Here is a 72,089-nt window from a genome sequence, read left to right on the forward strand (position 1 = left end):
GATTTAAAAAGCAAATACTCCAAATACAACCGCCGTAACTAAACGAACCTGACGGTCTCGATGATCTTGCAGCTGACGTCTGTCGGTTGGAACCTCTGGGATCTGGAATCTCTGAGGACGAAGGTGAGTGTGAAGGCGAAGTCGGCGATGGCGAGCTGGAGCACGTAGATGTTCGTCACCGATTTCTTGTACTCCCTTCGCAAGTTGTTAAATATGTACATTTTAGTTACGGAGAAGAATGTTGTTCAGTTTAAAGGATTAAGAAAAACTTCTTTAATGGCTGTTTGACTGCGTTTAAAAAACCTCAATAGTTTTAAGTTGTACATACAAGCAACAGTTTTTTGACTTGTATACGATCTACAAATATAAATTTAAATATTTGTTGAAAAAGCCTGTAGCAAAAATAAATGGTGAGGCTGTTGATTTAGTTAGTATTGGTATTATTATTTGTTTTTAAAATTTCGAATACGACAAGAATTTTATATCAATCAAAGACTTTTAATTGAAGCATGTTTAGGTTTTATTTAGTGATTTACCGAATCTAAGATTCGGACTCGGATTCGGACGAATCCTAATTTAAAAATTAGATTCGGATTTGGGTTCGGCCGAATCCTAAACCTCAAAATAAGACTCGGATTCGGTAGACTACTTTAAGCATTTTGAATTTTACTTTACTGTTTGTCAAAAGTTAAATGAAATGTAAATCTAATCAATGGTTTCACGCTTGAATGGATAAAAAAATGTTTTTCCATACCTAAAATAGCCTTATCAATTTTAATTTATAGTTTTGCACAAAAACTATGGTACATTATTTTTGTTAGACTCTCAAATAAAGGTAAATACATAGTTTAGGCGTTTAATTTAAGCTTTTTAAACAATTACTCTTATTTATTTATCATATCTTTAGTTTTTTATGCTTGCTTGTTGTAATGAACTGCTGCATTAACTATACGAAGAGAAAAAAATGCAACTTAAATTATCTAACATTATAGCAGATACTTCCATACTTTTGGCTATATAGTTTTTGTTAATAACTTGTTATCAATTTAATTTATAAATTTAATTAATGACATATATGTTATAACTTCCAACATTTTAATATTTTATATTAAAAACAATGTTCCTAACCAAAAAAAATCTGCTTACAATAAAACCTTAATTAGTTTGTAATGAATTGCTGCAAATGCTTGCACTATTCATTGTTGAACTCTAAATATTAAGAGAATATTTAGAGCTTGCTGCAGTAATAAGAAATAAGGCTTAAATCAATGATGAAACATTTTATCAAAAAACTTTTGGCTAATGATTTATAAAAGTTTTAAAAGCAGCTTATATTTATTGTAAAAGAAATTTTCTAATATTGCTTTTTGGTGGTTCTTTTGTATAATTATAATAGATACATCACTCAAACTATCTTGCTTAATTTATATTAAGTAGTCTAGAAAAGTCTTCAGTATTGATAGAAAAAATTAACTGATAAATCATTATACTTAAATATAAAAGTATTTTATATTTATTATGTCCAGTTTAAGAAATACAAATACCAAGCTACCCGCAGAGGGTCCTAAGCCCAAACGTGCTAGAAAGTCACCCCGTCTGCAGGAAAAGTATGGGCAAAACAGTCAGGTTGACAATCTACCCACAGACAGTCAACCAGACCCAATTGAGACTTTGGATGTTGGTGGGCCTGGTTGAAAGGTTGACTGGTTGAAGTTAAAGCAGTTTTCGAAAAAATGTGAAACTATAATTTTTTGTTATAAAGTAATGTAGTTGAAATTAAGAGACCATGAAAGGTATGTAAGTACACTTATACAATCAAAGCAAAAATAGGAAAAATATGCCAATTTAATTTATCATCAAAAGAAAACTGTATAATTTTAGATATATTATATCAGTAATAAAGTTTTTATGCTTTAGTTTAACATGACAGTTACAAAATATGCTTTTATGATTATAACTGTTTAAAAACAGGTAAGTTTTAAACTTTTGGTAAAATAAATAGTTTTGTATATCTAATAGCTAAGGAAAAAACTTATAGTAAACCACATAAATTAAAGTTTAATTTTGATATTTTAATATTAAAACTCCAATTTTAAAATACATTTTAAAAAAATTTAAAAATGATATTTTTACTTGTAAATACGTTTATTTGCTCAAAGCTCATAGAAATTTGATTTTTAAACTTTGCAATTAGTTTAAGCTCCTTATAGCTTTTATATTACTTCTACCTAGTGTACAGTTTTTCACTCGTAAACTCTTTTCACAAAAACATTAATAAGTTTTTTAACTTTTCTAAACAATAAATGCTCGAATAAACATTTTAATCTTCAGCAGTTCGATGGTTGCTTTAAAACTTCAAATCAGAAGCAGCCGTTCTACAAGCCGCGCGATCGTAAGATAAAAGAGAAAAATAATAATGATTAAATTGCAGTCGTCAGTTACACGCCAGGTAATTGCACGTGTAGGGGCTTGTCCGTGCGAATAAAACTCCTGCAACTTTCATAAGCCGTCTACACAAGGTTACATTCCTTCTTATTGATTTGTAGTCATCTTTCGCGCAGCAGCAGCGAAAAGGCAAATGGCATAATTCGAATAATTTTTAATCAAAACTCATTGGCGCGCAGTAAACAACCTCGCGCGTTATGAAGCTGCCGAGTCCTTATTGAATTAGTGTGTGAGATTTTTAATAAAAGTCAATTTAAGTCACTTTCGCCGTTTTACTTTATATCAAGTATGTTTTATATAATTTATTCGTTTCAAAATAAAAAACAAAAACAGCTTAAAACTTAAAATGTATTATAGTTATTATAAAGCTAAATGAATTACGGTAAAATTTAAGACGCTATAAAAAGCAATGAAAAAAATTTATGACATAAAAAAGAAAATTTTAAATTAAATAGCATATTGCATCAATAAACGCATTAAAAGCATTTATAATTTTTATTAGAAAGAGGCTAAGGTAAATAAATTGTCAATTGAAATTTTCCTGTGCACTTTAAATTTTACGCCTTAATAAAAGTAAATAAACAAATGTAAATTAAATTAAATTTGCGCTTGCAATTCAACGTAAAGCATTTTGTGCTGTGTGAGATTCGACTGTAGTTATGATATTGAAACTTAATTACTACATGAAAGTGCATAAAAATCTATAAACAAATGAAATTGATTGCAACGAACAACGCATTGATGCAATAACGTGATCAATAATGTATTGACAGCTTTCTATTATTAATAATAGCATCGAACCGTATATGTTAGCTGACACCCGTCTGATTGAATTAACACTGCTTTATGACGCAACAATAACTTTACTTAATGAAATAAATGGGGCCATGATGTTGATTTCAATTGTGGTACAAACTTTATGATTATTTTAAACTATTCTTTATAATCCTGAAACGTGTTCGTAAGACGTAAATATACAAAAGACATTGGTATTTTGAGTGTGACGCATTTATAGTTCTGTTTAAACATAAACATATATGTTTAGTTTTTAGTGTATTTATAACTTGGACTTTTTCAAATGTCATTAGTTTAAAAGAAAACGTCTGTTGATATAAAAACAACCTTTTTTCTCTATGTCAGTAACCTTTTAAGTAAACACAGCAAAAGAATTTAATATTTGTGTACAGTTAAGAATTTAGAACGTCTTTTATATTTTTTTGAAAAATATTAGTTTGTTGTATCAAAAAGCGAAACTTAATTATCTATTAAATAAATGTTTAGTTTTTCTAATTCTTTGAAAATTTCAAAAATCTTAATACGATTTCAAGCTAAATACAATGATTTCATTAAAAAATATTTTCATCATGTATAAAAACCAACACAAAACTTTAATGCGTGTGAATTTGAAAGTTTATATTTTTAGAAACCATTTGTATTTATAAAACAAACAGTTAGTTAATGCTATTTACTTTTAATAAATTTGAAAAGTGCATTTTTAAAAAGTTAAAATCTTTACTACAGTTTTCATAGCCATAAGTTTCATAGCAAGTATATGTATATTAATCTTTTAACTCCAATTACTAACCTGAGAACGGTTATCAGGTAAATAACAAAACAGTTGAGAATGACTCCGACAATGGCGCATATCAAAGTGATGACGTAAAACACGTCACTGCCTTGCTCTCCTACGCAATCTGTATTTTGAAAAGTTTAATTTAAATGATAAGTTGTTTTGGAAAACTGCAAAAAAGAAACGTATGTTTAAAATTTACAGCAAGCTATTTTTTATAACTAAAGTTATATTAATAAAAAACTAGCAGTAGCATTGTGTGCCAAACTTGAGCTTAAGTTAAAAAATGTTTATTTTAAGTTTTAGCTACAATATTTATTTTTAATTTATTAAACAACACTCACTCGGTTTTTGAATATTTTGCTCCCCAAATGGAGAAGTTAAGTTTGACATTGTAAGAATTTTGTTATGTGAAATATAAACCTCTGAAAAACAAGAACAAACTTAAACTTTTTTTTTTTTTTTTATAAATTCTAATATTTTATAAAATTTAATTACAATCGTAAATGTATAAACCAAGTGTTTACAAAAAACTGATACTAAAAAATATTAATTAGACAATTTCAAGTGGAGAGTATTTATTCTACACAGTGTTTCATGCAAATGCAATGATCACGATTTAAAAACTTTATAAAGTAAGACTGACAAAGCTTTGTCAAATCAAAACTAAATCTAACTTAAAGTTTATTTAAAAAATTTAGTTTTTCATCAATAATAAAAAGTTTAACCGTTTTTTACTTTTAAAAAATTGTTATTTTTGAGATTTTTAAGTACTAACTAAATTAAACTACTGGCTTCTAAAAACTTAATTTATCAGCAATCAAGTATAAACACTTTACGCTATACAACTAGTTTAAAACAAAGTGTATATAGTTTATACTAAACTGAAATAATGCTTATTTTATAATTATTTGTACAGTGATTAACTTTAAAAGTAAAGCAACATGTTGCTGAAGCTGCACAAGGTGGTTTTATTTTTTACTAGAAACCATAAATCTTTAAATATGAAATTGCCTTGCATAAAAAAATGTTTGAAGGGAAAACCAGAGTTTCATAAAAAAAATCAAAGGGCAATTTTAATAAAAAACTGCCAGAGTTGTTTGTATTTTTCTACAAGCTGCAGTGATCGATTTTTAAAGGACAAGTATTGCATGTAAAAACAACAAACTATATTACTGTTTTCTTAACTGTCCTTGAGGCTTTTTTAAATGCATTAAAGGTACATTGAGTTTTCTTCTAAAAGTACATTCTTGTTTGAAGATTATTTAAATATTATTGTGAATTTTAGATGTTGATTTACAACAATTTAGGTACAAGTCGTATCTACCTACAGAAGACTTATTGTTATATTTTTTTAATAAAAGTTTAACTTTAAATTGCGTATGTTTCACATTTCTTACCATCTCATACGTCTAATGGTAATAAACAGACCATAAGTTTACAGGTGATTGTTATTTGTTTTTAAATGCTTCTAATGTGCTACCTAATAGTCGTGATAAGTAGAACATTTTGCTGACTTTGTAAGTTAAACTACTTCCTTTTACCTAAAGTTGGAGTTTTTAAATTAAGGTCGTTTTGCTCTAAAGTTTAAATCTAGTTTACCCTTTTAAATAAGAACGTAAGCTTTGCTAGCAACTAAAAAATAATTGTTTTGAATTACAAAACAATTTTTTTATTTGAACCAAAATCATAGAGAATATTCATTTCTTTGTTTTCAATAAGCAGTCTTACTCTTTAAGTTTAAAATAACATGTTAACTTCAGTAATGGTCAAGCTGATTTTTTTTAATTTTTATTAATCTGAAAGTAAAGTGCAATGTAAGTTTTTTATTTCTTGTATTTCAGTCTGACGTTTCACTTTACTTCTTATATCTTCGACTATATTCATACTTTACAAGTAGCAGTTTTCATTCTTGTAACTTTTTAGAGACTCATCGGTATCATTCAGTAAGGTTAGAAAGTTCAGTAATATTTGTACTTGTTTATGTTTGAAAAAAAGTGGTTTTTACATCTCAGAATCCTTTTTTCTTCTAACATTATATCTTTTTTTAACGCTAATAACTGTTATATCATTTTTATTTCTTTGAAAACTTTTATTTGTTTATAGTTTTACACATAGCTAATAAATTAAAACAAACGTATAAAAATTACGGCTTATATTTCTCCACTTAATCTCTTTACATAATACTTTTTATCTAAATAAATACCACCAAAAATAATTATTCATATATAAACTGTTAAGCGGTAAAAAAACGACTAAAAAACGATTTTTTAGTCGTAGAATACATATTAAAAAAAAATTACTTAATCGTTAAACAATATAAAACTGTATTTTTGGTTTGAAAAATGACACTGGTATTTCAAGTTTTACACTATATAGATATTTTTTATCATTTAAGAAAACTGATAACCTAAAATATATATTTTGATTTATTTTACCTTTGTAGCTTTTCTACACTAAAGTTTTTATTTATCATAATACTAGATCTGTTATTAGTTTACGTTAAAAAGTTACATGTCATAAGCTTTTTACAGTTATTGCATGCCGCTTATATATCAAAAAAGTTCTTCGTAGATTAAAAAAAAAAAAAATTTCAGAAAAACTTGTACTTATAAATTGTCAATTATTTTTTTTTATACGTGATTGTCTAATATGTATCGTTTTACACTGTGTTTATATTTCTACTTCTATTTACTTTTCTATTTTAAAGTTATTTAAGTTTAGTCAAGTTCATGGTGCATAAGCTTTGCTGTGTTTGAAAATAAAGCTTTTTAAAAAACATTAAGCCGTAAAAATAACATTTCAATAAACTCTTTCACACAATCGTTATTACAATTCCGTGAATAAATAAAGTCTGAGAACAAACACAGTCCTTATTCATACCGTTCGAGTAATTGTTTACGCTAGTTCTTAAATTTTCTCAAATATCTATTTTAAATGAGGTGAGAACAAACTTTTTAAATTTGTCTACTTTGAAGAAGTTTCTTTTTACTTGACAAAAAATTTAAGAATTCCCGCCAAAATCAAAACATTGGTTGTAATGTAAACAAAGTTGGAATAAAAGCTCGTTGAGCAACTTAACTAGCCTTTTATTATTGATTTTCATTACTGCTGCTGGTGCTGACTGTAAAAATCTAATCGAAGCAAAAACAGAGTCTGCTGTTTTTTCAAACTGATTTTAAACTTCTGAAAAAAAACTTTTACCTGAATTTGTATTTTAGTTCAGTTTATAAAGTTAAAGCCAATTATGAGCGCTTTGTAAAGGCATATGTTGCTGCTAATGTTCGCTAATAGACGTGTAGCAACATTGGTGGTGCTACAACTAGTTTGAATGAAATAATCCAAATTTACTCGCGCGACCCTGTAATTACTTTTATGTGCTTAAATTTTTGACATTTAAATATATTTTCTTAACTTGCTGGTTTCAATGGAAAATATTTTTTTAAAGTCTATTATAAGTCAAATTTTTTCCATATTAAAAGATGTTATCGATGTTTTAAATCTAATTTTTGTGGATAATTTACAGTGTATAGTTACACGAAGTAGACCCAGATTTTAACTTTTATTGCCTTCTTATTCAAATTTTGTAGTTGGGAAAAATGCAATTATTTACGTGTGTTTGCTTTCTACCGCAAATTGTAAACACTTCAAAATATGTTTTAATTAGTTCTAATAACTTTATTGACTTCTTTTTATCATCAAAATATTCTACCGAATAATTGCAAAACTTTATAACCATGCGAAACAAACTAAGTAGTTTTGCTTAAAATCTAGCGTAAGTTTTAAACTTAAATATATTCAGTAGTTATTTTTTCTAATTTTAATCTACAAAGTTCTTAAAAATTTTTATAAAAATTAGTTATATTGTTGATAAAATATTCTTATCTTTTTAATACGAACTTAACTGTCAAGGTTTTAATTTCAAAAATTTTCTATACAACATCTAATTTAGATTATTTCTCAGATATCTAAATCATACATAATATAGGAACTATTTTCAAAAACTTTAGTTTTTAAACTGACAGATATAACACCCAAAACCAAAAAAAAAAACTTTTTCAAATATAACTTTAGTTTCAGTTCTAGATAACAGTTTTTTACTTGTTCATCAAAATTTCAACATACATAAAACTATCTTAAACTTAATCTGTACGTTTTTCTAAAACTGCTTAAACATATTTTGTTATTTAATTTTATTTTTACTTTAAGTCTTTTTATTTATTATTATTTCAAAATTACTAAAATTTTTGTGGTTGTAATTAAAGCAAAAAACAAATATAGTTTTTATACGTATAATATTAACTTAAACTTTAAAATTAGAATAAAAATTGTTCTGTGTGAACAAACTCATTTTTGTTTGTTTACCAATACTGCTTGTTATACAAATGTTTTTTAATTTATCTTTTGCAAATTTGAAACAATTTATAGTTAGTATGCAGTAACATACTTAATTCATTAGAATATCTGTAAATGATTATTGAAGGTTTTTCTTAGACTTAGTCTTTTATAAGTTTACAGTTAATAATGTCTGTAGTAAACTTAAATTTATTAAATTCAACTTAACTAGATATAACACATAAAAGAGTAAAAAACTGTGGCATAGTTTGAATTCTTGACTAAATTTATTGTGTTTTAGGTTAAAAAACTGTCTTTATTACTTTTGTGGATTACTTAGTCTTTTTATTTATCATAGAATTTATGATTTTATCAATAAAAAAAAAGGTTATCAACTTTAATGAAAAAAAATTAAATTTAAAAAAAAGTTACTAGCTTTGTTTATTTCATATTTTTCTTAAATGTAAATAAAACACTAAAATCATTTGAGAAAAAATTTAAAAGTGTTTTGCCTCATACAATGTTTAGTCTGTTGTAAGTTTTTAAAATATTTACTCAATAAATTTTGACACTATAATTCAATAAGTGACATTATAGTTTATATTTTATTTGGTTTTTCTACGTGGAAAAAACCATCAAATTTGTTTAGACTAAGTCTTAATAAATAAATAAACAATAATGAAAAGCTTAAACTGTGAATAATGAAAAACAACACCTGAAAAAAATAGCTCGCACAAAAGAAAAGAATCCAAGTTCGAAGCTATTTCTCTTTTTATACGATTTAGTAAGCTAAAAAAAGTAGTTCGTTTTGGTCTTTTTTCTTGATAAGCACAATCTAATTTCTACAACCATGTTGAAAACTGCATCCAAATAGGTATATACAATTAAGATAAAGGTAAACTATTAATATTTAGTTAAAAGCGTAAAAGCTTACTTTCAACATAAAAAAGACATTGATAGTACTGGCGTTCAACTTAAATCTACTTTAAAAGAATATAAGACGTTAAAATCTAACACATTAATTAATCTGCAGACGTCGATTAAAACTTTTAAGTTTAGCCAGAGTAAAAACAATATTTATATTAAATTCAATGTTTAAAAGTTGTATAAAAGTTCTATTTATTTTTATTGTATTTTTTATATAGAAAACAATACTGTACTTCAAAATTCAGTAACGCTTTACGTAAACTTTTAACACAAAAGATGAATAAAACATTAAAGGTAAACTTTGTGTATGTAAAAAACTAAATATATATTAAGGTATAACTTTGTATATATATAAAACTTACTAGTACTAGAAATCACTAATCGGTAATAACAAAAACATTTCTTGTTGATTTATACATATGAATGTAAAAAAACTACATAAAAAGCCAAGGTTAAGCTATTCCACCTATGTTTTATAAAAAAACTCACCTCAAAAAAGCGTCACAAGAACTAAAAGAATAGAAATGTAGACAGTAGAACTTGGCTACCTGTAAACACTTATAAATTAGTAATAACAAAATGCTATTCATAAGCTAAACTTGACAATTGAAAATTTTAGCTTCTTTAATGAATAAAAACCTTTTTTAAAACATTTATACAAAGCAGTGTTGGAATTATTTTGTATAGTTTAAGTTTTTAAAACAACGAAATTACTGACTTTTTATTTTTTTATTAGTTTAACTGTTTTTTTTTCAACTTTAGAACGAAATTTTAGTTGTAATTTTAACACCTACCAGTAAAAGCTTTTAGAAGTTAAAAATACTTCAACCTTACAGTTATAAGTGTAAACTCTAATATAGTTTTAGTATTGCTTATTTATGTAGATTTTTTATACTGCATGATTAAATGCTTATCAGTTTATAAATATATGCTGTACCTTATTTTAAGAAAGCTAAATTTAAACACTCAAACTTTTTAAAAAGTACTTATTTAAGTTAGTGAGTATTACTCTACTAAAAATTGACAAACAAAGAGTTAAACAAAAATTAATTAAAGGTATTAAGCAGAATTATTTTGGCTACTTGTTTTTTAAACTTAGAAATAAAAAGGTGTAATTACTAGAAAAACAAGCTAAACATTTTTATGGTTTATTTAGGTTTAAAAAATAAATAAGTGACTAGTTTTTTAAAGGTGTTTAGTAATTTGATGCTTAAAAATAAGTATGATGAGCAATTTTCATTTTTTAAATAACTAAAAAGTTAATATCTTAAAAAGGAACTAAATAAAAATTTTGATAAAATGCTTGATACAAAGCTATAACAATTTAATTTATACAATAGACTATAAAAGTCTCAAGCTCGATAATATCAAACTTCTCAAACACAAATGTGAGCGATAATAATAAAACTTTCAGTGACCAAATTTTAATTAATACAACTGTACCTAAAGATCTTCTATAAAGCAGTTGAACTGAAATAGTACTAATAAACGTTTTTTCGTTAAATGAACGTTTTATTATTACAACTTAATTTATGATATTGCAATAAAAGAAATGTAAAACCTTTATTAGAAGTTCTAAAAAATATAAAATAAGCACTTACAGCTGTAGCATAGCATTTACAAAATTTAATTCTAACAAATAAACTTTAGATCTACTAGGTATTACTTTGGTTTTCATAAACTATTTAAATGTTAAATAAAGTTCAGCACTAAGCTTTGAACTTTCTCATTTAAAAAAAAAAACTTTCACTCTATAAAGAAACACATTAAATGTTTTGACATTTTTTCAGATAATAATTGTTTTTTAAGAAACCTAGCAAAGGCTTTATCAGAGAAAACACAATTGTACAATTTAAGAGGCTTTATTAAATCGATTAGACTCTGCTTCAATAGAAAGCTCATAAAAGCTGTTTATTTACACAATAATCCATTTAGTCCTGAAGATTTGACAAAAATGTATTCTTAATATGTGATTGAAAACTTAACTTTGTAAATTTATTAAAACTCTGTTCACCTTTAATACTGTTAGGAAAAGACAAAGAATTTTTTTGACTAGGCATTTTTTATTTAAAATAAAAAAATAGTTAATACTTTATCAATACTTATTAACAAGTTTAATCAAAAATGTATATCGAATAAATGCATAACTTACAATAGAAATTTAATAATATAAAATTTAAACAGCATTAAATGTAAAAAGTTAAAAGACTTATAATATATCGTTTTAAAAAAGTGTTAAAACTATAAGTTATTGTTTTAATTTATAATCTTGTAGCATCTAAATAACTTTTAACTTCTGTTAAGTAATTTTTTCAAACATGTTCATAAACATTAAAAAATTTTAGCCTTGGTATTCGTTAACTACCAGAAGTTTAATAATTAACTTGGTTTTTTAAAACTATTTCATTTTGATTATTATGTCATATTTATAATGATTTTATAACCATAATACTTAAACTCAGTGTAGTAAAATATATAAACTTTACTATTAATTATTACGTTTTAAATTTGATAGCCTACCTAAAAAGGTTGTGAAATCTCCGCTTTAAAGTACAGTAGACTACCGCTTAAGTACGCAAATTGAACCCGACCAAAAAGTGCGTACTTAGCACGGGTAGTGCGTACTTTTTGACGACATAGTATAATATGAAATTTAGTTGTTTGTTTTCTTTCTTACAACTAGCCACCAAATAATTAAGCCAAATAAACGAGTCTTTTTTTTTAAATAACATTTAATACATAGTTCTAATCTGCAAAACTTTTTATTAGATTTTAAAATGATTTATTTTTTCTATAAAAAGTTTCTATACAATTAATACATACATTTAATATAGAAAATCAATGATATAAAAGAGAAAATATTTTCCATATTTTGTTTATTAGAGGGAAAGTACCAAACTACATTGTGTTTACCAAACATTTTCAAAACATCAATGTAGGTACATTTAAATTAAATTATGACTTAACTATGTTGTATTTGTAGGTTTTTTTAACTTTGTCATCTAGATTTATTTATTTTATAGAATTACAGCTCAAATATCATTATTCTTTTCACTTTTCTGCAACCACTACATAAGTATTTAGTTTATTAACATTTAATAACAGGACTGTCACAGTCTCAGGCCACTTAGACTACTCAGGATTACTCACCCTAGTTTAAAAGTTGTTAAAGTCTCAGGCTAACTCAGCAGGTTGGCCATTCTACCTGGAAACATAAAATAATCTGGATAAACTTGATGATTGAAAATTTAGGCAAAAAAACTTTTGTCTTTCTGGATAAGTGCGTACTTAAGGCGGGATGCGTACCAAAAAAAGTGCGTACTTAAGCGGTAGTCTACTGTAATTACTATGTTAAAAGTTATTTCTGTTTTAATTTACATTATAAAATTTTCAATACGTAATGATTTTTCATCTGCGTTAAGAAAATAAAATGTTCTACTTAGTTTCTGAATTTATATATCTAACATTTTAAAAATTTAAATCTTCAGTACGCAAAATGATTTAACAGCAGCAGAGCTAAATTTGAAATCTAAAAATTGTATACTAAAAAAAAATAGAGTAACATTTTAAATAGTTTATATATTTTTTGTGGCTTTATAATGTCCTGTAAATAGTTTAAGAAAAAAACTCACTTCTGTCATTCTGACTATCATTTTTTCGATATTTTTAATGTGGAAATTAGTGCACAATTTTTTTGCTAAGATACTTTTTTTACTTTACTCAAAAGTATTCTCTATTTTAGAAATACATCAATAGTATATAATATGGCTGTTTTAATATTTTACCTAATTTCTTTATTTAGAAAAAAATTTCCAGTAAAAAAAACATTATAAAACAGTTTTTCTAGGTACAAGTTTATACATAAGATTATATGTGTAAAATAAAAATTCAGTACGTTATATTCTACAAAGTTTTAGAATCAAAACGGAAGTATTTGGAAAGTTTATTTTTGACTTCTATCTTTTTCATTTGTAGTAAGTACATTACGTGAAGTCATTACAGTTCTTTGAAATTTAGTTATACTAAATATTTTTATGCAAATCTACTACTTTTAATTATAAATATTAGTATTTTCGCTAAAGTGTCAGGTTTACTAAACCTGTAGATAGAAATATAGTTTCTACTTTATAAGTAAACACAAATGTTTGAAGATGATTTAATATCCCTCAGTTATTCACATTTTTCTTCTCAACTTCTTTCAACATTGTTTAAAAGTAAACTTTCTTATTGTTCACGTACTTATAACCAAACCTGAACCGTTATTTAGCCTTTAGATTAATTATAGTAATTAAATTAATTCATCATAATTTAGGAAAACTTTATTTCAATTTAAACTAATTTCGTTCAAAAACTCGATCGATTTTTATGCAAGTATACTATCTTATTTGACTAAATTATATAAAAACATGATGTCCCACAAGTATTCATTAAAGAGTTCTTGTCGTAGAACTAATTTAATTAACTTGTATAAATTAGAAGCATGATAATGCTAACACTTTTAATTGGTAACAAATTAGTAAATTTTTGTTTTAATTGTAGTTTTTTTTTCTATTTTATAAGTACTTTTATACTGTTATAATAAAAACCTACTCAAGTTGTATTCAAAAGTTATAAGCTTTAATTAAGCCCTTTTCGCGTTGAATTTAACTAAGACTAAAAATAATTCGAATGTGGACAAACTTTGATGAGAATTTAACAAGATATTTAAAATGACAACTTTTTCTAATCTAAACTACTCGGTTGAAAACGATGATGACTTGTTTTTAGGTGGATGTTGATCATGTGAAATTAATTTGGATGTTATTTTAAACTCGAATAGAAACTGGTGGTATAACTACTTTACAAGAAGTTTTGCAGAAGAAAAAAGAATAATAGTAGCTTTTTTGTTAAAAACCGAATATGTCTTTAGCTATCGATTGAAATTAAAATAACTTTGTTATGGCTGTTTAATTTTGTTGACTGTTTATTGATTATATAGAAACATTAAATACAAACTAAACATTATTTTTTAATTTAAGTTATAAATGCAAAAAAATGCTTTAGAATATTTAAGTATATTTATGCTTTAAAACAAACGAAATTAAGTACAATTTTTTTCAGTATTTTGCAAGCAGGTAAACAATTTGACCGATTCCGCAATGCTTAAACTATCTTTAAAAAAGTTTTGATGAGGGTTTTTTGATAAAAATATTTTTTTTTAGTAGTTAATAATTTATTATTAAAAATGTCGTCCTACGTCTTCGGTCTTCAGCAACATTAGAAAAATTAATGTACTTTTTCACTTTTTTGTGTTAGTTTTTCACAATATTGTCCGATCTTGAAAAATGAATAAAAGTTTATGAAATTGAACAAAAAGTGTTTATTATTTTTAATGAACTAATAACGCCTCCACCACATCATTCTGTATCGACTAATCTAGTAAAAATTTATACAGAAAAGTTTGACTTTTTTATGAAAAAATTACTTGAATTCGATAAAGTACACTTTGATTAAATAGTTTTAAAAAATTTAGTATCAACATAACAAGCTATGTATAAGCTATAAATGTATGATTTATTTTAGATATTTATATTGTAAGTCTAAACTTTCCAGTGAATTTCAATTAACTATTGTGATGGCTTTAAATAATAATAAAAGGCCAGTTATCAGCCGGATCAGCTATGCGTAATTGTGCATAAAGAATAAAAATATATCATAATAATAAATTAGAAAATTACAGTGATGCAATAAATAAAACTAACAGATAATAACTAAAAGTAAATGAAAATAATTCTGCTTCTCTTTTCATCTTCTAGTTCTTTTTGGTTACTTAAAGTATTATTTTTCTCTGTCTTTCAGTCTTTTGTGTATAGTAGATCTCCATTTAGCGCGGTTATTTGCAAAAAAGTCTAAATAATTAGTTCTTATATTAAACTTTTTTAGGTCACGCTTACAAACGTCCTTAAAACGTAATTTTGGACGACCTCGGTTGCGTTTGCATTATACTTTACTCGTCATACAACAGTGACTTCAGCATTCGTTCAGCATTCGTTCAGCATCCATCCTCAGAACATGACCAAGCCAGCGAAGCTTGCGCTGACCGAGAGTAAAGTACATGGTGGTAAGACTAGTACGTCTCAACACTTCCTCGTTGGTGTTTTTTTATTGCCAAGCAATTCTAGGCATTGTAGGTAAAAGGTATTAATGTACTTATCCTGCACGCTAGACAACGTCCATGTTTCACTACCGTATAGCAGAGTACTGCATACACAGAAACAATAAACGTTAGCCTTAGTGCGAATGTTTAATTTTTGGTTATCTCAAACTATTTGCAGTCAAACGAGCAAAAGTATCTGAGGTCCTATCTATGCGACTATTTACTTCTGTGACGCAATTTTTGAGCCAAGGTATACAAAGTTTTTTACTTTTTCAATATCATTACCATTGATTTTGAATGGTAAGATATCTGTTTCTTGACTTTGAACTCTAGTCTTTTTAAGACTTATAGTAAGGCCGAAATCTAAGCATGCCGATGAAAACTGACTGAGTAGTGTCTGCAGATCTAGGGTAGAGTGAGCATCATCAGCAAAGAGAAGATCACGTATTTTGACAACCTTCAGATTTCGCTTTCCTCTTAGACTTGCAAGGTTGAAAAGTCGTCCATAAGTTTTTGTATGGAGCTTAATACCAGTTGTTGAGAAAACAAAAGCATGTTTTGATAGCATTGAAAAGAAGATTCCAAACAGACTTCCAAACTGGGTTGGACTTATTACCGGTAGCTGTCGTATTACGTCTTAAGTCTCCGAAAAAAACCTGCGAAGCTGGAGTGAAATTCTTCAAGCACAAAGCCAGGGCATAAACATTGAAATTTCAGCTGTTGCCCATGCAGCAGGATCTCACTCAAATGAGATGGGCTCAGCGAAACAGCAGAGCTGATACAGCTAAGATTCATCATTGTTGCAGGAGCTGCTGGAATGGCCCTGAATACAAAGTCAGACCGCCTACGCGGCTCCGACTACGGACTACCGACTTTTGATCGGAATTTTGCATCTCCTAGAGGAATGGAATTACAGTTCTACAGAGTTCCCTTTACCTTAGTTTTCAAAGTTTAATCTGATTTTTCCTCAGGGTTTACTTTCGAAGCCATAGCTTATCAAAAAGCATCCACAAAGCAGTGGAGTTAGGCAAAGGTTTTACAGAGCTGATGCCAAATCAGCTCTAACCCCAAGGTGAAGGCTTTACATTTCAAATTTTAGAAAACCTAGTGTAGGTTTCAAAATTTGAAGTAACATTTCTAAACGCTAGTAGACAATACAGTAACGTCGGTAATTTTATTCAGATTACAGTTTTTAAACTAGTTTTTAGTCGGTTTTAAGTGAATTTCATCAAATTTAAACAAAAAAAAACTTTAAGAAAACAACTCGATGATTTTTAAAGTAAACCTTTGTAAAAACAAAACAGAATTTTAAAAAGCTGATTCATGTTTTGCAAACGGAAACTTACTATTTCAATGCCAGGAAGTTTATTGCAGAGACTGCTTTGAACAGTAGACAAAATAGAAAGGTTTTACAGGTTCAAATAATTTACAAAAACAAAGAAAATTTAGACAAATACATTGATATCTTTAAACTACTACTTAATTAAATTAATTTTATTCTCGTTATTTTTAAACAACTGAAACAAAATGAGTTAGAATTGTGAATGAAAATTATAACAGATTTATTTTTTTGCTATTTTACATTACTAAAGTTAATTTATTTAAATTATTCTAGAAAAACTTAAACCTTGAAGAAGAAACGAATTTGGAAAAAACTATGTAAAAGGTTGATAACTAAAAAATGTTCGTTTTAGTTTAATCTACAATTTCTAAATATTGTAATATATTTTGCGTAAGCTTACGAATAAAAGACATAGACAAATTTATTGTTAAGTACTATTTATTGCTTATCAATCGAAAATAAAAGACGCTCAAAATAAGTGGTCTTAGAACCTGGTGCACGAAAAATCTTTCGGTTATCGAGTCGCCCGCCACTTGGATACCTTTTAACGTGTTGTTCAGGATGTTTTTGATTTATCTTTTTTTTTTAACTATTTAACAAGATACTTCAAAACAATGTGTAGTTTTACACAATATATATTTTTCTTTTTTAAACATACAAATATTTTGGTTTTGAGTTTTTTTAAACTGATTAAAGGTGGATATATTTGATCCATAAAGTTGCAGTATAACAAGTAACAAATACCAAAAGCTGTGGTTGTCACAAATCCGACTAACTAGAATTTCTTAAAAATGCTCCTGTAGTAAGGAAATTATACTTAAAGCTGAGCTGAAAAAAAGCTGAGTCATCAATTTTTTTACCCTTATCCCTAACCTTATCCCTAACTGACCTTACCCAAATATAGTAAAAACTAATCAAAAAAAAATTAAAAAAATTGAAATTAAAGAAAATATGAGAAAACATCATCTTTTTTTGCTGACTCAGTATTTTTTTTTCAGCTTATTGCTATGTTTTCTTCCTGTTAGATTTTCATACATATATTCTAAACAAACTAAGGATAAAAAAATAAAAATGTTTTAATAATTTTCTATTTTTTGAGCGAAACACTGTTTGCATAATAAAATTTAGAAAGAGATATAGTAACAAAATTAATTTACATAAATTTATTTATTATTTATTTATCTAAATTGTTACCGAAACTGTTTTAACTTCTTTTTTTATATGATTTAATGGGTAGTTTAAATTAAACTTCAGGTCATTTTTTCGTTATTGTCCTTAGACATTGAGCTTTGAACTTAAAGATACTTTAAAGTTTCCTCGTAAAAACACTAGTTAAATTTCTCTTAAGGTAATTCAGAGAAAAAGTAGTATAAAATATTATTTTTTTTAAAGTATTTCAAGTTTAGTTTTAAAGACAAAAATATGCAATTGTTACTAAGTGATGTGTTGTTTTTTTAAGTAAATTATGAGTAAACAAGCCTGACTTAGTAGACAGGGGTAGACTTTTTTTTAGTTAGGATGATATCATTAACTGTGATATAACTTAATTCCGTTTTCCTTGTTTTAAAATTGAAACTTGATTTTACTTTTGAAAGTTTTCGGGTTTCACTTAAAATATCTTTTTACTTTTTAGCTGAAGTTTAGTTCTTCAAGTTAAAGTAAATTGTTAGTAAATTTGAAAAGTTTACTTTAGAAGTAGTTTTATGTTTATATTTTTACAAGCCTTTAAAATGAAAATAGCTTTAAAGATTGAAAAATTAAAGCTTTATTATAAAGATATAAGTTCAATTAATTAGAACTCGCGAGCCAAAAATTTGCAAACAAAGAGATTTTTACAACTTAAAACTTTATAAATAGCGTCTTTAGTAGTATTATTGTTGTCGTTTTTGTCGTATTTTTTAATGTGCTTTTTATTTAATTTAGTTTCAGGTAAACAAAAATTTCTACCACTTTAAATGTTTTTGTTTTAGAAATTTTGTCTCATAAATTACTTCAAATTATTTCAGTACAACTCAATTCTATTTTTCAAGCTTTTTCTAAACAGACTTTTATACTATATGACGTAACTATTTTTAGCTACATTATTCAAATTCACTGTATATAACTAAAATTACTCTATAATATTAATAGTTTTTAGCAATGTTATTCTGAGGAGAGCTAAACGAAATTAATTAATAAACTTTTTTCGAAAATGAGTGAGTTATGTTTAAACTTTTTAATTAAAACCAGTACCAAAACCAAACTATTCATAAAGTTTTTCTATTTTTAAAGTCTTTTTAAGTTAGATTAGGGTTGTTTATTAATGATTTAGTAATAACACAAAATACGCAAACTATAGTTCAATAATAATAAAATTTGAAATTTAAGAAATTAGTTGCGGTATAATTATCTAATTTTTGTTTTCTTTTATTTTTTGCATGCAACAATTACATTAAAACTAGAAAAAGTGTGAATACAAAGCATTGATATACAAGAAAATTAGAACTAGCCTACATTTTTGTAAATTTTTTAACAAGTAGTTAAAGTTAAGAATAAAACATTTCTTGTTTTAGAAATTCAAATGGGATGAAGGTAGTCTTCCTCTTTTGATTTTAAAGACCGGACAGGATTGAATTTTAGATAAACAAAAATAAAAAATGGTTAGAACCATCAAAAAATCAGTCTCAGTCTTATACCAACACTTTGAACAGATCTTTCGTTTATTAAAAAAAAAATCTTTTTCAATTCTGTAGAAAACAAAAAAAGTATACTAGCAACTAGAGGAAATTAAATACTGTAAATTAAATACATTTAGTAAAAATTACCATTTTACTAAAATACTTAATTTTATACTTTTACTTCGAAATTAAAAGAACACTTATATTTGAGATTAGTCCGTAAAGTTTGATATAATTTTTTAAATTTTAGAAACTGAGAAAACGATACTTTAGAAAATTATTTTGTTTACTGTAACTAAAAAAAGTCATTTCAATAAACAACAAACAATTAGAAAAATCCTCTAATATTGTACTTGAAGAAGAAAAAAAAATTTGATGACATTTTGAATTTTTTATTAAAACTATTCCTTAAAAACACTTTTTAAATTAATTTTTGCCTTAGTTTTTTTAATCCACCATTGTTCTGTAAGTCTAAATTAGTTCTTATAGGGCTTTCTAACATGTGTATGCACAAACTATGAACAGCTTTACTAAGAGGTGGAATGCCCACAGAAACATATGGAAAAACAATAAAACTAAACTAAACCATGAAATAAAAGACCGATTTGCTCTAATTTAGGTTATAATAAATTTCACAAAAAAATATACCAGAACAGATTGAAAATGCAAACACATTTTAGAAAGCCCTATAAGAACTAATTTAGATTGTACAGAACAATGGTGGATTAAAAAAACTAAGGCAAAATTTGATTTAAAAAGTGTTTTTAAGGAATAGTTTTAATAAAAAATTCAAAGTGTCATCAAAAATTTTTTTCTTCATCAAGTACAATATTAGGGGATTTTTTTAATTGTTTTTTGTTTATAGAAATAAATTTTCTTAGTTACAGTAAACAAAATAATTTTCTAAAGTGTCGTTTTCTCAGTTTCTAAAATTGAAAAAATTATATCAAACTTTACGGACTAATCTCAAATATGAGTGTTCTATTAATATCGAAGTAAAAGTATAAAATTCAGTATTTTAGTAAAATGGTAAATTTTAATTTTTTTTTTAAACTTTACCAAATATATTTAATTTACGATATTTGATTTTCTCTAGTTGCTAGTATATATTTTTTGTTTTCTACAGAATTAAAAATGTTTGTTTTTTAATAAACGAAAGATCTCTTCACAGTTTTTGTATAAGACTGATACTGATTTTTTTGATGGTTCTAAATATTTTTTATTTTTGACTTCTTGTTTTATAAAACTATTTAAAAGTTGTTAAACTTTATAATTTTCTTATTGTTTTTAGTTATGATTTTTAAAGTCGTTAAAGTTTAAGAAAATTTAATTTTAAAACACTTTCATACTCTAAATTTTGTTAATTAACAATTAATTTTTTCAGGTATAAACAAAAAAAAGCCTGTTATGCTAAAAAAACAACATTTAAAATTTTTATTTTTCCCAGTTGTGTTGGTCTTTGTATATAATTTCATATATGTCCATATCAATTTAAAAATAAGAAAAACTTACGTTGAAAAATCATTAGAAATGACACCAGAAAATGATTCAATTGATAATTTTTGCAAAGAACGACGAAATTTAACTAGTGGACAATTTCGTCAGCTTTTGATAGACTTTTACAAAAACACTAATCTTGACTATGGCCAATACAAAGGATCATTAAATACTAATGAAAAATTTGTTCTCAAACAGTTACCCGAATCCTGTTTTAAAAACATTTATGTCAACTTAAGCGACTCTGACAATAATCTATTCAGCCTTGAAAACTTTAGAGAAAATAAGGTAGAAGACTTTGAACAAAAAAACTCTGTGAAAATAGATAAGAAGTATTTATGTGAAAATAAACGGTGTGTTATTCAGCCTTATACAGAAGCTGAGTTAAAGAATAGACCTAAACCCGAAAAGATAATAGCAAATAATAAAAAAGAAATCGATCAGAACGCTATTTCAAAAGAGTTAGAAAAAATTAGAAACGATGGAATACAAAATGGAGACGACGATTTGGAAAACCTGGATTTTGTAAAACAATACCTTGACAGTCAAAAAAACTCCGAGTTTAAAATACCGAACTTAGTACATTTCGTTTGGTTCAACTGCCATCCTTTCGAAATTTCCACCTACTTGAGTATGTTGAGCGCCTTAAAGCACCAAAATCCAGATTTTATATTGATTCACGGAAACTGCCAACCTGAAGGCGATTACTGGGACTTGTTCAAATCAGCGGCAGGCGAAAAACTCAAGCTTGTCAAAAAATCCCCGGCAACGGAAATTTTCGGCCAAAATGTTACCGGCGTCGAGCACCGGTCGGACATCGCTCGCTTCCAAATACTTCTTCAGGTCGGGGGAATTTACTTGGACACTGACATCATTGTTACGTCATCTCTCGACGAGCTGAGGCGCGACCACGACATCGTGCTCGGCGAAGCGTCTTATACGTCGGTGGCAAGCTCGGGAATAATCGCCAGCAAGGAATCCTGGTTCCTGAAGCGCTGGTTCCAGGAATACCAGACTTACAAGGACGAGTCGTGGGGGCTGAACGCCGTCATTGTTCCTCTCGCCTTGTGGCAATTGTTCCCCGAAGAAGCGAACGTCCTGACTTGTGTCATGAACCGACCCAACTGGCTTGAGTACAACATCCTTCAGCACGGCTTGTTTGATTGGTCAAAACACTTCACTGTCCATCTGACCACGAGGTACATGGACGAGTTTGATATGAAAAGGACATTGGCCCAATTCGCCGTGCTGGAGACGAGTTACGGCGAAATCGCACGGTTTGTTTTGTGGGGAAGTGCCGAAAAAATTGATGTTAGACCGTGGATTTTACATCCTGATTTTAACAAGATCTAATTTTACAACAATCAGCTTCAAAACTGTGAACTTGTTTTTTGATAATCAGTTCAGTGTTTAATGTTCTCTAAATCTAAAGCATCTTTTTTTTCTTGCTTTTTACTTAAAATGACTTAAATACTTAGATAATCTTCGAAACAAAAATTACTTTTATTATATTCAAAAAATGTCTACTTATAGTTTTTTTTTTGGTGTAATAATCCACTGCTTAAAATAAGGAGTATAAGAGTTTCACGCAAACTAGTTACGTATACAAAAGCGAGCTAATCAAATGCGGTGGCGTGTGCAAATTCTGTTGTAGAAAAAAATAAGATTTTTTACTAGTATTTTCAGTCTGCGCCTAATTGGTTACGTCTGCACTCTTCTATCATAATTGAAAAGTTTTTCACATTAGTTTTTTGTTGTTTGTAAATTTTTAGTATTACTTTTAAAAAGCAGCGCTGGTTTTTCATTTAACAAAAAAATTAACTTTTTTCAATTAAACAAACTTTAATTTCTTGTTTTTCTCATTCTCTTTAAACTTAATTTATTTTTCAACGTTGCTTAGAAAACTTTTATTTAAATATATTAGTGTGTTATTTAATTTATAAACAAACTTCATAACTTTTTTATCTTGATAGTTTGTTTAAAACTAAGTTAGTATTTTTATAATTAAAAAAAAAAGGTGAGCTAGTTAACAAAATAGTTTGTCTTATTTTAAATTTTGAGTTCTTTCAAATGTTTATTTGTAATTTTTGATAAAAGTATATTGATAAAAAATTATAATATAAACTTCTGTATAGACTACATGTTAAACCAAATACCTAAATTGTAAAAATTTAAAAATACTCAAATCCAAATACATAAGCTTTTTTTTTACTTTTCTAGTTGTAGGTGCAAAATGTAAAAAATCTAAAATTTTATAAAACACTGCTAGAATGCTAATTTGTTTTCTTTTTTTTTCACACTTTTAAGCCTAAGCAGTGTTTTTTATGGTTTAGAAATGTTATCTAGGGACTAAAACTAAATTAGTTGAAGTACAGTTTATTACAAAAAAAGTAAACTTAAAATGTAGTATTTTTTAAGCGGGCTACATTTACATGACCTCACGGGCCGAAGCTTTACTTTTTGCGGGCTGCTAACCATCAAAATAAAAAATATTGTCGCGGGCCGCATATTTATATTTTGTGAACCGCAGTTTGCTGACATTTGTTTTAGACCAGAGGTCGGCAGCCTTTTATGAACCTATTACGGGCCAATTTTTCTAGAGAAAATTGCTAGCGGGCCGCACTGTAAAAAAAGTCTTCCGCGGGCCGCAGTTATTTCAAAGTATCTGTAGTAACAAACATAAAAATGCTGTTTTTAACTAAATAATAAAAAAATTAACTATAGCAGAGCACTAGTTATAGTTAATAAGTTAATAGCCTAATTTTAAGGTTTTACTATAAAAATCTTTGTGTTACTGTTTTTACAAAGGTATGTTTTAAGCTGAAAAATATATCGCGGGCCGCATTTAGCCGGCCTTTTTAAGAGAAACAAAGTTTGCATCTCAATACAAAGAGAACTGTAATAGAAATAACTAAAAAGTTAGTTTAAAATACAACTTCAAATGTCTACCTCAAAAGAAATATTTCTAACCAATAACCACATAGAAACTATACTTGGTATATTTACTTTACACATTTATTTACTCTAGTTCCTATTTACTAAGATGACTACAGCCAATAAATTACCACATAGAAACTGTACACACTTAGTTTATTTATACAATACAGAGCAGGGCTTGCCAAAGAAGCCAATATCGTCTCTTAGGGTGATTTTAGCTATCAGGGGACAAAACAGCTACTAAGGAACGATATGTAAAAAAGGAGTCGAATATTTTCTAAATTTCTTCAAGTACGCCTTAGACCATTTTTCTTTTCTATGCATTTAAGCATTAACTCTTTAAATCATTAATATCTAGCGTAAGCTTCGAATTATAGCATTTTGCCACTTACCGCTCCATTATTAGTCATGTCCTACTCCCCCTTTGCAGCTAATTGGCCCCCTATATTTCTGATTTCGGAAACCCTGCTTTACAGCAACAAGAAAAATAAATACTTGTATTAAATTTTTTGTTATTTTTAAACAAATTATAAACCATACATTACGATATTATAAAGAAGTATTATTTACCACAACAACTAAAAAAATATAACGACAAAATTTTATTTTAATTTGGGAACCAGTTAAAAACAAAATAGTGTTTATGTTTTATTATCGTAATTGATAGCAGTTTATAAACCAAAGATTCAAACAGCTTAACGTCGTTAATCTTGCTAACATTTAAACACATAGAGTAAAAAAAGAAAACGTTTTCTTTTACCTATTTAACAGAAAAGATAAGTTCTATTTCGTAAAGTTTTAAATCTTAGCTGTACAAAATTACTTCAAGATGATTAGTATGTATCTTCACTCTGAGCATGAACGACAAAAACGAAGCTCAATCAGAATATTAAGTTAATTGTTAACAAAACGTTGTTTTTTTTTTTTATAATTTGTTCTATTTATTTTGTACTAGATAAAATTTTTAAGGAAAAGTATAAAAATTAATTAGTGTAAAATTTGTATTACATTTATTGATTCGTTTTTATGTACGTTTGTACTAAAGAAAAAAATTAAGTTAAATGATATAAAGTTTAAGTCAGAGTTTTCATTAGTTTTTGTTCAAATTTTGTGTTTATATTCCCTTTCCTATGTAGCAATTAGCAGATATAGTATACAGTTGGTCAACGTAGCAAATACTCTATTTTTTTAGCTATAAATTCGTCTAATTATTTCCTATTATAGTACTTATTAATTGTTCCTAATTTTAAGACATTAATGTAATTAATAAACGTAATTTACAACTTAATTTTGTTATTAATCCAACATAACAAATTATATTACCAGAGTTAATAACGAAACAAATTTAGCCTAACTATTAACAATTGCTTTTTTATTGAAACAGCATTTAAATTAATTGTTGAAAAATTTCATTCGGATTATCAAAACTAAACCACAATAAGAAAAAAACAAGCTTTGATTTAATGAAAGTAAGCTGACAATATAGTAAGAATATCATGCATAGGTAGACTTACATAGAGTATCCTTCTAAATTTGTCCTTATTGTTTTGAATTTTTTTCTAAATAAAGATTACTTTTAAAATTTCTTTAAGTAAAAACAAAAACTCTTTTTTTTTCATTACAAGGTTAATTTCAGACATAAGCATTTAATGTATTGTAATATAGCTATATAGTAAATCTTAATTTAAATGATATAACTGAACTTTGAGTCCGAACTAAAATTAGTTTTTATGCAGAATTAGTACTTATATTTCCTTTCCTATATAGCAATTAGTATTCATTAACATGGAATACCATCCACTTTTAAAGTTTAATTCTAGTCTTTTTAAATGTATAATTCCATTTCCAAATTTAAGTGAGGACTTCAGCATTGAAAATAGACAAAATAGCTGATCCATTCTTTGGTTGTTTTAGCTGTGTAATGGAATTAAAACTTGTCCATTACATTAAATTTTGATAATACTCCCTCCCTTTTTAAAGCGTTAATGTACAAAACATTTAAACACTTTAGTTTTATTGGTCCTTAAGCTGGAGCCGTAGTCTAAAAGTATATCACAAAGTTCTAAGTGATAATATCACATACCTGAACGTGCAGACAAATTAAAATTGCCAAAAGTCGCAACCTTAAACAAATATTACAAAATAAAATCCAATAAGTCAAAACTATAAGATTTAAAGTGGCATAAGTGAACTTGTTTTAAATTACAATAAGTTTTTTTTTTTTTGAATTTTAGATTAGGAAAAACCACCTAAACCATCTAAATGAACCATTATTTAAGCATATTGTTTTGTTGCAGTACATATTGCACAGTCTAAAACTTTTAAGTCTGGAATTCTATGAGTCTTGTTAAGTTTTCAAAAATTAACAGTAAAATATTAATAAATTAACTAATAAGTTAAATACACCAAACATATTGTAAGTTTAATTTAAATTGTAATTTACGAACAAATTAAAAATAACGTTTTAGTACTTAAAAAACGCGAATAACAAAAAAAAAAAGTAAAAGTTGTATTACATTTACAAAACTTTTAAGAAAATCTTAAACATCAATATTTTAATGTTTTTTAAGGTCAAATGTTTTTTCTTTTAAACTTTCGCATTGTTGTTTTTTTTTATTATTATATGTATCCAGCAAAAAAAAGGATATCTATTGAGTACATATATAAACTGAAATTACTATATCAATTTAAACATTTACTAAACGATTTGAAAATTAAATATCATGAAATCCTAAAAAACTAATCTAAATTACAACACATAGCCATTCTTAATAGTTTTTACAGTATTTATAGAAACAACGTTGTTAGTTTCAAAAAACACCATTAGTTTTCATGATTCCTTTCAAACAAGAAGTGAAACGTGTCAATTAAAATTTTTCCACCAGCGCAATTACCTTCTGCTTGTGGACGTTGGCTTGCGCGCTGTTCGTGTCGTCGTACTGCCGCATGAACTCCCTCATCACCCGCCTCACCCCCTTCACCGACTCCCCCTTCACGTTCAGCAGCCGCACCACCCGCTCCTTCGTCCCGCTCCCCGCCGAGTGACCGACGTCGACCATGACGTAGGCGAGGTGCTGCAGCGTGAACAGGCCGCAGTCGAGCCGCTTGATGTAGTTGTCCTCCTCCAGCTGCTCCTCGTCGTCGCCGTTCAGCTCCAGCAGCCGCTCCCTGTTCCTCTCCAGCTCCCCCTCCACCGCCTTCACCTTCCTCGAGTACTTCACGTACAAGTCCATCAGCCGCTCGAGCTTCTCGTGGTCGTTCTCCTGGAACTTGGCCAGCACCCGCGCCTTGCTCGAGCCCTTCAGGTTCTGCAGCATGTTGGCCATGATGCTGATGATGTGCTCCTCGTGGTCCTTCACCGTCGACCCGATCTTCTTGTTTTTTTTTGGCGGGCGCATGAAGAGCGGGAAGAGGGTGCGCAGGCCGTATATTTCCACGAACTTGGCGCAGTTGCTCGCGCCTTCCGGCCCCTGCATCGCGTAGTCCATCACCTTCAGCGCGCTGTTCCTCGAAATCTTCTTCTCTCGCAGCATCAGGTTCATCAGCTGCATGCCTTCGCCTTGGAGGAAGCGCTCCTTGTTGGAGCTGAACAGTAGGCAGGCGCACAGGCAGTTGAACATGTTCTCCATGAACTCCACCTCCTCCAGGTTGCTCGGGTCGTGGCGCTTGAAGGCGGCCAGCTGGCCCAGTATGGCGTCGATGCCGTCCATTTCTCCCACTTGCTTCTTCAGCTTCTCGTCGTCGTTTTGCAGCAGAATTGACAGAACTTCGGAAACGTAAAGCTTGTTGGCGTTGAACGGAATCTTCGACTTGAGCCTTTTGAAAATCCAGCTAAGAAGGCCCTCGCCAGTGAAGTTCTTGTAAGCGTCGGGCGTCGACTCCAGCACGTTTTCAATCACGGCAAAAGTGTTGTGCACTCCGGCAGCGTCTTCGGCGTTTCCCTCGTCGTACCTGTCTAGGTTCTGGATGAAAAGAGTGCACAGTTTGCTGCTCAAAAGCGCATCGATCAGCATCATGATTCCTTCCCTGTCCTCCTCATCCGCGTCGGCGTCCAGATGCTCGTCGTTGTCGGTCAGCTCCTGCAGCAGGTCGACCACCGCCGACGCGATGTCAGAGTTCTGGTGGCTCAGCAAGTTCAGCAGGGTTTTTACCGCGTTCAGCTCGACGATGAAGTGGTAGTGATGCGGAACGGTGGCGATCGCCTTCATGTCCAAGATCGCCTGGTTCAACTCGATTTCCGAGTCCATGAACTTTCCCGGGTTGTCCACGTGCTTGATCCGCATCTCCTGGTTCTTCTGCGATTTCTTCTCGAACGAAAAGATCAGCTTCTTTATCTTGTGCTCGTCCAGCTCTTCCGCTTCTTCCTCCCCCTTCTCCCGCTCCACTTCTTCGAGCAGCCGCATCTGCCGCTCCTCGGAGCTCTCTGCCGTCGCAGCGGGCGCCTTCAAGTCTTGCTGCTCCGCCGGCTTCCTCTTCTTGGACAAAATGGACTTTTTGACGGTGGACGCGGAGTTTATGGCGTTTTCGTCCGTCGGCTTGGGTATCTGCAGCCTGCTCTTCTTCCCCTGCCTTGAAACATCTGCACTGTAGTTTTTGTGCTTCTTGTGGGGAGGTTCTTCGTCGTTGTCTTCCACCGTGCTGAAGTTCTTCTTCGGGTTGAACGCCAGCAACTCGCTTATGTCCATTGTTATTGTTAGATTAATTTCTGTAAAAATGTTTAATGTTTAATTTTTCAATGTTAACTTTATGTGTTACAACGTTTTTTTTTCAGACAATATAAAACATGAAATTAAAATATCTTCTATATACAACCTTTTTCAATTACTTTTTGTGAGTTTTAAAAAACTCTAATATTTGTTTAAATGATATATAGACATCTTACAAGTAGTAGCTTACTACTTGTTTCTAGAAGTACAACTAAGGAGTCAACAATAAGTTTAAGTACCAAGGGAAAACTATAATTGCATGACTGCAATGCAGTTATTTCAAGTAGTGAACTTTCTACTTGTTTTCTAGAATTATTACGAAGGAGTCAAAACAATAGTTTGAAATTACAGAAATACTTTTTCGCGTAACGTTATAAAGTAGAAAAGAGAGTAGAAAAAGAAACAAGTTTTTCTTAGTAAGTTAAAAAGATGTTTTTTGGTGTTTGGGGTTTGATGTTGATGAGAACGGCATAAGAGACAATCAGAAATACTTCAGAGGAACATTTATCATACTGAAGTAAGGTAGAAGAATTGACCTATCACATATTAGTATTTTTGTACTCTTACTAAATAAAGCACATTTCATTAAAAATTGTTTTGTTAGTAGCTTAGTAGTAAAATAATACATTAAATCTAACAGGCGTTCCGTTTGAAAGTTTATAGTACTGTAATTAATTAACCTATTACATAATGTCGATTTTAATGATTAGTAAGGTTTAAATATTTTGAATCGGTAGCTTCTTGATTTTTAAGTAAGTTGTTTTATATTGTGATTTGTTGTTTTATTTTGTACTTTACTTTTCTAATTTAAACTTAATAATTACAAATATTATATAGTTTTATAACAGTCGTATTTAACATAATGTATTGTATCTATTATTAACCAATAATCTATAGTATTTACTTTTATTTTTAATAAACATATACATATACCTACGTTAGCTTCTATTATTTCCTTATAGTATTTATTTTTATTTTACAGAGATCCGTTGAAGTGTATTAACCTGTTAACACACAGAAACATGTGTTAATGTGATAAAGAAATAGATTACTGCTAATGTGTTATTATTATATATTCCAGTGAACTTGTTTCGCTCGGATTTTTGTAAACAAACACTTAAATTTATATTTTTAAATAGTCAGTTTAACTTTTATATCTCTAAACTGTTTGTTTCATATAAACTTAAATCATGATAAAAATTAATTTCAGATTAAAAACAAAACTAAAATGTTATTTCTATGAGTTGTGAAGAACTAGCCGCAACGCTATAAAATTTCAAACAAACATTTCAAAATCAATTAAAATCATGTTACTAAACAAAATTGGTTATGTAATTAACCAATTATTAAAAAAAAACCAATTAACTAAATCTAACTCTAGATCTCAAAAAAAATTGCCCTGAGATTTTCAAAAAATTTTAAAACTACCCTGAGACTTTTATAAAAAATCAAACTGCCTTGAGTCATCCTGAGTTTAAAAAAAGTCAAAAATTCTTGTGTTACCCTGAGATTTTCTAAAATTTCAAAATATCCGAGTTTCCTTGAGTACCTTGAGTGTGTGGCAACCTTGAGTTTATTAGTTTTAAAAATCATTGAAAAATAAAAGTTTGTTTTTTGAAACACAAATATTCGAATTTTAGAGCTCTTTGGTAGAAAAACAAATATGTTTTTTATTACAACTCATTTTAAGCTATTCTTACGTAATATTTTCATTTAAAAAACTTGACTATGTAAAGTAAAAAACTTTATTTTTAATCGATTTTTAACAGTAAGTAGAAATTTAATTTTTTATATAAAACTCTATCACGCTATTACAACACTTAAAAAACTAATATATACGTAACTAAGTTAAATCTTATTTCAAGAACAATTTTCAGAAAGATTACCAAAAACGTTATTTAATATGTTTATAGCAGAACAAACTAAAAACAAAAATCACTTTATACCATTATTATTTAACTAGTTAACACTTTATATTTATTAACAGTTTTATAATTACAAAATGCAAGCTAAAGTAGAACCTGTAAAATTTCACATAGGAACAAAAAAACTAAATAGAGCCAACACCACAGTTATTTCAAAATTATGTGTTTTAAGATTGAATCAAACGAACGTTTTAATTAAATTTTACCTGAAAAATAAAAATTAACAATTAAATATAAAACAAAAAAAACAGTAACTACGTTAAGACAATATATAAATGAGGACACTTATCATAATTTCCACTATAAATAGAAGATAATGCTTATTTAAAAAAATCATTTTATATTAATGAATAAGTCAGAATAAATAAAAATTTAGCTTGCACTTTATAAACATTCTATTTAAGGTCATAGAGGTGTAAATTAGTTTGAAAACTAATCTATTTTTTAACTAAGCTACCAGTTTTTTTTTCTGTTTCTTAAAACTCATAGCAATTTTTGAGATATAAGCGATCAAAATAATTTGGTTGCTTACGGAAAGCAACAATTATAACGGAAAAAAAGACTATTTTACTAAAAATTTATCTCATTTCAATTATTAATAAACTGTAAATAAAAAGTAGGAACTTTTTTTTAATTTCAAAGCAGAACCATCTTCGTTTTTATATTAAAAAACAGTTAATTATATTTATTTTTTACAAAAATCTGTTTCCTACAACTTTTTTTTCAGGGTTTCCCAAACTCATTTTTATAAAAACCCCCATGGCGAAATTAAAAAATAATACCCTATTTGTTATATATCGCCCCTGTAGTACTTTATTAACCAATTTTTTTTTTGTTGCCATACTAACTAATGCCCCTCTGATAGCAAAAATTGTCCACTTTGTGAAACCCTGGTATACGAAGCAAACTAATTAAAATTAAAGAAGATATAAAAAATTTGACATTTATATGCATAGTTTTACCATATATTTTACCTAATATAAATTGAATAGTGTTGCTTAAAGTTTAGAAGAAAATATTTTTAGATTACTTAATTTTTCGAGCTAGCAAAAAAAATTGTAGCATTAGACCAGGGGTTGGAAAATTTAATATGTGAAATAGTCGGTCTTTTTAAAGAGGATTGTGTTAACAGATTTTCCAGAACTTCAAAAAAAAATTTTTGAATACTGTACAAACATTTGTTTACATTAATTAAATTGTAATGCTTAAGTAACTATGTGGCCACTTGCTGATAGAAATCTGGCAACTATGGTTTAGATAATTGATTTACCAGTTTCACGAAAAAAAAAAGATTGGGCCAAATGTGGATAACAGTTAAAATGTTGGATTCAGATATCTATTTTAAACTAATAAAACGCAATTAATTATAAATTATGGATAAATAAATCATTATTTTCGTTTTAAGAGTTTAGGGGAGATCCTACATTTTTTTACCAATAATAACATTTGATCTTATATGAAAGCTTGAAGTACAAACTACAAGTTAGTTCTAGAAAACTAAAAAACCTTATTTAACTTTTGAAATGTTGTAATTTTTATAAAAAGTTTCCGATACAAACATATGGATTGCAAATTTTTCAGGGTCAACTTTCTCAGGAATGAAAAAAATCATTTAAATCTATTTTCTTCTTCATTTTTTGAGCTAGAGATCAGAAACTTTCAGGAAACGTTCCTTTTATAGTTTATAAGACTTTGAATATTGGAATTTTAAAAATATTAAAATTAAATTTCTTTAATAAAAAAACAAAAAAATTGTTTTTTTTTATAAAAATTTTATTTTTCAAAGTTAGAAAAATTCCAGCATTCAACCTTTTTAAAATTTAACAATACTTTTTCTGTGGAAATTTGAAGAAAATTGCTTAAAACATGAAAGAGATAGATTTTTAGTAAAATAAAACTTTTGCTTGTTTTTAGTTTGCGCCTTCTATTAGGAACCTATCAAAGTCACTGACTTTGATCGCTCATATCTCAAAATTTACTTTTAATTTTTTCAAGCTGTTAAAAATGTCTGATAGCTCAGATAAAACTCTATAAAATAAGATCAACTTGTAAAAATCAAGGTGGACTTGCCTATACCCTTAATAATTACCTTAAAATAAGTTAAATAGCTTTGTCTTTTGTTTCATGCACAGTTATTTATTTAAATGGCGCCTAATGCTTAAACAGAGTGTGTTCTAATAAACTCTAAAATTAAACTCCATTATCTTTAGGATCCTACTAGTAGAGCTTTCTCTTGATATAATTTACTCATAGAGTAAAAGTCCCACAAAAGTCAGTTTTAAATAAATCTAGACTACTATTACAAAATGCTGCTATATCTGGTCCACCAACTAGATACGTTGCCTAATTTTATTGTAGAACATTTTAAAAGCGTACTACAGAGTTGCCACTCGTTTTTTCAATATTTTTTTCAGGTTTTCCCAAATTTCTTTCAGGTTTTAAAAGTACACATTTTTGGGTCACTTTTAGTTTTAAGTTAAGTTTAAGGTAAAAATTGAGTTAAATAACATAAAAACATTGAAAAAATATATTAATACGTATTAACTCTAGTGAAATTGTACAAAAAGTTAATAAAGCTAAAGAATAATTTAATAATTTGGTACTTTCTTTTTTAAGCAACAAAATTTAATCTAAAATTTGGCACTTTCTTTTATAGCAACAAATTTACAAAAGTTCAAACCCTTAACTGAATTCCACTCAGAGATTCAATTCAATTTAAAGGTGGAGGTGCTGTCATCAATCAGAGTTCATCAATAACTGACCGTTGCTACAACAAGAATAGCATTTTATATTAAAAATTGGTTGTTAAGCAAACGTCATAGTGCTTTAAAAAATTTAAACTTCTCAGTGTTTACAACTACTTAATTTGTAAACTTATTCACTATTATCACAACGCAGGGACAAATAGCGATTTCAGTACAACACTATAAAAAATATAGTTTCGTCATATAGAGCAAGGAGAAAATTTAATATAAATCACTATATGAAAAGCTTTTATTAAGACATCTATGGTTTGGTATGCCAATAGAGAACAATTAGAGAATTTAGTTTTCTTTTTTAAAACAAACATCATTCTTGTTTGATAGCAACAAGAAAACACAAACTAAGATTAGTAAACCAATAATATACATATATCAAAAAAACTTGAACTACTGATAATGTGAATTTGTTTAAGCTTGATAGTTCACTTGTGTCTTTTTAGAGAATGATTTGTTATAAATTTAGTGTGGTTGTTTCTTTAAATAAAGGACTTATTTTCAATAAAAAAAACAACTATTGCTTGTTTTAAATAAGTAGATCCTGGTTTGTTTTTGGATAACAATAAGCAATCTAACAGTGATCTATGCGATAATTAGTGATCTAACACATATAACAGTGGTTCCGGTTGATCACTAGTTTGAACCATACAAATTTTCTCAAAATCAGTGTGCCAAGGTATAAAAAATTATGAAAGAAATACTTCTTGAAAATTTTTATATAGCTTACTACACAACTATTAACAGAAATATTGTAGTACATTTTAATCTTTTTTTTTAAACTGGTTATTTGAAAATTTATTTCAAAAAATTCAGAACAGGCTTTAAAGGTTCATTAAATTGATTATTTAGATCTTTTTTTATTTAGTTATTTAATTTAAAAAGACTGTTATAACATACTGTTTATGAACTTTTTACTTAGGCAACCTTTACTTTTTGGGTTCTTGAAAATTCTGCAAATTTTTCAATATAGATTGTTACTGCAACAATTTAAAATGTTTTACTGTTGAAAAAACTCATTATTATAAACTTCCTTTGACAAAAATTTATAAGTATATTGCTTCTATTTTTTAGATACTGCCCTTTTACTAGTTAATAAGACATTTAGTTTTTTGCTGCCTTACTAATTAACACCCCTAAGTCACTTTTATAGGGGTATATTGCTTACTTTTGGAAACCCTGTGCTAAAATGACATACTACTTATACATGTTTTAAACCAAAATAAACTGCTTCAAAACATAGGGAATCTAACATTTACAACTTATAACAGTGCTTAAGGGCAAGGGGAGTAAACACTCTTTTTTGGTTTTTGATCTTATATTATATAGTTTTTACTAAGCTTCAAGATGCTTTTTACAGATTTTAAAAAGTTCAAAATAATTTTTGAGATATAGCCGGTCAAAGTCGGAGGCAACAATAGGATCCTTATGGGAGGGGCATACTAAAACGGTAAATAACTAGAAATTACTAAAAATCTATCTCCTCCTACGTTTTTTGAGATAACTACCTCAAATTTTCAGGAAATGTTCCTTGCAATATTTAGAAAATTCTGTCCGAACAAAAACTTTAAAAATTAAAAGTTTTATAATTGAAAAAAAAAAACTGTTTTTTTGTTTATTTAAATATAATTTTTTTATTTTTCAATTTTTTTAAATTTTTCCAACATAAATTTTTAAATATATCAAGGAACATTTCCTAAAAGTTTGAGGTAGTTATCTCAAAATACGTAGAAGAAGATAGATATTTAGTGAAATAGTTTATTTTTGCTGTTTTAGTTTGCAACTCCCATAAAGATCCTATTGACTTTGACCAGCTATATCTCAAAATTATTTTGAATTTTTTTTTAATCTGTAAAAATATTTTGTAGCTTAGTAAAAACTATATAAAATAAGATCAAATTTCAAAAAAAAATGTGTTTACCCCCCTTTGCCCTTAAATGAAAGCTTAAGCAGGTAAAACTATAAATATTTTTAAAGATTGAAAAGGTTTGAACTTTGATTTAGTCAATTTTGTGAAAAGTTTTGTACAAAACGTACAGACCTAAATTGTATCAACACATCTTTCTTGACAACTAAAAAAATTATTTTTAACTTATCTGATTTAAACTTTTTAATGTGAAGACTTCTTTTAAAAGGTAAACTGTTTATTTATCTCAAAAATTTGATTTTGGAAAACATTTATAAACAACTTTAGATCAAAAAGACCTAAAAATTAGTAACTTTTTATATGTTCAAAAATTTATCTGTAAACATATCATTGTATTTCATCAAAAAATGTAGAGAAAAAATGCTTATAATAAAAATCTGTTTTTTTTTTCTAGCTTATCATTTGCATGGATCATTGTTGCTAATTATCTTATATCTCAAAAACTACTTTGAACTTTGTTAAGCAGAGATTGAAGTTTCAAAATTGACTCACTTTTACAAAACAAAGACCATTATGCGTTAACAAAATTTAAATTGTATTCAAATTTTCATTGTGCAAATAGTTTGTTAACAGTAAATACTCAACTACATAATTTTGTAAAATATTAGAGTTTGTTTTATACTTAATGGTTTTGTACAAATCATAGGTAAGTATCACCTTGTCAGATTAAGTTATTTTAATAGGTGTCATTTAAGCCTTATGGTTGGTGCAAAATAAACTACAGCACATTAATTTCAAAAAGTAATAATCTAAATTATCTCAATGAGTGAAAACTTGTTTATTGATTAAATTCCGAAAGAATAAACTGTATTGAACTTACTTGGTGGATCCATTAATTGGATATCATTGTTTATTGTTTTTTAAAAGATCTAACATATAATATTCGAAAATGTATATAAAAAAGCAGTTTTTCATACTTTCCCTAATGGTTTAACCCCTTATTGTTTTATAACTGACAAATTATAAAAAAAAAAAAAGAATAATTAAGGCCGTGGGGGAGAGTAAACCATGTTTTTTACAAATTGATCTTATTTCATTGAATTTTTTCTAAGCTTCAAGATGCTTTTTATTGGTAAAAAATTTAAATTATTTTTTGAGATATGATCAGTCAAAGTCGGGCCGCATAATAGGTTCCCTATGGGAAGGGAAAATTAAAACAGCAAAAAAAGACTATTTTATTTAAAATCTATCTCCTCCTACATTTTTCAAGCAATCTTCTTTAAATTTCATAGTCTAATCTTTATACAATAAAAAAAAATGTTACTTTGGAATTAAAAAAAAATTGTAAAAATATTCTTTTTTTGAAAAAATAAACTTTTTTAAAATTTCCTCCTTAAAATTTTTATTTTTTTAAATTATTAAAATTCATAAGTAACGTTTTTTTCTTTAAATATAAGGAACATTTCCTAAAAATTTAAAGAAGATTGCTTGATAAATGAAGGAGATAGATTTTAGTGAACTTTAAAATTTCCAAGAAAATTGACCTCAAAAAATTTGCGGTCCATACATTTGTATCGGAAACATTTTACAAAAAATGAAATACCCAAAAGTTTAAAGATATTTTTAAATTCTATAAAAACTGGCTTGTAGTTTGTATTTAAAGCTTTCATATATAAGTCAAAGTTAATTTTTGTAAAAAAAGTGCTAAACCCCCCTATAGGCCATAGGTGTTATTTTAGTGTCAATATTACGTGTCCTTATTTTAGCTGTTATAATATTTATTGTTTAAATATTACTTTTATTTGTTTCAATACTTCTTAGTTTGATTGATGTACAAGTTAATAAAATTTTTGATAAAAACTATAACTATCAATTAACTATATATCTCAGGGTTGCCATATATTTTTGCAAAATTTCCTTCAGGTTTTTAAAAGTACACATTTTTAGAACTATTTTTAGTTTAAAGTTACTTCATGGTTAAACACTGTTAAATAGTATAAAAACATTGAAAAGATACTCTAAAGCTACTTTAAACGTGTTTAAAAAATAGGATGATGACACAAAAGGATGTCTATATGATAGATTTGATTAAAATCGAAATTTTACTACTTCACATGTTAAAACTGTTAAAAATACCAGGTTTTTTTAATTCAAAATTTGTCAAATTCCAGGTTTTTCCGGATTTCAAGGTTCTTTGGCAACCCTGATATCTATACAATAACACATTGTTGTTTATTTACGTAAGTAAGCTTGATATTTTGAAAATTATTAGTCGTAAACTTAAGTTACTTTAACAAACTAGTTAACAACAAATTAAATTAAAAAAATAAGTTTTTAAATCAACTTAACTCGATTCGAAGCCATCAGAGTAAAAGAACGTATTGCATATAATACAGAAAAAGTAGGGAAATATTTCTTCCTAAAGGATTCAATAAGTCGCTTGTATCAAAGTTGTTTAGTCTATAAATTCACGTGTCCAGGTGATCTGAACAACCAATATATTGGTGAGACTGAAAGACAACTTTTCGTAAGAATTAAAGAACATGTGACTCCAACCGACAGTGCGGTAATTAAAAATATCGAAAATTGTGCATTTTGTACTAATTGTAACAACATTATAACTGTTTTGAAATTATTATAACGTGCAGTTCGTATAATGATTTATTGTCTTCAGAAGCTCTACTAATTAAAAAACTTCAAACAAATTTAAATAATCGGCTTGGTCCTGATAAAGGATCAAGAGTAACTATTAGTATATTTAAATAATCGATTTTGTCTTAAATGTTTATAAAAAATCTATTTTTGTCAATTACTTAGTTTTAATTAGTTGTGTTTTTTACAATGATATAGTTTTCACTATATTTATTTTATGTTTAGTTAACTAGTGAGTGTATAGTATTTTGGCAAGGGAGTTTGTAAATTCCGAAAGCGCTTAAATTTTTAATAAAGCTTATAATGAAAAAAAATGTTTTTCTTACAATAATATAGTACTTAATTACATTTTAAGGTCTAACTACTATATCTAAATCAACTAAATGATCTTTTAGAACTATATTCAATAACAATAAGTTAAATAAAATTGTGTTCTTTCAATCTTATTTAAGTTTTCTCCGGACATTTTTCATTTATTTTAGTACATAGTTACTATGCAATTCAAAACATAAACAAATCAACTTACCTGCTGAGTATTGATAACCTCAAAGATTATTTTTTATTCCAATTTATAAAATTAAATTTATATCTATAAAAAGTTGGTGAATTGGAAAATGAAGTGGAATACTTTATTTAAGTGACTAAACTTACTTACACAACATTATTTACAACTATATAGTTGTTTAAAAATAAACAATGACAAAAATTAAAACAAATACAAATATTTATAACCAAGATTTAACAGGAAGTGTACGAGCAGAACATTTTTAAGAGTTGGAAAACTAGTAAATTTACTTAAATTCAACATCAGAAAAAAAAACTAAGTTTATCTTTATAAAATCTCAATATAAATGTTCAAAAACAATAGTTCCTCATAGCAGCACTTCCTCTTCAAAACAATTAAGACGTCATCTTGGGATTCTTCAGCACAATGATGACGGAATCTCCTCTCAAAAACATCTTGGAGATGAACCTGTCTCTGTTCACTGGCTTCTTCTTCGCCTCGCCTTTCTTTTTCTTCTGATTCTCAGTCCACATTTCCTTCACATTTTCCAAAACCATGTTGCAATGACGATCAAAAGCCTTGACTCTACCAAGAAGTTTTCGGTTGTTCCTATAGAAGAGTTATACAACTTATTTTTACACATATTAAACTAACATCTTAACACTCACTTAACATTACACATTCATTTTGTTGCTTTATAAAAAAAATTCTTAGCAACACATAGAACTAAAGATTTATAATAATTAGAGGATGAAGGTTAAGCTAAGATTTTAAAACACAGCAAAAACTGTTTAAATAAAAAAGTCATTATTTCAAGTTTTTTTTTTCAATTAGAGTTCTAATAAAACTCTTACTTTAATACTTAGTCAGAATTGATAGTAGTTTAATTATTTTCTGTCACAGAAAAAGTTATTTAGTTGTCTACATTATTTCAAAAAAAAGTTCAAAATATAGTTCAAAAAATAATATAACATACTGTAATTATAGCAATTTTTATGTCCAGTTATTTTTTTACAACAATAATATATCAAACCTGCAGTTAATGAGCACTTGAGTGTTGTTTTTAACAGAAGCAGTGAGAATGTTCAAAGGTCCGTGCTCAAACTCTTCCTTTTCAATTTTTTCCAACTCTTCGTGAGTCAACTCAGTCTTGGATTTTCCTGTCAATGTGCTCATACTTGCCAAATTTACAATTAAGCTGCATGTATTTATTAAAAGCATTTATTAACCAAAAAAACATTAAATTTAAAAATTTTATACAGTCATTAATTGTATAGCTATATGTCTTGAAAATTGAACAATATTTTTTAACAACTATTATATATATATAATTATGCAATTTAATATAGACACTAAGTGCAGGAGCAGCAGTCTAGTAAATCAATTTAGTAGGATAAGAAATAAAAGAAAAGTACTTCTTAATTGTTTTTTAATCTTAAACTATTTTTAGTCACTTATCACACAGATATAATAATAGTTTTTATTATCAAATTCTATAACCCAAAGATTATTATTTATCAGTGAAAAATATATGAATTTCAAACAACTGTTTTTATTCTTAAAATCAGTTTAGCAATAGGTAAAAAAAAAAGAGTATAGTGTTTAAAAAAAATTCAGTTTAAAATTTTCTTAAGCTAGTATTATTTGATAACAGAGATCAAAACAAGTTTGTTTAAAGATAACAACAATATTTTGCAAACTTGATTTCTAGAAAGTTAAAGAAAAAAAACAATACAAAATTTTACAGGTTTATGATAAACTAATTACATTAAAGATTAAAAGATTCAGAGTAAAAAACAATTTGTTTACCATTTTTTAAGATTTAGTGTTTATATTCATAATTAATTCGGAAACAGGTCAAAAATTCACAAAAAAACTTTTGCACTAAGAGACACATTTTTGCACAAGAGTGAAAATAAAACAAAAAGTAAATTTGTTTAAGGGCATAGGGGGGGGGGGGGGGGGTAAACACCCTTTTTTGGTTTTTATCTTATTTTATATAGTTTTTACTAAGCTACAAAATGCTTTATACAGATTCAAAAAGTTCAAAATAATTTTTGAGATATAGCCGGTCAAAGTCGGAGGCAACAACAGGTTCCTTATGGGAGGCGTAAACTAAAACGGCAAAAATAGACTATTTCACTAAAAATCTATCTTCTCCTACGTTTTTTGAGATAACTACTTCAAATTTTCAGGAAATGTTCCTTAGAATATTTAGAAAATTCTGTCGGAACAGAATTTAAAAAAATTAAAAAATAAAAAAATTATTAAAAAATAACAATAAAAAAAAAGAAAAAAATTCAAAAAAAATATTGATAATAGAAAACAAAATAAAATAATAATAATTTAAGAAAGTTATTGACCAAGAGTAAGGGTTAGGGGTAACAGCTATAGTTAAAAAAACACATGAATCTAAAAAATAAGAAGAAAAAATATATTACCAACTTAGGGTAAGTGGTAACAGTGGTAGTGAAAAAAAGGATTAAAAAAGAACTAATAAAAAAATATGAAACAAAATAAAATTTTAAACTGTGCAAAATTGTCCCTTTGTGCATATTTGACACTTAACCAATTAATAAACATATATCTTCTTCTCTTTATCTTTTATTATTTGTAGTAATTTGCCACACACTCAAGCTAGTTAGGATAACTCAGGAAGCTTTAAAAAATCCCTCACTCATACTTGATTGTTTTTGTTTACAAAAGTCAGAATAGTTTGAATATTTTATTTAAGCTCAGGCTAGTTTTTATGATTTCAAATCTTTTAGACAACCCTATACTCATTTTTTCACCACTCTCCAGTTTAACATAAAAAAGCAAAGTTAATTTCAATAAACTAATTGGGTTTGCAAATTATTGCTGCTATTTTTTACCCAGTGTTTATTTTTTAGTTGTAACTATCCAGGGAAATTGAAACCTGATGTTATTATCAATAGTTCTCAAAAATGTTAATTAAATTTTATTTAAAATTACAACAATATGTTGAATTGTCAATGTACATATATTGTATTCAATAAAAACTTAAAGTTGAAATTAAATCATCAGTTTATATTCAAGTCTTAAAATGATAAAAGAAACACATCTCAAAAAAAAAATTGATATAAATACTGTGGGAATGCGCTATAACTTTTAATATTTTAAACTAATTTTTTTTTTCTTAGAAGATCTTTCTTTTAGTTTAGACAATTTCAGAAAATTAACTACCATCCTCTGCTTTAACAGATTGCCAGTCTTTGAGGTAAAAATACAGCCAGAATCTTAACTTAAGATTTTTTTTTATTGTTATACTTATCATTAATTCCAGGCTTTGCGCGCAAAAGTTTTTTCATTTAGCCTGACTGAGACCATTTTAGCCTGATATTTTTTCAAAGTAAGGAAAATCCCCTTTAGAAGTCATTTAATTTATTGGGGGTCTTGATTGGTACTGTTGTAGTATCCGACTTCAACCAGCTTTATCTCAAAAATATTTTGAGCTTTAAAAATATGTAAAAAGCAACTCATAGCTTAGTTACAACTCAATAAAATAAGACTAAATTGTGAAAAGGGTGATTGACCCCCTATGCCCTTAACATAACAAATTCATCGATAAGTTTTAAAATAAGTGTTGTATCTATTCTATTACTAGTGTAAAAATTTAATATATATTACTAAACACATTTGTTCAATTTAATTAAGCACTAATTAAAAAAAAATTATAACCAGAAGATTTATAATAAAACAACATGCATTGTTGTATTTTATTAAAATTTAAAATGAAATGCTTACACACCAGTAATAAAATAAGTAAAAAATGTCTTTTATGGTATTTTAACTAATACTTAAAATTTATACATAATTATAAATCCTAAACTCTAAATAAATAAAGTGATTGTTGATGTCATATCAGATTTGAAAAGCTTGCACTTAAATTATTAAAATCTTTAATATTTTGTTCTTGTAAAGAAAAATGAATTGTACCTAAAATGTGTACTCCCACAAAACTTGTACTTATATCTTTAAGCTAAGTTTTAGTGTTGTGATTATCTCTAATAACTTTAAACAAATAGTAAAATTTATGAATAAACTGTAATGAGTTTTAATCTAATAAGTATTTGGTATAAAGCCTTTAAATTAGAAAACAGTTCAACCAATCAAGCTCTGAAAAACAAAGCTGATTTAAACAAATTTAAACAAACAGCTAAGTTGTTGAACTTTACTGTAATGTTTAAACTGTATTTTTTTATGATTTTTCATAATTATTAAGTATATAATCTATTCAAAACAAAATAATGAAGATTCTTTAAAAAAATTTAAAGATTCAACAAAAGGTTTTAAGCATTTATTTTTACAAATACTGACTGATTTTGTCTTTAATAACTAAATCTTTATTTAGAAATAAATTCACATCCCAATCTGATCTTAAAAAGATTACTCTATTTTTTTTTAATCAATAATTTTCAAACATTTGAACTGAGAAAAACTGAGATTCTCAAATTTTTAAATAAAAAAACTGATTTAGCCTGACGTTTTCCTACCTTTTTCAAAAAAACTGATTTGTCCTGACGCGCACAAACCATGATCAATATAGAATACTAATAATAGTGATGTAGGCAGGAGCAGAAATTGGGTATGTTTTTTTATTTAAAGAATTTCAAAAACTTAACTTTTGAAACCTATATAAAAAACACACAAAGAGAAAAGCTTTTAACCTTATGAAGCTTTAAGTGTTATATGACAATTCAAACTCTTTAACAAAAACTTAAAGAGAACATATTTCAAAAAGTTATACATATTTGAACAATAAAAAAGTTATATGTGGGGCTTACTAAAATCTACAAACATTTTTTCTTTTATGAAAAGTTTCAAATATGTTTAAAGACATTTAAAAACTACTAAAAAATACAATACTTTAAAACTAGTTTTAGCAATATCTCAAAAACTGTTTAAAAATTTTCAAAAAAGAAAAAATGGTTTTCAGGTATTAATTTAACCTACATACATATTTTTTATTTTTTCAAATATACATTACTTTTTTAGTTGTGGCCCTACAACAGTGGTTCCCAACCTTTTTGATGCCCCGCACCCCTAAAATCTTTTAATTTGATCTCGCACCCCTAACACTGTATGCTTTATTACTTATTAATAATTTTATTATGAAATCATTGATTTCATTAATTAATAATTTGTATTTTAATTTTTATGATAGTGTACTATATTAACAAATATAAAACACTTGGAAATTTAAAAACATAACAAACTATATTCGAAAAAGTTTTATCTATTTTTATAAGGTAGAAAACATCAGAACTCACTCTTCCCTTCGCAACGATAAACTTTTTATGAAGGTCAATTAAGTGAGTTTGGAGCTCATCACTTGTAATTCTACCTGCTCATTTTTAAACAAACTAAAAAAAAATAATGAATTTTTAATTAAACGAAAACAAACTAATTTATCTTTATGAAAAACATTTTTTTTTTAAACATTAACAAAAAACTAAACTAATCTTAGATATTTAATAAAAAATTCCTAAATGACACCTTGTTATACTTACAAGGTATTTAACAAATTAATAAAATACTATTCATGCAATATTATTTTGAAAAGATTAAGAACTTAATTTTATATATTTACTCTAAAGTTGATGACTATTTTGTTCCTGTTTGTTGTACAATACTTTCTGAAAACGTGGCATTTTGTTGCTGATGGCAATTCGCATGTCTGCCTGTGCATTCAAGCGGTTTCTTGATTTAGTTTTTATAGACAAAAGAGTACTGAGTCCAGACTCACACAAGTAAGTCGTCGCGAATGAGAGTGCTTAGTGCTTTCTCACCAAGTTTGGAAACATATTCATTGAACAACACCAATATTGCACAAGAGTTTTGCTTTCAAACTGCATTTTGACAAAACGGTTCATGCATAATTCAATAAGTTCATCTTTAAACGATTCATCATCAAACATGTGAATCAAATTAAAAGAATATGGATTTATTATTCATTACTCAGAAACTTCCAGTTCTCCTATTTTAAAATATCCATCAAAAGACTTGGATAGTATTTCCAAATGGTTCATAATTTCTTCACGCACACTTGGAACGAAACACTCATCTTCATCAGTCACTTCTTCGAGTAATGGAAAGTTTGATAAATTGCCTCTTTCAACTCGTCGACACTAGAGATTTAACTTTTTTTAAAAGCTTTTATTATTTCACGACATTTTAAAATATTTACATTTCTTCCTTGCATGGAAACACTCATGTCATTCAAGCGGCTGAAAATGTCACTTAAGTAAGCTAGTATTTGAATTAATTCTTTTGACTCTATTTCTTTGAAATGGTCACAGTCACGTTCCTTAAGAAAAGCTTTAACTTTTTTCCTCAATTCAAAAAAGCGCGTTAAAGCTCTTCCACGTGATAGCCAGCGGACCTTCGTATGGAAAAGTAAAACTGAATGTTCACTACCATAATCTTGACACAAGGACTTAAAAAGAGATGTATCTTTGACATGATTGAGTACTAATTAAATAAACTGTATTGTAAAAAAAATAAAAAGTCAATTACTAAGACTTTTTTTCTTAAAGTTTATACAAAAAAAAGTGCTTCAGCCTATAACTTCGTCATTTAGTCTTTAAAGATTTGAAAAAATATTAGAAGTGAGGAAAAAGGACTAGAAAAGTCATAAATATCAGGCTTAAACTTAAAACTAAACTTTTTATACATTTTGTTATGAATATATGTATTTCTTAAAATATAAAAATCAGCTGTTCTAAGTTAAGCTTATGTAATGTAATGTTTTATTTTCAAAACTATTAGCAGCTAGGAGGTTTCAAAATAATAAAGGTTTGAGTTAAGATTTTAAAAAGTTACAAGATATTGAGTCTTAAATTGTCAAAAGATATGTATAAAAGCAAATACAAAAAAAGTTTGTTTGCTTACAACATAAATAGAAAAAAGTAGATTGAAAAAGGTAAACGGCTTAAGTTCAAAAAAGGTATGAATAGAAATAAAGTTGATGCATTGAATACTTTTACTAATCTATAAAAATTGGTTTCACTAAAGCTAAAAACAAGTTTTCTTAAATGGTATAACATACAGTAGTTGCTGTGAACTTTACAATTTATTGATGTTAAATCTTTAAGCACCACTTTCTGCACAACTAAGCTTTATAAAAGATTACATTATAAATGTAATAGACTTAAAAGAACCTGTTCTTAATAAGCTAATAAAAAACCTGCTGAATATACTAATTTTTATTTAAGTATTTCAATTAAAATAGATGCTAGCTCATTAACTGTTTTAAACAATTAATGGCCAGTTAAGAAAATAAAATGTTTAAAGAATAGATGATTAAAATTCACAGGTGTAAAACTCTAAGAAAGCTTTACTGAAATTTTAATTCTAAACTAACAGCTATTAAATGAACTTAGTTAAAATAATTTACTTCTAGAAATTCTCTTTTGCTGCATGACGTATTAATAAAATGAATTTATTCAGAAAATTAGCGCCAACTTATTTTATAACAAAATGTACTTTTTAACTTTATAAACTTTATCAGAGAGTGAAAATCTCCTTATTTGTCATACAAAAAATAAAAGCCATCTCGCACCCCCTGAAATGCTGCCTCGCACCCCCAAGGGGTGCGAGCACCCCTGGTTGGGAACCCCTGCCCTACAAGAATGTTTTAAAGAATTTGAATTTTTGGAACTTAAATTGTCAAATTTTAGTAGTCAAACACTCAGCTTAAAGACAATGAATAAAATTTAACATGATGACATGACAACCAATTTCAGATAGTTGATTTTGTTTTCCTCATGTGATAACTATTGACAAGGTAGCCGCTCTTTAAGACAAGAAAGCCAGCCTAAACATCAAAAACTAGTTTAAGTCTGCCTAATTTTTATAAAAATCTTTCAAATGTAATAAGAAACAAAAAGCAAAAAAACTATTTTTAATTTCACTTAAATTAGGGTGGCCACTCTTTGAAACAAAACAACTATCTTGGATGACCATAAACTGTCTAGAGTCATCTTGATTTTTTAATATAAAAAAAGTACATTTTTTAACTAAGAAAAATAAACTTGTCCAACAAAATTGATTACAAATTATGAAAATATTGCAACTAAAACAACTAAACCTCATTCAAAATTTATATAAGAAATACTGCATGAAGACCTTTCTAAGACTTGAAACTATCCAGAGTTTTTTATAAAAACACACAACTATCCTGAGTGAGCCGGAGTTGAGAAAAAAAAGTATTTAAGTACTTGAGCGTCCTGATTGTATGGCAATCCTGCAGCTTAAATAGCTACCCTGTGTCGTGTTACCACTAAAGACATATTTAAAAGTTTACTTTTTAAAAGTGGTAAACTAATCAATAGCAAACTTCTAATTTAACTTCAACGGCAACAACTTTAAAAGTTTAAAGGAGACCTGTTTTAAATTTAAAAATATTTAGAAAGCTACATATTTTAGACTAATAATGTTTATAAAAATAGAAAAGTTTTTGACTTTATTGACTTTTTTTATCTCAGAAATCCTTAAGTAATTTGTTAATTAACCTTGATGATTAGCCAATATTGCCTTGATACTTTTACAGAGTTTGTGCGCATAACTTTTAAAATTTAGCCTGACATTTCTTGGTTTATACCTATTTAATTTAGACTAACATTTTCCGAAAGTGGGCAACAATACCCTTTGGGGCTGGTTTTGGCTATCAAGGCATGTCAACTAGTAGGGCAGAAAATTAAATTAGTAAATAGCTAGCAATGGGGCAATATCTAGAAAATAAGGGTATTTTTTGTAAAATTCTGCCTAAGAGGCATTTATGAAAATGAGAATAGTAAACCCTGCCAAAATCTTTTTTTGGTCTACGCTCAGTTGGAGGTTCAAACAGATGAAACAACATAACTTTTAAGAGTAGTTGTAATTGCTTAGCTTTAAAAAATATATAACTTTCTAGTACATTTATCATTTTTCTATTTAAAGTTATCAAAAAAAGATATGGTACCTGAAAAATATCTTTAAAAATTCAGTTTACAGAACTCATATTACATAAATCATATTATGTAACTGCTAGAAATATCAGGGTTCATAAGCAAAACTTTATAAAACTAGACTGACACTTGTCCCAATCTTTATCAGTTAACTCCCAGTTTAGCTTCCAACTAAATATAACAACATAACCTATTGGATTAGTTTTAACTGTGTAACCCAACATTTTTTTTTCAATTTCAAGTATGTATTTAATTAGATATGGCCTTGAGAAAATATAATAAAATTTTAGTTTAAAGAACTTAAATAGTTATTTAAGTGTTACAGACAGTTTTTAATTTTTAATTTTTCAGAGTGAAAGCTCAACTATCTTAATTTTTTTTAATAATTTTATTAATTACAGTGATAGACTGATTTTATAATATTACTCTTGTACAACTAATGCATTCAAGAATTTCTTGCAAAGAGGTAATTAAAATTATCAAAAAAATCATTTCTGGTAAGGAAGTAATAATATCTACTCAATACTAAAAGTGTCTAAAAATCATTTTTTGAAATTTGATATTATACAGGGTTGCCGCTTATTTTTTCAAATTTTTTTCCAGGTTTTCCAAATTTCTTCAAGGTTTTTAAAAGTACACATTTTTGGGTAATTTTTGGTTATTTTTAGTTTTAAGTTAATTTCTATTTAACATACTGTGTTAAAAAGTATAAAAATATTGAAAAAATTGTGTAAAGTTACTTTAAATGTGTTATTTAATAAAAAAAAAAATTAATGATGACAAAAAATCTTAATTATATGATAGATTTTTTGTGTCAAATCAAAATTTTGCAACTGAAAATGTTAAAATTATTAAAAATTCTAGGTTTTTCCAGGTTTTTTGATCAAAATTCCAGGTTTTTCCAGGTTTTTTTCAAAATTTCTCAAATTCCAGGTTTTTCCGGGTTATTTTAGCCTAAATTGTCAAATTCCAGGTTTCCAAGTAAGGTTGGAAACCCTGTATTATAGTACTTAAAATTCTCAAATTGTATTTAGGAATGCCAGTCATTCTTTGTGATTTTTTGTCTTTATTATATATAATTTAAAAAAAATTTATACAAACTAAAATAAATAAAAATAGATAAACAAAATAAAATTCAGTAGTTCATATGCAACTTGTTTGCTGTGAAGAATTTGAAAGTACTTCAATGAATTATATTATAATATATAATATTAATTTTTATGTATATAATATTATAATATAAATTGATAAGCTTGAATTAATTTTAAGTTAAAATAAATAAAAATCTTAGAAAAATGTTGTAATGCTTAAAACATTTTTTTAATATATTGAACAATTTCAAATATAATTTAAGTACTGACAACAATTAATGAAATATAATTTTTATAATACTGTTTTTTTTTTGTATTAATCAAACACTAGTTTTTGATCTTGCAATGTTCAACTCAGAGAGCTTCACTTTTATTCAATTTATTTTTCAAGGGCATAGGGGGGTCTACCTTGATTTCTACAAGTTGATCTTATTTTATAAAGTTTTATCTGAGCTATCAAGACATTTTTAACCGCTTGAAAAAATTCAAAGTTTTTTTTGAGATATGAGCAGTCAAAGTGGGTGACCTCAATAGGTTCCTAATGGAAGGCGCAATCTAAAAATGCAAAAAAAAAACATTTCACTAAAAATCTATCTCTTCCTTCATTTTCTAAGTAATCTTCTTAAAATTTTTACAGAAAGTGTATTATTAAATTTAAAAAAGATTGAATGCAGGATTTTTTTTGAACTTAAAAAAATAAAATTTTTATTCAAAAAAACCACCTATTTTTTGTTTTTTTCATCTAAAATTTTTGTTTTTTGATATATTTAAAATTCCAACATTCAAAGTCTTATAAACTATAAAAGGAACAATTCCTGAGAGTTTAAGGTCTCTATCTCAAAAAATGAAGGAGAAGATAGGTTTTTAGTTATTTTTTTAATTTCTGAATAATTGACCCCAAAAAACTTGCGGTCCATACCTTTGTATCAAAAACTTTTTATAAAAATAACAATATTTCAAAAATCTTAATATATTTCAATTCTATAAAAACTGGCTTGTAGTTTGTACTTAATATATTTTGTATAAGATCCAATGTTATTTTTAGTAAAAAAAAAAAGTAGGAACCCCCCTATGCCCTTAATTATATTAAGTTATTTTTTGTTTACTCCTAATTTGCTTCTTATGTTGAAAACGTTTATTGTTGCAAGGGGTAGAGTTTGAGACAGTTGTTTTTTTACCAAAAAAAAAAAACATTAACTAATAATATAATGTTAATCAAGTACTTGTATCATTAAAAAGGGAGTTAATACCAAGAAAACATCATCTTGCAAGGACCTAAGATTATATTAAATTTATTTTTGACAGGGCCATGTTGTAAGGACTTTATAACAAGAATGCTTGACAACTGAAGTGCAGAATGAAGAAAGTGAAGAAAGTGACAGCAGTCTTGTCTGTCCTGGACAAGATATTAAAAGGGTTGTGTGCTACTGGAGATAACCAAGGGTTTTTTTTGTGCACCAAGTCCTAGAACCAAATATTTTAAGTGTATTTTTTGTTGTTCTATAAACTATAGTAATTGAGTAATTGACCAACAAGGAAACCTGTGAATAAAAAAATGTGATAGTGATTGTTTTTTGACCCAATCATAAAAACTAGCTGAAGCTGTAAGTTCATATAGCCTAAGTTCACCTGAGGCAGCCCTGTGTAATGGTTTGGTTAATACATTTAATTAGAAAATGCTTAAAAAAATCTAATGATTTCTATTTGTCTTAAAATTTATTCTTTAGTAATTTGATTGAATAATGGAGGTATACAGTTTACAATTACAATAAATTCAAATAATGATATAGTAAGCTTAATTAATTTTTTTTTTTGGTCTTTTTAATTACTGCATCTAGAATATTTAAGTTTGGCAGATTAAATTTGTTCAGTATTCAAACAACTTTTCTTTTAAATCATTTATCAGCTTAATAGGAATACTAAAAAATGAGGGAAAATATCAGTCTAAAAGGTCTAAATTGAGAATTGTCAGCCTAAATTTAGAAAATGCGTTCGAACCCAGTAAAAAACTTTTCATTATTGTCTGTAATATAAAAAAAAACTAATGTTTGACAGTTTTTAGATTAAATAATTTTACTCCTGTTTTATTTTATGAGGTTTAATAAAATTTAGATTTAAAACTAAAAATTTAACTAAATAATAATATTATTAACAGAAAACAAGTTTTTCGAATTAGCAAAACAGGCTTTTAAGACAAACTAACTAGTTAATTGTTTTAACACTTAATGTTCAATAAGTTAAATGTGAAATACAAGGCCCATTTTATAGAAGATATTTTAGTTTTACTAATAATAAATTTTGACCTGTAATTTTAATTAGTTAAAGCAGTTTATTGTTGTATTATATTATACTGTAGAATAATTTTGTTTTGTATCGACTTTCAAACTAAATCTTGAAAATAGTATTGTATGAAACATTAAAACTACTTTTAAAGATGTTTATAAACAGATTTAAAATTTCTGGAATTAAAGAGCTAGATGTAAAAAACATCACATGACATTGAAAGTAGGTAATATTTCATTACTTAGCAATCTAGAAAACAAAAAACGGAAATGACATCAAAAAAGAAGCTTCGAAATGCTTCAAGGTTTTACGAAATAACCAGCTGTTTCAACTTTACTAAACTTGCTTAACCTGCTGGTGGGCAACATACTGCCCGTGGGTCGGATCCGGCCCGTAAAGTGAAAATGGCCGGCCCCCAAACTTTTTTTAAATTTTAATGGAATCCGGCCCGCGGAAAAAATTGATCCGGCCCCCGAAGCATTTTAAAATTTATATGAAATCTGACCAGCTAATTTAAATATTACGAAATTGTACGAGGATTTTTTCCATAACTTTCTCAAAACAAAACTGTAAGACTTTGACCATGAAAACGTTTTAAAAATGGCTTTTTATTTTGTGTAGTGATAAAAAAACTCTTTTGTTATAGTATCTTGTTCTGCTTCAAGTGAGTTGAAACAACGAGTGTTAACTTAGCTCAACTAGCAATTTTTGCAAGATTTAAAAAAATTCCAAAGTTTAGAACCAATTGTTTATTTTTAAAGATAGATGAATATTTATTTTAATCTAGACAACGCTCCTTTGCCTTTAACTTAAAAAAAATCCATCCGATTGGGGTTTGAATTTTTGAGTGGGGCCCCTTAGAAAAGAATGTTTTTTTATGGATTTTTTTTTCTAACGGATGTTTTAGCCAAAAAATACAGTTAGTATTCTTATTTTGCAGTGTTCTTAAGTGTCATTGTTTTTTTTTTTCAAAATTTCTTACATTTTAATATTATAAACAAATATACCCTATTGTAAATTTTAAAAATATTCAATTTGCTATTAGTCACTGTAGCAAAAAAAAAAAATTATTTTAATACACTTAATTATGACTATTTTAATGGTCCACGCTTTTTTAATCTAAACTGTTTTTATGTAAGACATGACCCATGTAGATTTTACTAATATTATTATTATTTGAACATCAAATCCCTCATAACAGAAATGTTACCCACCATAATGTTACCAAACATAATGACTTTCTTAGAAAATAGACGTTTCAATAATTGATTAATCAAGTTGTTTAGTTTCTAAATGACCATGTGATGACCAAACTGCTGGGGAAAAATACTTTTGTCTATAAACTGTACTTTGTAATAAAGGCATTTAGACTAAAGTTAATTCTTTTTTCGCAAATCTCAATAAGAACAACTTCACTCATTTCGCAAAACTTAAGACTACAGAACCATTAGTGATGATAATGACAAAATATGAAAATATCATAGTTTTACTTGATAATGAGTTTGGCCGTCGATTTGCAGAATTTCAACAACTTAGTGAAGAAATTGAGATTGTTTCATCATCGTTGACGTTTGAAACCGAAAATGCACCTGGTAACATACAGTTATAACTATGTAACTTTACATAGTCCTTTTGAACCAGACTCATTTGCACCTAAATTTATACTTTGTTGTTCTGTCCAACATGTAAGTCTGTCAGCGGCTACAAAATAATACCACCCTTTAAAATAAAAAATATCACAGACAATCGATTCAAAGGGAACTTTCGGAATTAATCGTTCATTTGGAGGTAGACGAGAATTATTTTTGGATTTGTGCGGTTTTCGTCTTCATCCAGTGTGTAGAAGAACGTTTTTCTGTTTCTCTACCTCCTTTTTTTTCTTCGCGTTTTTCTGCTCAAAAATATTTTTCCTTCGAACTCGGCTACAAAAGTTATCAAAATTTTATGTATACAATCCACCAATCAGAAGTGCATTTGACTCATCAGAATATTTGTTACAACTTTGATATAATTTTTTACTGGACTTTATCCAGCATTGTTTACAGGCAGAACACTCAATATACCTCATATTTTTACTGCTAGAAACAAATTTATCTGTTGATTTATTACATATACTACAAGTTATTTTACCACTGGTCTTTGTGTGGTTTCATTTAAAGATTTGTTTGAGAAAACTGAGGCCGTAAGAGCGGGTTTTGACATTGCATCACGTGCCATCTCTTTTGCTTCAATAAATCCGATTGTCTCATTGACATTTTTCTTTTCTAGATTTTCCCATCCTAGCACCTCTTTCCGGATATCTTCATCTGCTAGACCAATCACCATAACATCTTTAAAGATTATGTCTTTGAAGTCTATTACTTCATTACAGATATCTTTTGCGCAAGTACAGGTGTAAGAGTACTGGCCTTACCTTTTAAACGGGCAGCAAATGATCTTGTGTTTTTAGTCAAACCTTGTCTTGAACTAAGAAAGTCTTACTGTCGGACAACATGTGAAACAAGAATGACTGCTAGCTGCTTGATCACGCCTAAAATCTCATGCTCACTTAAATTACTATGTCTGTATGTCCCTTTAAAATGACATCACCTAGATCTTCCTCACAGCACTGGTGCAGTTGGCGACGTTTTTCTGCCTCTGATTTCTCTGTGCTGTTTTTAAACATAGTCCATTCATGCACAAATATATTCCAACCTTCTTTATTGCAATCTTTCGCTATTCGAGTACGGTTTAGCTTTGGAGCTTTGGTTTTGAAGAACTTGCATTAATGTGAACAATGTTGTGAATTATAAGCAAAGAAGCAGCTACGGAAGCATTGACATCTGGTGTTTCATTTGTGCAATTCTCAAGAGGGCGTTTAATCACGGGCGTTGTTGATTCAACTCAGTTTGCTTTCATCATAAATAAATGTTTTTTATAGTTAAGTTTGTTCAAAAACTAGTCATAAGAATGATGAATTCTGTATTACAAAGCATAATTAAAACTAGGTAAATACCTATACACTAGGGGTGGGCAACGTACGGGCCGCAGAGTGAAAATGACCGGCCCCCGGCCGGTTTTTAAGTTTTAATAGGATCCGGCCCGCAAATGAAAAGGACTGGCCCGCGAGCAAATTTACAGGCCCGCAAAGGGTCAATATTACAAAATTGTATAAAACTTTATATAATATTTTTACAAAACAAAAATGTAAGAATTCGACTTCAAAAACATGCTATAAATACACTAATTTGTCCTAATATTTTGTGTTGTTCTAACTTAGTTGGAATAACTATTGTAAAATTAACCCAAGCAAAGTGTTTTTATTTTATTTTACAGACGTACCTTTGTCAATTACAATGTCAATTCTATTTAAAGATTTTATCTAAACATCTTAAGTTGTCAGACTTGAGAAAGTTATATGAGTTTGTAGGATTTAAAAAAGTGATCAACTGTAATTATAAAATTAGATTCCGGCCGGGTCCAAAACTTTTATTTACATTAGAATCCGACGGGATCCGTATCTCGACTTAAAATTAGTTTTAAGTTGGATTCTGATCTAAAAACTCATTATTTGGCTGGATCCGGGTACTGGATCCGGTAAATAACTAATAAGAAATGCTCCGGCCCGCAAAGGACTAAATTATTTCGGATCCGGCCCGTTGATTGAATGACGTTGCCCACCCCTATGCTAGATGCTACATTGAACGTTTTTTTACATTAGTTTATAAAAATCGTAACTTTTTAGAGCTTGATTTTACTCTAATGGTGAAGATTATTTCTAGTTGTAAACTAGAAGTATTACTTGCAGTTGATAATTGGTTTACCTACAATTTTAATAAAAGAAACAAGTTTGGAAGTAGACTTTTATCAAAAGTTAGCCTTCGTTTATTATCAGAAAATGCTTTTAAAAGTATTTTAAATAGAAAGTTGTTTTTTAGGAAAAATATTACTTGTGTTTCATTGCAAACAAAAGCTTTACGTTAACAGAAGAGCTTCAACAAAAACAAGTTAGGTAATTCATATCTATGTCCAGTGTCGACACAATAGTCAAAGTTCGTTTAATATTATACTAAGTGGTGGTTTTCTATTAGTGTTAAATTTGAGTTTTTTGTTTTTTCATTAAATTTAAATCGACTGGTATTTTTGTTAATAGTTTGTTTTTATTAACTTAACTCGTTTTTGTTATGTGTCGTTTATGAAAAAAAAAGCTTATATTATTTAAAAGTACCGGTATACTATCAAAATCCACCTGGTTTTTTTTTATACTTTCTTCATTTATTAATTTATTTTATAGATTTTTTGCTTTTTTTATTTATTTATTTATTTTTCACTATTACTGTTACCCCTAACCCTCGATCGGTAAGCGGTTCTAGAATTTGATTGATTGGATTCTGATCGCGGGTGGATTTTGAACGTGTCCCAAAAGTACGATACCAACTAGTTTTCTTATTTATTAATTTTAGCTTGTTTCACAAAACAAATAGAACTTACTTTAATTTAGTTATTATAAAAAAAAATAATAATATTTAGTTAATATTTTTGCTATGTTAAATATTAGATGTCTTTGAAAAACTTCAAGCGTGATATCGTTGTGTGAAAATTGATACTGATAAAAACTAAATGATCAATTTGGAGCATTTATTGTTATATGGCAAAAAATTAAGTTTTTAACTTAAAATGCACAAACGTAAAAATGTATTATTGTACCTTTAAAAACCTTTCATTCATTTAGTTTAATTATTTAAATTAAGTTTGAAAATTCAAAATTAAAATTAATTAGTTAAAGTTAGTTAATTTATTCAATAAGCATTACTTAAATAACTTACTAAATCCAAGTGCTTTAAAATATGTCTTCGTTCAACATTTGCTATTGTAAAAAGGATACTATTTTTTAAAATGAGAAAAGTGCTGTTAGAATGCTAATCTGTTTTTTTCAAATTTTTAAGCCTAAGCAATAATTTTTTTTAATGGTTTTATAATTTTATCTAGAGACTTAAAACGAAATTAATCAAGTTACAAAAACTATCTGAAAAAATTAACTTTAAAAAAGTTTTGTTCGGCGGGCCACATTGACATGCTCGCATGCAGCAGCTTTTTCTTTGGTGGGCCGCATTCCATTCAAAAAATAAGCGTGCTAGCCGCAGATTTACCCTCGCGGGTCGCAGTTTGCCGACTACTGCGTCTAACTGAAGGAAAGTAATTTTTGAAAGATCTCATTCAACCATTTTACATAATGTTTTTTATCAATACATTTTCTCATTTTAGTTATCTCTATGGTTAAAAATTTACATTTAGAGGTAATCTTGTCAATAGCTAAAGATAATAGTTGAAGTTTGAAAAGAATGCGTATTCAAAACTAAATATTTGGTAGCTAATATAAAAGTTTTACACATTAAATCTAAACAGGATTTATATATATTATGTATCATTCTTTTGGCATGGGAAAACTTAAATTAACAATTAAAAAAGATATTTGTACAGTTTGAAACTAATCTATTTTAAGCCAAAAGTTTTACTAAAGCACTTTTAATAATAAAAATACCGATTACCGATGAGTAAAAGTTTACTTCGTTAGTGTTATTCAGGTGTTTTATTATTTTTCTTAATTAATCTTTTTTTGTTCATAAATAAGATCAAACGAAATAAGTCGTAAAATAAAATAAATTAGAACAGTAATATAATGTTAGCTTAAATTTTTATGAAATAAAAGAGTATGCATTGATGTTATTAGTTGTTAACTTTTATTGTCTTTCTATAGCTTTAGTACTAATAATTTCATATCAAAGTACAAAGGAAAAAAAAAGTATTTGTAGTATATAATAAAAAACTAGTGTGCAAACTTTTAAATATTTTGTCTTCAATAATTAATTAAAAAGAAACCTTGGTTTGCAAATTTTTTACTTTAAATGTTTTAATGACAAGTTTTCAACAAAATTTTCTTAAAAAAAACGAAAACCTTAAGTAGAAACATTAAGCTTGCTTATTATTTTAGCATACTTTAGCCCTTCGAGTAAGTTAAGTTTTTTAACATAAGTTTGAAAACGGTCGTATGAGGTTTCTTTTCAAACATGTATAAAAATAAACCAATACTGTAACATAATATGAAACTAAACGAGTTATTAAGAAGTGTTATACTTTTAATTAGATAAAAGAAAAAAAACTTAATAACTTTAAAATTTTTCTTCACTCTTGGCTGCTACCTTGTGATAAAAAAAAAACATCAATAAAGACAACTTTCAAAACCAGCAAAAGTCAAATTATCCTAAACATAAGCGGTGATAAAAATTGTTTTTTAGATAATTTAAAAGAAAGGTGCAGCAGTTTGAGATTTTGTAAATCTGACTGTCGTAAAAACAATGTTCTTCTACACTTAGGTTGACAAGTATTTTGTTTTGTAGAATTAAAAAAATATTTTAGCAATGGCATACTTTAGGAAGCTTCATATAACATGTCTGCTTTAAAAACAAACGTACGTTTGGCCACAAGTTGTGTCTCAATGGCATCTCTACTTTGAAGTAGTACTAATATTAAGTATACACTTTAGAAAAATGTAGTAAGCTTAATTTAATGCTTTAAATTTTTAATGACATCTATTGTCTTTACGAAATTTAGCTGGTATTTAAAAAAAAAAGTAATATTTATTACTTCAATAAACAAAACAATGTTTCACTCCTATATTGGGATATAGGAGACCATCATTGTTATAAACAAATATGAAAAAGTTTTTGAACAAAATAGATGGAAGTTATTTAAAAGTATTTAGAAAGATAAAATGAAAACAAAAGTATTGAACTAATGGCTTAAAAGTTTGTGGTTTAACAAAAACAAAACTTAATAATACGTAACTTAAGTAAAAGCTTAATACTTATGTTACATACCGTACAACATATCGTATGACTTGATAATACAGATACTGAAAATTTTATAAATATATACTTTTAATAAGTTTTAGTTTCAACAAATGTGTAATGTTTTTTTTTTTGTATTTTTTTAAACTATCATGTATATTATATAGCAAGCTTTGTAAGAAAACTTTTAGCAAATACTATTGAAACCAGAAGAATATTTTTATAAACAACTCTTTAAAGAAGTATTATATCTTTGATTTAAAATTCTTGAGCTATTTATAGTTATTCTGGTCTTTTGAAAAAAAGTTTATTCAAATTAATACCAAAGTCAAATGCGAATAAGCTAATAAAAGTATCGTTTACGAGTTAAATTGATCGTCTAACCTCAAAAATATCAAAATATGAAAACAGATATAAAAAAAACAAATAAATCGTTAGTAACTTTGCACGCGACCTTTTATCTATTTAGCCAGAACATTAAAACTAAACTTGTTTCAAAATAACTTTTAATTATGAAAAAGAATAACTTCAAAGACATGAAAAACAAATTTCTAGTCTGAAGGTTAAGTTGCAGAAGAAAATTCTTAATTGATGGTTTTCATTTTCATTAATTTTAGCCGGTTAAAAAACTTAATTAAATAGTTTAGATGCAGAATAGTTTATAAACATTGATACAAAAACTTGTTCATAAACCTATTTTATCAGTTTTTTTTAAATAAAAATATAAGTATTCAAACTACTATATATATGTTCTAAACATATAAATTACACATTTTTATTTAACTATATATAGTAGTGAGCTAGTAAACAAGTTCACAAATAATGCAATTGAAAATAAAATCTAACATTTTAAAAAGAACTTACTAAAAGTAAATTTCTAAAAAATTAATCTAGTGAATGAGTTTATTATAGATTTAGAAGCTTTAAATTTGAACCGAATGTCTGAAATGCTTTTTGGGTAATTTATCATGTTACTTACAACTATTCTAGCTACTCTATAGTAATATTAATATTGACTTTATAAAATTGTTTAATTATATAATTTATTAAGTTTATTCTCTTTATAGTATAGTTAACGTGGTTTATTATGATTTTAAGATTTAACACTATAAACATTTAGTAGTACTGTATGTAAAAAAAACTTGCTAACTAAATACAAAAAAATTAAGTTGTTCAAATAAAATAACTGCAACTACTGCGTCATATTTTTAAGGTAAAATTTGCGTAGATATATACAGTAACCTACCAACTATGTACGCACTTTGAACAAAAGTCAATCGGTAGCGTGTACCTAGGAAATTTGGGTCTTTATTTAGCTACATTAGGCCTAATCCGAACACGTTAAAAGCCACGAAAGCAATAGATTTTAGTAGCTTAATAAAGTATAAATAACACTTTTATTGCCTTTTAAACTTCGTTAAATTAAGTTTAAACCGCTAAGAATAGAACAATACATAACAAACTTAGTAGAAATGCTTAAATGGCCCAAAGCAAAACAGATCAAATCTTTTGTGTTTGTTTAACAAGAATGTTATAACATAATAACACTTCAATAAAATCTTATGAAACAGACCATAAATTAAACACAAATTAACTTAAGAGTTTTTAACAAAGTTCAATCAAAAAAGTTACTTAATGTTTAGAGTTATCACTAAAAATTTTACCATCAAATTATAGCATTTAAACTCTTTCAATATACAAATCAGTACAAAGAATGTAAAACAGTTTTTTCTAATACTAAAGTTGTACAAAAACACACACTGTTTATTTTTAGATATTATGAATATAACTTTTATAGCTATTTTTAAACATAAAGAATACCTTTGTATAAAACTGGTAAACAAACTTTATAACTAAACGATATTAAATAAATTAAAAAAAAGTTAACCCAAAAAACTATGTTTTAGAAACTTTTGTTTATACTTTTTAAGTTTATTATTTTCTTTTTCTTAAATATTTTAAGATCAGAAACTTCGAAGTAAATGCTAATAAAGCTTAGTAAAATTTTAAAACTAAACCGAAAAGTAGGTTAGTTTAAAAACCTCTATATACATGTTTAATATAAGATACTAGTTTTACATTTGTTTCTGATTTGGTGCTTATGCCTAAAATATTTTTATAAATCGATCGATATACATATACATAATAAATAAAAACAACTATTATTAAATTTGATTGTTTTTTTTGCGGTTTGAAACAGTAAATAACTATTTTTATTTTTTTTCTAGCTTTGTTTATTTAGTAAAAAAACTAGACAACAAAAAATATTACTATTATGATGTTAAATTGTTTTGATATTAAAGGTCAAATCAGTAATAAAATCACCTCTTTGAAAACTATAAAAAACATTGATATTGAATAATAAAAAAACAACAACAAAAACATAAGGATGAAGAATTAAAATGTTTTTAAATGCTGAAATTTTGAAATTATTTTTTATTATACTTATTATTGCAATCTTTTTAGTTTTTATTTCAAAAGTTTTAGTTGTATTTTTTTGGGAACTTTTAAGATGAGAAATAGCTTAGAGTTTTTTTGTAAACTTTGTGACTATTCATTAATTATTTTAGATACTTCGTAAAGTTAAAAACAAATAAATTTAGCCTAAATCTAAGTTTTATAAATATTTAGTTTTGAAACTAAATACTTCAAAGTATACTAACCTTTTACGTAACTCGTTTTATGTAAGAAAAAGTTATGGGATAACAAAAGTTAGTTTAATAAATAAAATATAAAGCAATAGCAAAGTATTGGTTAAGTAAAATAGTATTTAAAAAAAAAACTAATAAGAAAAGAAAAGAGTTTTGTTTATAGTCGTTTTCAGTATATTGGTTTTATTTAGCTTTGTTTTGTTAGAAAATAGTTTTATTTATAACATTTTTAAAGAAATATAGCATTTAAAAGTTATTGAAAAAAGCAGTGTCAAGTGAACCAAAAATATAAAGTTTTTTTTGTAATACTATACCGTATAATTAGTATTGTTTTCTAAATTACAGACATAAACTAAACCCTTTTATTACGAAAGTAAAGTTTAAAGTTTAAGTGTAATATGTCGAATGTTTGGGGATTTTTTTTCAATTAAGAGTATAAAAGCCTGTAAAAACCAATTTTATTAATTAAATTTTTGATCAAGATTAAGAACAGTTTCATCCAATTACAAAGTGGACTGCTGTTTAGTGAGTTCAAACTTCAGCCCAAACTCTCTAATCTTTTTATATAGTAGCCTTTATATTCAACGCATGAAAAAGTAGTTTTTAACAAGTTTAAATATTACGATTATAAATAGCTTTAACCAAAAACCGTTACGGTAAACTTCTACAATATAATAATTGAATAACTGATTTCAAAAAGAATTAAATTTAAAAGTAATATCGTTTTTGCTTTATTTAAAATACTTAACTACTTTTAATAATAAGTTTATTAACTTTATTAATGTGATCATTGGTTTGCGTAAAAAAAGTAAACTTAAATACTAATACTCTTACTTATAAGTTAGTATTTCTAAATAAGTAAATAAATCTAAGAACGTCAAATAAACCTATACTGTTTAAAGTTTTTTATTGTTAGTGAATGTATATAAAATTAGAAAAAAAAATTTAAACGTGTTTTCATTTACAAAACTAATTTTTATAAATTTGAAAACAAGGTATATATTAAAAATCTATATTCATAAAAATATAGTTTTACTTCATGAAATAACAAAAAAAAAAATCAAAGATTAATACTTTTTTTAAAGCCTTTAATTAAAACAAAGCTTTTTAGTTTATATAACTAACAACTAACCAACAGTAAATAATCAAATTTTAAAATGGTTTCGTTTTATATTTTTTCTTCAGATAATGGTTACCGGATTGATTGTATTTTTGACTTGTGCTTCTTTAGTTTGCAGCTTTTCGACAAATCAAAAAGTTCCTGATGCTGTAAACTTTTATCCTAAAACTCCAGTATACTTCACTTGGAGGTATAAATAACTTGTGTATCACATTTATTAGTACCACTTTTATTAGAACTTTATAATGGTTGTTTATATACTTATAAGTAGAGCAACACTGGCTTTAAAATGATCATTTTAAAACTATAAGTGAATTTAGTTTTTAAGTTGTTTACTAACTTAACAAGGAATAAGTACATATTTTTTGAAATTCACTTTGTGTGAACTTGTATATTGAAAAATACTAAATTGTAATATTAATATTGAAAGTTTATTCTCCATATGATGGAACTAGACATCAAAATCTAGGTCACTTAAACAGAAAGACACATGACGAAAATATCAAAAATAAAAAAGAACACAAAAAGTTTATTTAAAACAAAGATAAAAACATATTTGATATAAAATTTAAAGATTAATATAAAAAGCAAAATTTTTAACCCAACCTTATACTTATTTACGCTTTGATGTAGAACTATCAACATGAAATATTTGAATGCATTGATTAACAACAAAAATAAAAATAAAAACCTAAAGCCCCAGGCACATTAACAATAGACTGGCAAGATAAATAATCATTGAACACAATCAAAAAAGACTCATCATAAGTAGAGGAAAGGTACTGCTATAAAAATTGAACTAAGCTAAATCTTAAAATTAAATCAACGGTTGATAAAAATTACTTATTTATTTTACTGACAAAGATTTTGTTTAAATCAAACTTTTTTAACTTTAATCGTAATTTTTTAAATTTTTTGAAAAAAAAAAATTCATTTGGAAGTTTATTCCATATTTTAATTAACCGACAAAAAAAAGATTTATGCTAAGCCTAATTATTGAAATGATGTTTGCATGTAAATGTTTTGCTATTTCCTCTCAGTAAGTAATTAATTATATAAGGTTCAAAAGTTGACTGCACATTAATAGTAGTTTAACCGTTAACTAGTTTAAAAAGTAATGAGTTCAAATTCAAGTATCCCGTATTCTGAAGATTAGGTATTAAGTTTTGTTAGTCTATCTAGGTAAGACGTATAAGAAGTATTGCAGCGGTTGAAGATTTGATATATTTTCTTTGAACAGATTCTATATGGTCAATATCTTTTTTAAGTATGGAGACCAGATTGATGTGTTATATTCCAACTTAGGACGAATGTATATGGGAAACAATTTTTAAAGGATGTTTAAATCCGTACACTTAAAACACTTTAAAACTTGAAAAGATGTAGTTAATGCAATTTGGTAAAAGTAATTAATATGGTGGTTCCATTTTAAATTTTCAACAATTATTCTAAGATTTTTAAACACTTTTGTTGAAAATAAGTTTGTACTGTTTAAGTCAAAAGTAGAGATAGTAGTGTTTTTTTTTTGAATATTTAAAACTTGAAATTTACTAGGGTTTAATTTTAACTTTCTTTCCTTTAGCCAATTGTAAATTTTATCTAAGGAATTCTGTCAAGATGTGTTCGAAAAGCTAAATTTTTTTGTGTCATCTGTGAAGAGGTAAATGCTGCTGCTAACATCAACTTCACTATAAGTAAAGATTCTGAAAATGTTTTATTTACTACTACATTTTGAGTTCTACCGTTTAGATACTCTTTGAACCAAATAACTAGACTGCTATTTTATATTGAGATAATGTTTTAATTAACTTAAAATTAGAGACAGAGTCAAAATCTTTTTTGATACCTGTTAAGATTACTTTAGTAGATTTATTGCATAAAAATAACACCAACCAAGAGTGTAAGCAGTCTAATAATTGAAAACAGGATGTTCGTAGATTGAAATCTAAATTGGTTAGGTGAAATAAGGTTATCTAAAAAAAGATGATCAAGTATTTTTTTAGTAATTATATGTTTAAAGATTCTGCAAAAGCTATTTGTCAAAGAAATTGGTCTCTATTTTGAAGGGGAGTATTTGCTTCCTTTTTTGTTGATTGGTAAAACAAATAAGATTTTCCATTGTTTTGGAACAAAACATATAGCCAGAGAACAATAAAAGATTAGTGATATTGAAAAAATTATAAAAAAAATAGTACGTTTAATAAATTACAAAGGAATCTGGTGTTCTTGTTATTTTATCTTTTAAAAGGTTGACAAGTTTAGTTATTTCATCATTGCTTATTAAAAAAATTTGCATTTCTAGACAGTCTTTATCAATAAGTTCAAACTTTTTATTTTCATCATCTTTTACAAGTACTTTTTGAAAGGCCTTATTAGAAAATATCATTATGAGCTTGACTTTTTATTCTGTTTAATGTAAAATACATAAAACAAGATAAGTTTACGTAACTGAAAAAACTAACTTAACTTAATAAAATAAATCGTTTTCACTTATGATAAAAATTTATTGCAAATAATGTGTAGATTTTTATAGAAACTGTAGATGTCGAAATTTAAACGATGCTTATTGTTGTAGTATAAACGAAAGTCATAAATTTGATTAAGTTAATAAAAAAAAAAAAAAGAAGAGCAATCGAAATATTTTAAATTTGTATTAAATTTACTAAATTTTATTGAAGCAAACTTATAATTTTTAATAAATGCAACACCCTATTTTGCACTTAGGTTTTTAAAATCATTAAATACTAATCAAACATTAAATAAATAAAAAAATCTTATATGCAGACAAGTCTTTATAATTAAAATAGTACAATTTGTTAGGTTTAGTTTTAAATATGTTATCGATTCGTTAAGCAATAGCTAAAACTTACACAAGATTGTTTATTTAGTCTTATTTTTTAATTCTTTTTATAACGGTTTTTGAACATTTTATATGTAAATCGTTGAAAGTCATTTAACTAAACGTGAAACAATTTTTGTGTTAAAAATAATTCTCGAAAAAAACTATAAACTTTACAACAAGCGAAACCGTAAAAACACCATTATTTATTTCTCAAACTAATGACACCAACAAACAAACCAGGGATTTTCTTGAGAAGAAGAAGTGCTCGATTACGAAAAGAGCGGGATCATTGCGGAAGATGCGGGTCGACAACGGGGCGCTGGCGGCTTGGGACATGGTGGAGCTGAGGTGCAGGAAATTGAAGGAGGTTTTCTACGCTGCCATGTGCCGCAACTCCTACTGCAACATCGCCAACTTCGGTATGAAGCGGCCCTTCGGCGTCGCCTTGTTCTCCAAACCCGTGTTCGCCAGCAGGAGGATAAGCGGGATGCGGCCCAGGAAGACCGTCCTCGTCCCAATTGCTTGTAGTTGTCAAGCAAGAGAAGTCCCGTTTTGATTGGAAAAAACTTGTGAAGTTTTAATGTTTGAAATGTACACTCAATGCTTTAAATCTTTTAAGTTAACTCTTATATACTCGCCTTTTACTTATATTTTAGTATAATTGTAACAACAATTTTGTTTTGCAAGTCTTTAGTTTTGTAAATATAAACTCATGCTTTTCTAGGCTACTTAATAAGCGTAAAAAGGTTTTAGATATTTTAGAAAGTTAATTACTCTTCAGTCTAAAATTTATAAAAAATAAACATTTGTGTTTAGTTTTGAGAAACCATAAAAAATATGAATAATGTCTAAATTAAATGCAAGCTTAATCTATATTGAATTAAAACATTATCCTTTATTTTCGTTTAAGTACTTCAAAAATTAAGTTATAATATAAAATAAAACGACTGTTTTTGGTTAGTTTATATTATATATTTTCCTGTATTGTAAGCGTATTAATTGAAATTATTACAACTGCATTTTAAAATACAGTTACAGTAAAGAATATTCTAATGTTAACATTAACCAACTTTATTTTTTACAGTTTTTTATCTTTTTAGTTAAAAGGCATAAAAAATAAACCTAAACTCGAGTTTTAAGTAGACACACTACTATTACTTTTGTTACTCAATTAAGAGAAGTATAATAGAATATAGAAAACATTAAAAAAGCTACAATAACATAGTTTTAAAACGTATGGATTTAGTTTATTGTTCATAAAGATACAAAAACTATTTAAAACTTTTTATTAAATTAATAGACAATAAACTATTGAACTTTTAAACTTTTAAAAGTTAAAATGTAAAACTATTTTTTAATTTACTTAATGTCTAATATTATCAAAAAAGCTACCGCTTTTTTAAAACTACAAAAAAACTTAAAAATAGTACTTAGTTGTTTTTCGAGAGATTGATTTAAGCATTATTTCTACATAGCTTTGAGGAATATTACAGTAGATGTAGATAAATAAAAAAACTGCAAGACATTGCTATAAGTCATATAAAACTTTATTTACAAAAGTAGTTGCAAACTAAAACTTTAATGGAAAACTATAGGCTCAAAAAGAGTTTAATTAAAAGTATGAATAAATTGATTTCTTTGTATAAGTTCTAAAAGATATGTTTTTAAATACTGAGTTTTAAAATTTAATGAAAAGTAATTAAGCTTAATGTAAACTCTAATTAGATAGTGATTGAACACAAAATTAATAATTAAACCTAAACTATTTATCAAGTCATACTTCAACATAGAGTGTTAAAGAACATTAATAAGTAACAAACATCGCGAATATATTTTAGGAGATATGATTAACTAATTATTATTACCTCAAATATAGTCCTTAATATGACTTGAAAATAAGTAGTACAAAAGCTTTTTATAAATTAAAGTAAAATGTTCTTGATTTTTAAAACTTAGAGGCTTTAGACATTAATTTTACTAGTTTTAGTATACAACCGAATTTATTTTAAAAATTGAGTACATACAAATTTTTTGGAAAAAAATAATTTTTAAACATACATTTGAAATTAAATTAATCAAAATATATTTTTCAAGTAAAATAAACTTAAGGAAAATGCTTTACTAAGATAAAAGAAAATTAATAGTTTTCAACTGTTATATACATGCAACATTGTTGCCTCAATAAATAATATTTTTCAAGAGAAATTCATTGAGATTTTAGATAGTAGCACTTATTTTTAAACAAACATTTTAAATCTAATCAATTTTAATTTTTTAATTTATATATTTACAGTTAAATTCTACATTTTCATTGAGTACCTTTAATGTTTTTTCAGTATATTATAAAAAAAAAAATTACTAATAAAACCAATTGAATAAGGTTTTATATTTCTCGATGTAAAATAGTTCTATGAGATCTTTTACTTTTAATTATTGTTAACTAACACTTTAGCGATGATATCTTATTTTTATTATTTATTTAAGCTAAATATTTTGTTTATAAACTCAACTTCAAATTAAAATTACGACAATTAAAATGCGATGAACTACTACAATAAATAAGTATATTTAAGATTCTTTCATAATTTATGATAGTTGCCATTTTGAAAGTAAACCGAAAATATTTGAGTACATACTATAAAAAAAACTAAGTCAAGCAAGAATTTATTAAGTATTCAGCAGTCAGATTTAATTTATCCTGACAACCCTGCTATGAATTGTAGTTATGTTTTTGCTGTAATTTCACTGCTAAATATGTTTTTTTTAATGCAGTCATTTTTACTTTAACGCTATGAAGTTCACAATGTTTTATTCTACTACTAAATACTGCTTTTGTGATTGCTTGAAGCATCTTTAATAAATTAAGTTTCATAATGTGCTTATCTATTTGGCAATTAATTTGCTTTTGTGCAATGAAAAAAGTACTATTTTTCATTTCGTTTTTTATTAATTTAACTTTATAAATTTAATTCTTAAGCTCAAATAGCTTTTAAACTCTTTTCTTTTTACTTAACGACTAATTTTGAAGTCATGTCTTAGTTGAAATATTAAACCTTTGCAACTGTTTTAGGTTACCACAGATTTTACCTTAACTTAATCATTTTATGTATACCTTAAAATTTGCATAACAACACAAATGTCATAATAATGTTTACTGTTTGTAAGTAACCGCTACGGCCAGTTGCGTATATAATACAAACAGGTCTATGGAGTCTGTGAAGGTTAGTGTACATTACAAAAGGAGGCATAACTTGTCTACAACGAGTGTTACGTAATTAACAAATATAAATAGTTTTTCTTATATATTTATTAACAAAATATATTTTTATAGTTATAAACATCACAAGTAGCTTTAAGTAAAGTTAGGCGAAATTAAATATGTTTAGTTTTAGTTCTACACTAATTTTATTAACACTGCCCTTTGTCTAAAATTAACTACTTTTATGACGACTTATACCTTTAGTAATTATTAATCATACTATTACACTAATGTATAAATCAAAACTATATTTTTGGTTGATTTGTTTCAAAAAAAAATTAAATTTCTTGTTAGCTTTGTGTGAGCTTCACGTCTAAAACCTGAGAAAAGATAGCTTTTATGATATCATGCTGCTTTATTTCTAAAACAAATAGTTATAGATGTGTACTAGTATTTAATAGTTTTACTTTGAAGTTTTTACTTTTTTTCACGTTAAATTTTTCTTTAGTAAACTTATATCAATCTATCAAATTTGTTTTCTGACCTAAACTACCTTTTGGTTGATTAATCTTTAATTAAAAATCAAAATCATATGAATAACTTCTTATCTGAAAAATATTTGAACAAAAACTATGCTGTTAAAGATTTAGAAAACATAGCTTTAATGATTTAATACTGCTTAAGTTTTTTTGTTTACTTTGTAACTTAAGTATAACAAAAGGATAAACTAGGCGTATCTTTAATTTGAAACTGCAGAATGAAATAGATAACTAACAAAACTATCTTTTTACTTATTCTTAATACACATTATCACCTACTACTGTAAAATGAGCCTGTTAAAACAAAAGATCAAACTTAACTTATCTTAAATCCGATATTTAACAAATAATTTAAACCTAAACAAAGGTCAAAAGTATGCTAGAGGTGTTGAAAAACTGTTGTTTTTATATTATTAATTTTTAAATTCACACGTTTGTGTACTTTAAAAAATATGTAATTAAAACATTAAACGTTATTTATCTCATGAAAAACTATTAAGATATAAAAATTTGAAAGTAGATAATTTGTTTTATACTTTTAAATATATTTCATAAAAATAACAAGAATCTATAAACACTTAAAGTTAAAAGTTATCTAAAATAGTTATTTGTGTTTAGTTTTAAGACATAATGAAAAATATGCATTACGTGAAGATTAGATGCTTAATGTGTTTTAAGTTAAAATTATTTCATTTGTTGTCGTTTGAGTAATTCAAATTCGTTGTTATCACTAAAAAATAGAGTGATTCATTTTATTTAGTAATCATTTTATATTTTTTTATATTGTAGGATATTTAATCAAAATTCATACAACTGCATTTTTTACTACAGTAAAAGTAAAGAAATTTCCAATGTTAATTTTAACCCTAATTAGTTTTTAACAATTTTTATATTTTTAGTAAAAAAGGCTTATAAAATGAAATAAAAACACATTTTTTTAAATATGCACACTACTACTACTTTTGTTGCTGAGGTTAACATAAGTTTTTATCAAATCAATTCGATCACTAGACCACAAGCCTTTGGTAGATTTAGATCAATTTTTTTTGTTAGGACTCATAAGTCAGTTACAACCGAAAAAATTGCGGTCATTAATTTACAAACGGGTTGTAATAAAATATAAAGCAACTGATTGTTGGAATTGATCAGTGACGTGAGAACTGTGTTTTGTCGTCCAACATTTAATACATTGTCGTCTAGGCAAGACAGCTGGTACGCTCGTATTCAATACGATCAACGTAAACATCGGCGAAAATCTACAGCCATTTGTATATTGATGACTGCAAGTATTTCGGTTGTGAATGACTGTAAATTCTAATAAGTACGAAATCGGTCTCAGTTTACCAAAGGCTTGTAAACTGAAAATCAAAGTCGTGTTATCAAACTTTTATAATATCTTAAGCTTGTCTCATGGCATACGAAAGTTCAGGCTTAGGCTCTGTAGACTTTTGCCGATGTTTTTGTTCATCGTTTTGTTACTGAGCTAATATAAACATGCTAGAATGGTTACATGATTATTTAAATTCCGACAATTGAAATTCTGACAAATCAAATTCTTAAAAAATGTTTAAAAGGCCGTACTTCAAAAAGGAGAAGCTGTCAAATATGCACGAGCGTACAAAATTGCACGAGGGGACAAAATTTCACGAAGGCAAAAAACTGCACGAAAATACTTTTGCACGAAGACACCTTTGCACGAGTTGAATTTTTTTTATTTTATTAATTTTTATTAAAAATCTTTTTTATTTAGCTTCTATTTTATTTTTTTTACTATCTATGTTACCCTAACCTTTTTTAACTACCTCTGTCAGTAACTTTATTTATGTTTTTATTTATTAATAATTAATTTTTTTTTTTAAATAGCTGTTACTTCAAACCCTTACCCTCGATCAATAACTTATTTTTTATTTTTATTTTTCCATTAATTTTTCTTTTAGTTATTTTTTTATGTATACTTTTTTTTTGTTTTTTTTTACTCTCGTGCAAAATTGACCCTTGGTGCAAATTTGTTTTCATGCAATTTTATCCCCTCATGCAATTTTGTACCCTTGTGCAAGTTTGTCTTTGTGCAATTTTTTGCCCTCGTGCAATTTTGTATTCGTGCATTTTTTGCATTTTGTATTTGAATTTTAACATATTAATCAACAACTATGCCTTTTTATATGTTTTACTAGACGGTTACAAGCTTGATGCCTAGGTCCATCATATGGACCTAGGCATCAAAACCTAGACCACTTAAACTGAATGACACATAAAAAAACAAAATTAACACAAATAGTTTATTCATTTAAACAAAGATAAATACATAATTTATACAAAAACTTATAGGGTAACATAAAAAGCAAAATTTTAACCACAAAATTATACTTATTTACGCTTTGATGTAGAACAATCATCAATATTTAAATGCATTAACTAACAACAGAAATAAAAAAACTAACGCTCCAAGGACAAAAACAATAGACTGGCCAGTTGAATAATCATTAAATACATTTAAAAATGACTCATCATAAAAAGAGTAAAGTTTCTGCTAATAAAATTGAACTATAAATTAAGCTAAATGTTAAAATTAAATCAACGATTAATATAAAAACTTATTAATTTTACTAACACGAACATAATTCAGATAAAACTTTTTTTTATTTTAATCGAAATTATTTAGAAATTTTTCAAGAAACTAATTCATTTGGAAGTTTGATCCATATTTCAATTGACCAATAAAAAAAAGAATTCTGCCGAGCCTCATTATTGAAATATTGCAGCGGTTGAAGACTAATATGGTAAATTTTCTTTGAACAGGTTCTATATGGATAATATATTTTTTCAGATATGTAGAACAGATTGGTGTTTTATATTTTAACTTAGGGCGAGTTTAAATGAGAAAAAACTTATTAAGGCTGTTTGTATCCGGAGACTGAAAGCTTTTTAAATCTTGATAAGATTTAGTTGATGCAATTTGGTAAACGTAATTAATATGGTGATTCCATAAAAAAATTTTAGAAATAAAAATCAAAGATTATTAATCATTTTATTTGAATATAAGTTGATATTGTTTATTTTAAAAACAAAAGTAGAGATGGTAGTGTTTTTTTTTAATATTTAGAACTTAAAATTTACTAGGGTTTTAGTTTAATTTGATTTACTTAAGCTAATTGTAAATTGTATTTAAGGAAATTCAGATTATTTTTATTTAAGTATTAAATTTTTTTTTAATTTGAAATAAGAAAATGTTAATTCATCTAGTTTATTTAAATTAAGATTATAAATATGAATTAATGAATTGTGATACGTTGTTCTATTGTCCTCCGTAAAAATTCAAATAAAAATTTTATATTAAAAAACTATCAGGTTTTATTCATCTAAAACAACTTGCGTTTACAATCGAATACTATTTAAGTTGATAAAGAAAAAAATAAAATATTTGAATTTTTTTTCAGAAAATAAAAATTAGAAGCGTGCAATAGTGAAGCTCCTTTCAAAATTGACTGATTGTTTAAAATTTTTGCACTTTATAAGTATATTCGTGAAAACATAAAGCCGTGCGAAAGTGACGCTTTGCAAAAATGTCGCCAGGCGAATGTATTGACGTGCAAAAGTTTTGACGTGTAAAAATGTCGCCGTGCCAAAGTATCTCCGCGTGCAAAAGTGACACTCCGTGCAAAAGAGTCGCCGTGCAAAAGTGTCCCCTCGTGCAAAAGTGACGCCGTGCAAAAGTGTCCCCTCGTGCCAAAGTGACGACTGTGCAAAAGAGTCGCCGTGCAAAAGTGTCCTCTCGTGCAAAAGTAACCCTCCGTGCAAAAGTGACGTCGTACAAATGTGTCCCCTCGTGCTAAAGTGACGCTCGTGCAAAAGAGTCGCCGTGCAAAAGTGTCTCCTCGTGCAAAAGTGATGCTTGTGCAAAAGTGTCCCCTCGTGCAAAAGTGACGCTCGTTCAAAAGTGACCCGTTTCCAAAGATTATACCTACATACGTACTTTTTATTTTTCTCAAACATACTTTATTTAATAAGTTGTGGCCATTTATGAAAAGTTTTAAGAATTTGAATTATTGGAACTTGAGTAGTCAGAGTTTTAATTGTCGTGCACCCTGCTAGAATGTAGAACTTATGGAAAAATTAAACTAGACATAGTTTTAAACATATGCCTTTTGTTTGTTATTCATGAAAATGCAAAAAAAATACAGACAGATAATACAAAAATAGTTTGAAATACTTTTTGAATTAAAACTATAAATCTATCTTAAAATGTATTTTATGTTACACCATACCAAGAATACTATTAAAATTCATCAAAAGCTACTACAAAAACGTGTT

General features: G+C 26.9%; 3 protein-coding genes across 4 annotated transcripts in view; all 3 read right to left on the reverse strand.

The window, feature by feature from the left end:
* Window positions 1-4,426, reverse strand: part of LOC145844794 (somatostatin receptor type 2-like) — an 11,984-nt gene extending 7,558 nt beyond the window's left edge. Inside the window, exons 1-3 of the mRNA XM_082952216.1 lie at window positions 4,360-4,426; window positions 4,031-4,139; window positions 49-195 (exon numbers count right to left, since the gene is read on the reverse strand). Coding sequence (XP_082808342.1) covers window positions 49-195; window positions 4,031-4,139; window positions 4,360-4,408 — 305 coding nt within the window. The 5' untranslated portion in view covers window positions 4,409-4,426. The remainder of the gene's footprint in view (window positions 1-48; window positions 196-4,030; window positions 4,140-4,359) is intronic.
* Window positions 4,427-26,279: 21,853 nt separating this feature from the next.
* On the reverse strand, window positions 26,280-38,340 carry LOC145844435 (beta-catenin-like protein 1). Of its 2 annotated transcripts, XM_082951835.1 has the most exons (3): window positions 38,279-38,313; window positions 33,158-33,244; window positions 26,280-28,551 (listed from the first exon to the last, which is right to left on the reverse strand). In XM_082951835.1, exon 3 carries the CDS (start codon window positions 28,529-28,531, stop codon window positions 26,714-26,716), a length of 1,818 nt encoding a protein of 605 aa, XP_082807961.1. In that variant the 5' UTR covers window positions 28,532-28,551; window positions 33,158-33,244; window positions 38,279-38,313; the 3' UTR covers window positions 26,280-26,713. The 2 variants fall into 2 exon arrangements, with proteins under 2 accessions (XP_082807961.1, XP_082807960.1); XM_082951834.1 differs by lacking the exon at window positions 33,158-33,244 and having other exon boundaries at window positions 38,279-38,340.
* Window positions 38,341-38,636: 296 nt separating this feature from the next.
* On the reverse strand, window positions 38,637-39,451 carry LOC145844436 (small nuclear ribonucleoprotein Sm D2-like). The gene is made up of 2 exons (XM_082951837.1): window positions 39,291-39,451; window positions 38,637-38,866 (listed from the first exon to the last, which is right to left on the reverse strand). Exons 1-2 carry the CDS (start codon window positions 39,431-39,433, stop codon window positions 38,653-38,655), a joined length of 357 nt encoding a protein of 118 aa, XP_082807963.1. The 5' UTR covers window positions 39,434-39,451; the 3' UTR covers window positions 38,637-38,652.
* Window positions 39,452-72,089: the final 32,638 nt, after the last annotated feature.

The sequence above is a fragment of the Thalia democratica genome, chromosome 9, assembly GCF_965202585.1.
Source record: "Thalia democratica chromosome 9, ktThaDemo2.hap1.1, whole genome shotgun sequence".
Lineage (NCBI taxonomy): Eukaryota > Metazoa > Chordata > Thaliacea > Salpida > Salpidae > Thalia > Thalia democratica.

Excerpts from the sequence above, each read along its gene's own strand:
- LOC145844435 (XM_082951834.1), bottom strand. The coding sequence starts at position 28,531 with ATGGACATAAGCGAGTTGCTGGCGTTCAACCCGAAGAAGAACTTCAGC.
- LOC145844436 (XM_082951837.1), bottom strand. The coding sequence starts at position 39,433 with ATGAGCACATTGACAGGAAAATCCAAGACTGAGTTGACTCACGAAGAG. Across the intron at positions 38,867-39,290 it reads CAAGTGCTCATTAACTGCAG|GAACAACCGAAAACTTCTTG; the intron begins GTTTGATATATT and ends ACTCTTCTATAG.